Below are 60948 nucleotides of genomic sequence, written 5' to 3'. Positions count from 1 at the left end.
CGAGGCCAAGAGATGGTGTCGTCGGTTTGAATTTTTAGAAAATGGAGGTGAGATTTTACTCTGATTTGCATGGGATGCACTAAAAATGATGGTGGCAGAATGGGAGAAGATGGTTTGGGAGAAGGAAAAGATGCCGAACTATGAGAAGGATTTGGTTCAAGTGTGGGCTCGAGAGATTGAGTAGATGATGTAGGATAAATGGGCAGAGGAGTTAGAAGGTGTAGGTATGGATTGGGAAGGAGAAGCGGGCCGAGAGGAAGGTAGAGAAGGCCCAATAGCGTTGATAGGATGTAGTAATAGATTAGTTAGCCGTGAGAGTATAAGATCGGATAAAATGGGCAAAGAGGAAGGTGACAGATTGGAGGCTTGTTTTAAAAATGAAAATTCACATTCATCAACTAATACATCCCGAGAGATGTACATTCGGGTAGTAGGAACATGAAAACATAAATAACCATGATGGTCAGAACTATAACCAAGAAATACACATGGAAAGGAACAAAAATTCAACTTATGTTTATTATATGGTCTAAGGTTGGGCCAATAGATGCACCCAAAATTTTTTAGAAAAGTGTAATCAAGACACTTGTGAAACAACATTTCAAAAGGAGATTTAAAATGCAAAACATGAGTTGGTAGCTGATTAATTAAAAAGACTGCAGTGGTAAAGGCATCGGACCAGTAAGTGTCAGGAGTAGAAGAGTGAGCAAGAAGTGCAAGGCCAGTCTCAACAATGTGCTAGTGCTTTCTTTCAACCTAGCCATTTTGGGAGTGGGCATATGGACAAGATAAACGATAAGAGATTCCAAAAGAATGTAAAACAGTATTGATAGATTTAAATTCTCTACCCCAATCAGATTGTAATGCACGTATTTTTGTATTAAGAAGAGTTTCTACATGACGTTTGAAAGATGAAAAGATAGTGACTATATCAGATTTACATTTTAATGGAAACAACCATGTAAACCTGCTATAATCATCAACAAAAGACAAATAATATCAAAAACCACCACGTGACAGAATTGGAGTAGGACCCCCCAAACATCTGGGAAAAGAAGTTGAAGTGGATCGAGCAGTAGACCGAGAAGCAGAATGAGCATAAGGAAGTTGATGGAGTTTTGCTTGGCAGCAAGAAGAGCATAAACCATGCTTGGGAGATGACTTCATAGGAAGAGACACTTGTGAAATTATTATGTGGACAAATTGCATAGATAGATGACCTAATCGCATGTGCCATTGGAAGGGGAAAACACATGCACCTAAGCTTGATGAGAAGGTGACTCAGTAGGGAAGATATACATCATGTTGCTAGTAGGACCTTGAAGGAGATTTTTCTTGGTGCGGGAATCCTTCATATAAAAATAAGATGAATAAAACTCAAAGAAAACCAAATTGTCTTCACAAAATTTTCTAACTGAAACTAGATTTTTAGAAATAGAACGAACATGATATAGCTGAGAGAGAAGAAGATTGCCAGATGTGGAGGGGACAGTAGAGTTGCCAACATGATGGATGGGAATAGAGTTGCCATCACCTACACGCACCTGTTCATCTCCCTTGCACTAAGGTGGATTAAGAGACAAGTTAGAAAAATTGTGAGTGAAGTGATGTGTAGCAGCAGAGTCAATGTACCAGTTATTCTCAACTGATGAAGCTGTTTCGTGAGTGAAAGAAGGGGCATAGGTGAAATAAATAGATAAAGAAGGAGGTGGGGTGATTGATAGCTGTGATCAAACCTATAGTAGCAAGTAAGTGTTGTACGACCTTGTCTATGGCAAACCTGACATGATGGACGATTTGGTGAAAAATAAGATGGGTTGAACAGACCACCATTTCAGCCTCTCCCACATCCTCTGTAACCTCATCTGTCGTGAGAAAAACCTCTTCCTCTGTGACTGAAATTGGGGGGGTTTTTGGAAGTGGAGTTGGCTAAGAGTTCAGGTGATGCAGTGAGGGTAGTCTGTTGATGGGATAATCGGGATTCATGGGTAAGTAAGTGACTATAGACTTGAGAAGGGGTGAGGGGGTCTACCCTTGTAGTGATTGAGGTTACAACCGAATCAAAATCAGTTCTCAAGCCAGTCAACAGAAAGGTAATGAACTCAGAAGAGGTTAAGATTTTACCAGCTGCAGCAAGAGTTTCACGAAGGAGCTTAGATTTTTTATAATACTCAGCAATCTAGTCGGATCCTTTCTTTAGTGTAGTCAGTTGGTACTGAATTTGCATAGCACGTGCTTGAGAGTTGGCTACAAAGAGATCCTTCAAAATTGTCTAGATTTTGCGAGATGTGGAAGCATCAAGAACGTGAGCTATCAAGCTTTCTGATAAAGATTAAATAAGCACACTCATAATGGCATGGTCTTGTTGTTTCTAGGCTAAGTATTCGGCATTGGGTTTTGTGAAATTTTCATCAAGCAACTAGGGGTGTTGACAGAACCATCAATATATATACCCATATAAATTCTGCCCTTTAAGGAAAGACATAAGTTGAGCCTTTCACAAAAGGTAGTTATCATGGTTTAATTTAACAGTGATGAAATGGGTAGGGGATGGGAGGGAAAAATTGGGGGAGGATGATGTTTCGGCCATGGAAGAGTTTTGGACGTGAGTCCTATTCGGATCTAGATACCATAATGGAAGAAGGATAATAGACTAAAAACAGAAAATATTCTTGTGATTCTCACTGATTTGATATGTAGTACAGTAGTGATACTTATACACAAAGGAAGAGAGAATATTCTTTATAAGAGAAAAGGGACACATATATATAGATTTACAAAGTATTCTAGACTATTCTTGAGATGTATTTTGTGGAGAGGCTGAGCTGTCATTCTCCTTTTGAGTGATATTGTTAACATTCGCTAGCTAGAAACTGGATAATTATACGTTACAATTCGATGACATGCCATCAACATGTACAATTAATTAACCATGCATGCATGGCGGCCACCACCATTAATCCCGCGCGTTGTCATCCATTCTAAAACGTACGGGCCGGTGATCTCCAGGTTCTTAATTGCCATTGGAAGAAACTAAGAAGGTAAACGAATAAAACAGGGTCTCAAATCTCAATGGTTGGAAAAAGAAAACGAAGAATTATATCGGCCATCATGTTGATGATCAACAATGCAAATTACAAATATTCCAAAAAAGAACTTATATAGATCCAAAACAAGTATTAATTTGTATATTAAGGTAAGTCTGCATTTTAAATGAGTGGGTAGTACTCTCTCTTAAATTTCAAACTAGCATCATGTATTTATTTATTGTGTAAAAAAAAATACAGACGCTTGCAAATAAAATATTAAGCAAACACCGGTAAGAAAAAGAGATAATGGTCGGTACTATAAGTGAAAATTACTTTGTATAAGCACATTTTGAAACCACTTAGCTCATAATTAATCACAATTCGGTAGACACATTTAATTAGGTTGTAGATTACACGACATTAATTTTATCTGCTTGAGTGATTGAAACACGGACTATTATTAAATTTCTTTAAGGAAGAATCAATTGCATAAAAAAAAAATGGTGGTTTAGTAGTAGATCACGATCGAGCGACAAAAGAAACAAAACAAGGGGCCGTTGCAAAGCATGTTCATTGCTTGCAGTTTATAAACCATATAAAATGTGGGATCAGATCATGAGGTGGTAATTATTTTTCAATTAATTGCAGCACATAAATTAACCAAACTTGGATCAGATGAAAGTAGCGCAGAAAGCTGGGGGAGACCAAGGGATTCTAACTTCACTTTAATTATTCTAAGGTGTCCTGCATGTTGGTTCCCACTAATTAATCATGTGGCCTTTGGGCATGCATGGTAACGTGCGACGACAGAGACTAACTACCCAACAAGAAAAACTAACCAAAATGCTAACTAAGAAAACTGCCCAGTAAACCAGGAATATTCCTTGTTATTAAACAAACAAAACTAATACGAACAGCAACAAATTAAAGTGGATGCCATGTTTAGAGCAGGGAAAAGCCTAATATTTCTCCAAAGATGCAGGTGATCAGTGGAAGTAGACCAACCTGCTTTGGAGAAGAGAACAAACAGTACTATGAAACCCTAGCTTTACATATATAATATTAATATTATTGCAGAGGCAGAATACTTTCTCATAGATTCCTCCAAAGATCGGTGGTGAGGCGGCCGTACGTGAGTGAAAGTAAACAACTCTATGAAATGCAGTTTTAATTTGCAGAGAAAGAGAACTTCCTAGCTAGATGCTGCAAAATCATGTTAGCTCTAAAAGTAATCCATGAAACGTACTGATCCATCTAAAAAAAAATAACCTGAACATGGAACTTTCTTTTTTGCAAGTGCCGCCACTTTAACTTTTCTTCTCCTTTATTTTTTCCTCCTTTTACTAATTAGGTTAAATATATATATATATATATATGTGATCATGCGACGTTAATTCAATAATATTCTTTAAATGATCGGTTGCTCCATATAATATAATTCGTTATTCTACGATCATATGTGCAAAAATGATAAACGTTGTTCTGCCATATATTTTTTGCCTTACATTTTTTTTTTTTTTGGAAATCTTTTGTTTGAATATTCTTCGTGATTAAGCTAACCTAATCTTCTCCGGGACCCCACCAAAGCAGCACAATTAGCCCACCGCAATCCACAGTGCCACCTGACACTAAAAGGAACTGCACGTAAGTGACAAACACACCCTGACCACAAGAAAACATAAAATAAAAAATAAAAAAAAAAGCAAACGCGTACTTTTATTAGACAAAGGTTCCTTCAATGGTGCTCCAAAATCTTTTGTTGAGGTGGGACCCCCGGCGCTTTTGGTCCTCCATTCTTCCCTTCATTCTCCCTTAAATACCCAACCCCTGGAACTCGTTCCTTCCCTTTTCCCTCCCCTCCCCTCTTGCTCACTCTTTTTAACAATGTTTTTCTCCCAAGAGCCAGTCGTATCCCAATGTCCGGGTTCTCAAGAAATTGAGTTCGGCACAGATGAATTCCAAGAAATCCTGTCCTCCTTTCAATCACCGACCCAGTATTGTAATGAATCTCTAGATGATCAACTCTTGTCCCAGCTCTTTCAATCAAGAGACTCGGTCGATCCAAACTCCGGTTCCGAGGGCTCGAACCGGGCGGTTTATACGTACGAGGAGAGGCAGCTCAGACGCAAGGAATCGAACCGCAAGTCAGCCCGGCTTTGCCGCTGGCGAAAGAAAAGGCATCTACAGAACCTCACGTACGAAGCGAACCGGTTGAAAATGGAGAACCAGGAATTAAAGAACGGTTTGGGCTTAGTTTTACATCAAAGTCATGTAATATGGGCGGATAATCAGCGGTTAAGATCAGAATCCATAGATCTCAGTGCCAGGCTTTCGGATCTATACCAAATCTTATGTACCATGCAATCACCGTAATTAGCACGTTGAAGTACTAGTAGTTCTACTCCTCTCAATGAAAGTAATGAAAGTTCGTCCATCTTTATGACCTAATCAATAAAGCTTTAAAATGTGAGAATTTTGGACTTTCTCTTCTCTCTCTCCCTGAGGCATAGGAACTAAAGCTAAGTACGCTAATTTAGACAGCTGCTCGCTGAAACCATTATCTCTTTCTTTTCGAAGGAAAAAAGGTGGTGGCTTTACGAAATCCCACGTTGTTGGACGATGCAAAGACTTGACGCTTTGCTCTTTTATTTTGTCGATCGAAGACTAATTTGTATCGTTTTCCTCTTTCATTATATAGTGTTCTACGTAGTAGTGGCAAACTTAGGGCGCTGATGATCATATTACATATATATATATATATATATATATATATATATGTAGGCCAGGGAGCTCATTATATGGCTAATTATGAGCACCATATTTCTGTGGCACAGTAGTACTGTAGCCTGCATGCAGTACTACCACTGTAAATACATATATATATATATATATATATGTTTTATTTGTTCGGTGTGCATGATGTTTGTAATTTGTTGTAATTCAACCCATATATATGGTATAAGATTGGCACGTAATTTCTTGAAGTACTCTTTCTTTGAATTTTGTTTGCATCCACAAATGATCATGAAAATTCAGACCTAGCTATATCATATTCATCACGAGTTTTTCCTCTCTCTCTCTCTCTCTCTTTTTTGGTGGCTTTACGCGTAAATTAGAGAGATTTTTGTGATAACAAATATATATGTATATATATATGGATCATGTATCTTAATGTACTCCTGTGAATTTCTAAACAAAAATATATGTAAATAAATAAATAAGAACAGTGGTAATTACTAATCTCAAGTACGTCATCGAGCTGGTGGTCATGATGGCAATCACGGTGGTGAAATCTTTGTTTATTAATATATATGTTAGTCTGCGGAAGACTGCTTACGATCGATGGAGTATATATATTCTAGCTAAGTTACATGATGTGCTTAACTTTAAATTGTACCATATAATGAAAGAATGAAAGCCAAAAAACTAAGGGAATCTGTAAAGAACGGCATAAAAAAATAGAAGTTTAATAATGTTAACAAAAGTAATAATTTAAAACTAAAATTATTATTTTTTAAAGTCATACATGACGTATAAATTAAATAAGTTGCTAGGGGAGTGCATGTGACCCGAACACCCGCTGTATCCGATTAGGATGACCCGAACCAACCTGAATTTTATTGGGTTATTATTTGAGCAGGTCTCAGCTCAACTAATAACGGATTTGTATAATTTGTGTCAACCCGTCTGAGAGTATAAAAGCATACTCAGTCCTCAAAACCTAGCCAGTAGCCACCCACTCAGCCTTCTTCGCTCACTCAGCCTCAAGCCCTCTGGCGACCAGCTCCATGTCCTTCTGGCCAACATGGACACCAACGACAACGGCACCGTCAAGTTCGACGAACTCGTCCACCCGTCTTGCCCGATATGAGCACTAAATTCCCTATTTTGCTAATTACTGGTGTACAACGTCGGCGAGGTTGAACAAAAAGAAGAAATTCACAAAAAGGAAAATGCAACAAAATAGAAAATAATCAACAAAAAGTTTTGGGATTTCTTTTTCAACATGAGTAATTCACCATGAAGGACTGAACTGAGGCGTAGACTGGACTTCTTACGAACAGAGTGACAAAAAACACTTAGAGAGAGAGGGAAATGGAGGGGAGAAGGAAGGTAGAAAAAGTTGGGTTGGCGGCACAAGATCACAGCCAGATCTGAGCCCTCGAGCAGAGAGAGAAGAAAAAAGGATGAGCTTATTTGAGTTTGCTATGCAGAGAAGAGAAGAGAAGAGAAGAGAAAAGGCTATTTTCCAGTCGAGAGGATCTGAGCTCATCGAATCCTACCACATAGTCATCAACTTTGGCATTCTTTATGAGAACAAGGGTTGGAAGAACAATGATCTTGAGCTTTTCTGCCAAGAATGGACTTTTCTCGGCATTGATTTTCACAAAACGTGTCTTCATGTGCTGCTTTGCCAATATGCTCAAGTGCCTATCTACCATCTTGTAGGGCCAGTTGTCGCGAGAGAAGTGGCAGACGACGAGGTTGCTGGCCTTTAAGGCGGCGAAGAAGTCCTTCTCAGAAGGGATCTCGGAGTACTCGTCGTGGCCAAGGGAGATCCAACAGCTCCGCTTCTCCGCCATCTTCTTCATCTGCTGCAACCTCCTCTCCCTAAGCGCATCTAGATCATCCATGTCCAGCTGATCTAGGGCTGAGGTCTCATTATCCAGCTTGTCCTCCACCACCTTCGCCATCGTCAGCACTTGCTTCTCCAGAATCTCTTGAACCTTTGCGTTCTCCATTATTGATCTCCGAGAGATTTCCCTCGCTCTACGATTGAAAGAAAATGAAAATGCATGCATGAGGGGCAACAATCTGGTTAACACTAAGAAAATGGTGTCTTTTTGGCAGCACTTTGGGAGGGCATAAGGTTTCTTCTATGTTGCCTTCTTCTCGAGGGAGACTCCTTTTTAAATGGGTCATACGGGTTCGACCAATTTTATTTTAGTCGGATCGGGTTGGATCATTGGCTTAAATGAAACCGTCCATGTCGGGTCAGGCACAAACTCAATTGTGCCAAACCGGGTTGCAAGCCTATAAGTTGCTAATAATTTCTCATATATAAAAAGAGTCGAGTAGTTTTTAATAAATTTGTCGGTGGTGAATATATATATATATAGACCATCAATCGATATATATATTCTCACGTCACGATCAGGATCTAAGGCCACATGGATCAAGTACCATATGAGTGCACGTAATTATTATTTGTATTTTGTGATTCTGATATATTTCTCTCCCTAAATCTAAGACTGCGTTTGAATATTGAATTGAATTGAGTTGAGTTGAGTTGAGTTGATAAAATATTGTTATAATACTATTTTTTAATATTATTATTATTTTAGAATTTGAAAAAATTGAATTGTTTATTATATTTTGTGTTGAAATTTGAAAAAATTATAATGATGAGTTGAGAGGAATTGAAGAACTAAACGAATCCTAAATGTATCTGCTGCAAAATACGTATATATACGTACGTACAACACATTCGCGAAGCACAACTAATTATAGATACATGACGTACATGCAATGATCATTCGCGCGAGCTGTGCGTCGCATATATTTGTTAGGATTTTTGGTAAAATAGTATTAATTTCATGGTCGAACATAATTAAAGATGCGCGTTTATACGCCAAATCAATGCATATATATGGTTTATTAGATAATGCATGGTGTGGCATCCAATATCACTGTACATTAATTAAAAAAAAAGAGGCTAAAACCCGACTATGCTTAATTGATCAGATAGCCATGGGTACGTCACTTTATTTTGGATTCAAGAGAAATATATGTGATAGGAATTAATAATTTGGACTGCCGGAAATTATTTACCTCCATTTATGTGAATGCGGCCACCAACAAATTGGAAAAAAAAAAAAAATTGCATTTTGGAACAGGCCGGTTAGAAAAAAGCTTTTTAGTCTTGAGTACTCCATCGTACGTAAGATCTAGTAGCATGGGCAATAAGGAAAATGATATTTGTTTCGGCATTTATTTGAATAGTAAGATGAGATGAGATAATTTTAAATAAGTTGAATAAAATATTAATTTTTAATATTATTATTATTTTAAAATTTTAAAAAATTAAATTATTTATTATATTTTATATAGTAATTTAAAAAAATTAAAATGGTGAGACGACATGAGGTGATCAGATGGTTTTTGTATTCAAATGAGCCGGCAATGTTTTTTTAAAATTATTATTTGGATATTTTAATTTTTTAATAGTTAAGGATTATAGTACTATTAATGAAATAGTGTATTTTTTTAAAAATATTTAAAAAAGTACAATTATACTAATAATAAGTTTAAGGGGATAAACTCATCAAACTGAATATGGAGACGATAAATATTGGAAGTAGTCGACGATATCTTAATTTTCAGGATTCTTCAACCAGTAGTAAAGTTGGTCTTTGCAGCAAAGCATGCAGCTATATATAATTGATTATTTTATTATCAGTTGCGTGTTTATCAGAAATAATGATTGTAGAATATTAAATTATTAGAAGATGCAATATCATGTGCATGCATGCAAACATAAAGTGAATGCAATTACAAATTAATTATTTACGTCCTTAAGTGTCTTAATGCAGGATATGGATCCAGCTTTTTGATCCATGCAGGTGCAAAGCATATATAGATTGCATATATCGGTTCTCATCATGTGGCCCCCATGCATCAAATCATCCAATTGTCATTCTCGAAACAAAAGAAAGGAAAATCAGATTTTCTTGTCCAACCAACCATGCATTTGGAAGAAAAGAAAAGAAAAGAAAAAGAAAAAGAAAAAGAAGAGAAGAGAAGAGAATTGAAAGACAAAAGGAGTCGTCTTTCACCTACGAATGCAGTATAGTTGACTGCAATATGGACCTCGAAACTTAGTGGAGTATATAATAGCATTTCTTTTAGAAACTTTATATTCCCATGCAAAATCTTAATTACTTAGTAGTACCTCTCATATATATGCTCATGGTGTTCTTTTATTTTTACTCGATTTTAGTACTTCAGAAAGAAAAATCCTTAAAATTTTCAAAAAAATATATGCTATGATCATACATACACAATTATTTTACAAATAACTAATATACGTAATTATCCTATATATATTAACTTTAATTATATACAATTATCTAAGTTATAAAAATATAATATTTTGTAAATATATTATAAAAAATTACTTATTTATTATCAGTTAATTTTAACGAAATGATTATTTATAATTAAATTAATTATAAATAATCTTTTGATTATAATAAATTAATCATAAAAAAAATCGTTTAATTTTTTTGTACTGATAAATGATAAGATTATCATATTACGCAATCCGTTTGTCGGCAAAAGTTCAGTTCATCCTGATATATATCCATTTTTTTTTATTCTTCTCTTTCTTCGCTTGCAAGTTCTTAGAAGGTAGCCACGAAAATGATCTTGTGTACTTGATAAAGTTAGAAAAAGTGCTTAAAAGTAATTGGCAATTAGTTTCTTTTTGACTCCAGACGCATCATGGATTTTTGCATGAATTACAGGATATATGTAAGTACCTGACAAAGGTAATGAGGGAAACGATATATACAATCGTTCCCTTATGATTTGCAATTTTGCCCTTAATTTACAGTGGATAACAAATGCTTTTACATATATAGCCTTGCCAGCTCAGCGTATTACTTATATACGTGAATGACCCATTCTCGAGAAGGCCAATATTAATAGGAAATTATAAATGAGTTTGTAAGTCTCGTTTTCTACTTAAAAAAAGAGTGCCGCTATAATATAAAAGAATTTCACACGAATTTCACACGCTAATGTAGTAGTGTGTCACGTCTTTTTTATTTTTTTCCTCTCTCTTTCTCCTCCATCTTCCCGTGCCTCTTCCATTCTTTCCTTTCCCTTACTTTCCCACTAGGTGACCACTCCTTTTCCCGTGCCAGCATTCTGTTGACAGTGTGTTGGCGTTGTCTGTGCTCCCCCCTCCTCGAGGTGGTTCTCGACCACCCCTACCAACGGGCTGCGGCCGTCGCAAGCTCACGGCAGTTGAGCTCCGTGTCCTCTCGGGCGGTCGATACTTGGACTGTCGAAAACTTCTACTGGCTTAGGGGTGGTTTCCGACCACCCCGACCAACTGACAGGATCGTTGACCTCGACATAATGCACAAAACAATGTGCACAAGCGCACAACACTGTCGTGAGCTCTATGTCCGCACCGACGGTGCTGCTTGGATCATCGAAAACTTTTGCCCACCGTGGTAGTCCTCGACCACCATGACAGACACTGAGAGGGGAAAAAAAAAAGAGAGACGTAATGTGCCACATCAGCGTGTGAGATCCTCTTTGTGAGATTCCTTTATATCTCTAGTGTTTTTCTTTAAGAAATAATTCAACCTAATATTAAAAAGTGAAGTTTTTTACATGGATTTTATATTATTTATTTTTTTAAAAAAAGAAATGCACAATACTATCATATTTTAAAATTGTATAAATTATTTTTCATAGAAAATTATATATAAGCGTAGCCTAATTGAATACAATGTTTTTTTTTTTTTTTTCAATAAACTGATTCCTGATCAAGTTTGTAGATTTCGCTAGAATGTGGCCCACAGTAAATAGGCCGCATGCATGATACTACTTGATGCATCGTGCGCCAGGTCCAACGTACCCTTACTAAAAACTAGGCAGATCAGGCCTGGAATCTGTATACATTCCTATAATAGTAATTTTGTCGAGCCTAACACCAATAATATATTCGTTCTACTTCTATTTTTCGTAAAAATAAAGTAAAAACTATACATGACCATTAGTACGTGATTGGAAGAGAGGAAGAGAAATGGATGACAATCGCTTGCACAATGGTATGGTGTCAACTGTCAACAAGTACATACCTCTGCAAAAGACACTGTACCCTTCAGATTTAGACCCTCTTCGTTGTAACTGGGCTACGAATTATCTGCAGAGTTGAGCGTAATAACACCTGAGAAATCATGTGCATGGTTGGCCTATTTCTGGGATCTTGACGTAAGCAAACATTTGCAATAGTTAAGATCTTTTTCAGTTCGTCCTCGACTTGAACCGTCGGAGGTGGAAGTCGATGGTCCAATACGTCCTTAAGCTGTATGTTAGCAGGCGAAGAAAATGCAGAGGAGATGAAATCACCCGGATGATTTCCATTGATTATTTCAAGTGCTAACACTCCAAAGCTATACACATCACTCTTCTCGGTCACCCTCATTGTGTAAGCAAGTTCTGCCAAAATTTGAAAGACGTAATTTTAGCTAGGGTGTTGCTGGAAGCTGTCTACTATTATATATGTATTTATGCGCTCTATATGCAGCATGCATCTATATATATATATATATGTTAAATAAAGCAGAGAAGTGTAAATTAATGATCAGTTTTAATTACCTGGTGCTGCATATCCATATGTGCCAGCAAAGCCAGTCCAATTGGACGAGTCTAGCTTCAGAAACTTAGCAGTGCCAAAGTCCGAGAGATGAGCTTCATAATCAGAATCCAGCAAAACATTCTTGCTTGAGATGTCTCTATGAACAATCGGCAGTGAGCAGTCGTGATGCATGTACGACAAGGCATGCACCAACCCTTTTACAACATTCACCCTTCTACTCCAATCCAATTCTCTTGCTTCTTCTTCTTTCCTTAGGATCCCGGCCAAGCTGCCTTTCTCAAGGTACTCGTAAACCAAAAACGAATGACGTTCGCTTGAACAAAAACCATGTAGTTTCACGACATTTCGGTGTCGTATTTCTGTTAATGCTGCTATCTCATTGAAAAACTCTTTCCGATCTGTGGCATAACTTCCATTTTGTAATGTGTGGAGTTTCTTTACAGCTACGATACTGCCCGACGGCAGCTGTGCCTTGTAGACGCTTCCATATCCACCGGTCCCAATGCAATACATGGCATCAAAATCCCCCGTGGCTGCTATGATTTCTTCATACATTTCTGCCCCATCGAAGGTTGATATGAAGTCCTCATCCCCTTTTTTTTGCGAGTTTCTCCTTTTTCTTATATACAATCCCAATAATGCAAACAAAAGTACCAAGTGTACTCCCAAAAGTGAGAATATGATCATGAACACGGTCGACCTGTGGCCCCTTGTAGGAGAATGCTTGCATGCAGTGAGTGATTGGCAAGGTTGTAGTCCTTTGACCTCGCCACACAAGCCTTTGTTCCCCTCTGATATTGCTTCACTTGGAGCACCTAGAAATGCTGTGTTGTTGGGAATGGGACCACAGAATTGATTGTTTGCAATGTTGACATAAAGCAAGCCATGCAGTTCCTCAAAAGCCCTGGGAAGAATTCCAGAGAGGTTGTTGTTGGATATATTCATTGTCAGCAAGCTTTGCAAGTTCCTAAACTCCATTGGTATCTCACCCGTGAGATGGTTATGACTTAGATCTAGCACCGAAAGCTGAACCAACGTGCCCATCTCAGTTGGAATTTCACCGCTAAACTCGTTGTGGCTTAAATTCATGTAATGCAGTTGTGAGAAGCCCCCTACGCATCCTGAAATTGATGTGCTCAATTTGTTCATGGAGAGATCGAGAAACTCAACGTTTGTCAGGGACCCTAGCTCCGCAGGAATAGCGCCTGAAAGTTGATTGTTGCTTAAGATAAGCTTCACCAAAGAAGTCAACCTTCTAAATTCCTTTGGGATCTCCCCTACTAAGCTATTTGAAGAAAGATCAACTAGATGTAGTTCGATTGAGTTTCCAAGCTCCGGTGGTATGCTACCAGTAATGTTATTCCTCCAGATTTCTAGATTTGTTAGCCGTGGGCTCCTTCCCCACTTTGGTGAAAGTTCACCATAAAAGGTATTGTTGCTGATGTTTATGTAATCCAAATTCGGATATTCCCCAAAAACTTCGGATATATTTCCAGTCAGTTGGTTTTGGTCAAGAAGAATTCTGATTAAACTCGAGCAGTTTCTCAAGCTCCTTGGAATCGAACCTATTAAGTGATTACCATTTGCAGTAAAATATTGAAGCAATCCGTGTTGGCAAATATTTTGTGGCAAATAACCAGTGAATTGGTTCCAAGCTACTCGAAATACAGTCAACCTCACGAGTTTTTCTACCTCTCGAGGAATGGAACCAGAGAAATGGTTGTTGCGAATGTATAAAATCTCTAACTTGCTCAAGTTACCAATTGAAGTTGGAAGGGAACCATTGAGTTGATTTTCGTTCACCTGGAGACAGACAAGAGACTTCAAGTTTTCTATCTCTTCTGGAATGGGACCAGAAAGTTGATTTTGGAAGAGAGACAAGAGGGTCAGATTTTCTAGGCCATATAATGAGGTCGGTATAGGACCAACAAGGTAGTTTTCTGCAAGTGTTAAGTTCTTCAAAGATTCCATGTTCCCTATATCCGCAGGGATGGGACCTGAAAGTTGGTTGTAAGACGAGTCCAACAATGCTAGCCTTTTTAAGTTTCCAAGAGTAGGAGGAATGGGACCAGTTAAACTATTGGTATGTATGCAGAGCTCAACCAAGTTGGAAAGGTTTCCAATTTCGAAAGGAATGGAGCCAGACAGTGAGTTGTCATAGAGATACAAGTACTCCAATTTGCTTAAATTACCCAGAGACAAAGGAATGGGTCCGTCTAAAGAGTTGCTGTGTAAGGAAAGCTCATCAAGGGACTTCAACTGACTTATTTCTTCAGGAATTGAGTTGTTCAACTTATTTTTAAACAGACGCAAGACCTGAAGATTTGTGAGTAGACCGATATTTGGTGGGATTTTCCCCGAGAACTGATTGGTAGACAGATCAAGATAGATAAGTTTGGAGAGGTTACCGATCTGTGGTGGGATGGTAGCAAAGAGATAGTTCATACTGAGATCAATATATTCGAGATTAAGGAATGACGAGAATGCAAACGCATCGAGTGAACCTCTTAAGCTTGAACCACTAAGATTCATTCCGATGACATTTCCAGCAGAGTTGCAACCGATGCCAAACCAGGAACAAGGACTCGTGCTTGAATTAGGATTGGAAGAAGAAGTCGTGGCATTGTTAGGAAAGAAAGTCCATGAAGATAGTTGAGGCTGGGCTTCGTTTTCGAGGGTGGCTTTCCATTTGAGAAGCGCATCGGCTTCATCATTTAAGGAAGAGGCAAAAGCAACAATATTCGGTGAAAAAATCAGCAGAACAAACAAAACAAAGGATCTCAGAGAGCATACCTTCTCAAAGGTCGATGATCCCATATTATCGTTGTGTGTTGGTACCGTAATGGAGGTAATATATATTGAATTCCGGGGCTTCATGAATAAGTTGAATAACCTAGCTAGCTAGCTAGCTACGCGCGCGCCACCTATCGTTATTCCTTCTTCCACTTCATTTTCCGGGATGCGTAGCTTAATTTGACCGAGCACATTCATAGAAGTTACTGCACAATTCTTTAAGGCATAGATTTAATATACTATTTGGACTAAAAAGCAATACTCAGTCTCATCTTGTCCGATGACGTTCTTACCCTTTTTTTTTGGTATAGTTTACAAGCACCCTTAACTACTACAGTCTACGCGACAAGCACGTGAAAATAGCCGACTCTTATCTTATTTATTATTTATTATTATCCCCTGTTAATATTAAATTTCAAGCCTTTGTTATCTTCATCTTATTTCGGCAGGAGATAAAACACGTCATATTTGATGTAAATTGAACCGCAATTTCTGTATTAAATTACCTATATACTTTCTCATATCATGAACATGACCAAATACCAATGCTTGGATGTCGTTGTCTTTAACCGAAGACAACCCCTTTTTTTTTTTCCCTAAATATTTGACAAGTTGCACATTTGAAAATTAATAAACCTTAATGATTTCAATTAAATATTCTAGTACTAGTACTCCACCATTTTTTATGCATTATTGAGGTTGTTTATATACACGATATTCTTGTTAACCCTAAAGTCAATGGTATCAGACCGAGTGTATATATATATATATATATATATATATAGTAATAATGAAAATGCTCGCTTAATTAATTGCAGCCTAGTGCTTCATTGTCTTTCAGCTAATTAATTGGCTAATATATATGTTGTACTTCTCACTACAAGAAAAACGAATATTTATAATAATTATTTATGATAAAAATAATTATTTACAATAAAAAAATTGATTTTAACAGATTACAAATAAATAATTTTTTTTATAATTTCTATTCTTATTAGTTGACCCAATATTAGCAGTGGCAGCTCTTGGTCAGAAAAAAATAAACTAAAAAGTCATTGGTCTAGATGGATCAGAGCTGATCTTCTGTCTCGATCAAGCTATCGTACTGATCACAGACATTGCAATCACAGAGACCTCCACCAAATAATTTTGAACAGACTGGCTATATAACTTTAAACCCTAGAAGATTTCCTTGGGTCAACACACCTTCTTGAAAAAGGAAAAATATATATAAAAATAAAAACATTAAAAACTACCTCATGACCTTCAAATGTAATTTCTGACATTAATCATATAAAATTAATATTAAAATTTTCTCGAGTCCATTTAAAAATGTAGGCCCAGTATAAGGTCCGCAAAATACCTTACGATTGGAGCCCATAGTGCTTGGGAAGGTCTAGTGGAGGACCCGTTTTCGTCATCTGGACTGTAATCCCGGCCCATCACATTTATTTGAATCAGACCTAAATGTCAATAAACCTCTTCTCAAGGGCCTTTTCGTAAACCCAACGCATTCAAATCTGAAATGCTTTATAGAAGCAAAGCACAATAGCCCGCCCGTTCCTCCTCCCTCGCAAGATTCAGCGACTAGATAATCCGTAACAGTGCGTGAGAGAGTGAGGGAGCACAGGAAGAGAAAGTACTTGGCTATGGAGAAGATCTGCGTCGCAGTCCGAGTGAGACCTCCCGTATCCTCAGAACCCTCCAATGGAACATACTGGAAGGTTGAAGATAATCGCATTTCTCTTCACAAGGTTCACGGCACCCCTATCTCTGCCCTCTCTTACGCTTTCGGTACTTGTTCCTCTCTCTCTCTCTCTCTCTGAAATATGCAGGCTCATTTGTTTTGTTTTGTGTTTCTTTGAGATCTTGCGAGTTTGTTTCTAAGTGACTTTCATTTTGTTTCAGATCACGTATTCGACGAAAGCTGCACGAATGCTAGGGTTTATGAGCTTCTTACAAAGGACATCATTCACGCCGCAGTTGAAGGCTTTAATGGTATTCCTTTTTTTCCTTTCCTTTTTATTTTATTGAAATTAACTTCTTCGAATTTAGCTTAATTTTTTTGTTTAAAATATATTTAAGGATTGATTATCGTTACATAGTTGATTAAATATAGTTTTTACTCAGGTTTCTGGATATTAGCTTCTGAGAATATTGAGAACGAAAGGGAAAATAATTTTGACTATTCAATTAATTATTAACCCCACTGCCATAAAAGGAGAAAAATAAAAATAAAAGAAAAGAAAGGAAAAGAAGCTAAAACTGTAGCCCTTGTTTTCTGGAAATATGAAGAAATCATGGAGAAGTTCATAATGAACAGAAGGGTGGTTCTGCTTTCTATGGTTTTACTATTTTTTCTTTCCTGAAACATCCTCTTTGATCCCAGAACTTTTATTTACTTAACAAAAAATTATTTTCTTAAAAAAAGTACGTTTCTTCTTGACTGACGTTTCTATTTAATTTTAAAATTGATTTTTGGCCAAGTTAGTTAATTTAGTACAATACAAATTCTGACGGTGGAAGACTATTTTCAACCGTACGGTTTTGAGGAAATCAAGGATTTGTTATAAATGGGCACGGGATCACAAAATTGTATACTGCTTCTACCGGATTAATGAAAATGAAAAATCAAGAGAAGTGAAGGCTGTAGTTGGTCAATTTGAGTATTTCGTACAGGTAGATTTTCATGTTGGGTGTACTCTATCAAAGTAATTAATGTGTGTTTTGTCTCCTGTCGTACTCAATATCTTCTATATTTATTTAACGTGGAATGTGAAAAGAAGAATGTAGTGATTGTTTTTTTTTAATCAGACATGTCATCTAGATATTAGCATTGAAGCTGATTAATGGGACTTTTATAGGAACTGCATTTGCATATGGACAAACTAGCAGTGGCAAGACTTTCACCATGAATGGCTCTGAAACTGATCCAGGGATTATTCACCGGGCAGTTAAAGATATATTTGCAAAAATTCAGATGGTAAGCGGGTCCATGAATGTTCCTGATGTTGTATTTATTAATAATGATCTTTTGAATTCTAACTTTTTTCTGTTGGTGCGTAATAATTTCAGATATCTGACCGTGAATTTCTGATTCGGGTTTCCTATATGGAAATTTATAACGAAGAAATTAATGATCTTTTTGCTGTAGAGAACCAGAAATTGCAAATACATGAGAGTTTGGAGGTTGGTATTGACAGTTTTAGAGTTTATTATAGTTCATTTAGATGTATAGAATCACTGATTTTTCTTGTCTTTTAGCGTGGGATATTTGTTGCAGGCCTAAGGGAGGAAATTGTTAGCAACGCCGAACAAGTGTTGAAGCTCATAGATTCAGGAGAAGGTTTGACTTAAAAGCATAACTTATTGGCCTTAGGCTTCTTACATGTTCTTTTAGTTGGATACGTTTCTTACATGCTCATTTTTTTTTTTTTCCAGTTAATAGGCACTTTGGTGAGACTAATATGAATGTTCGTAGTAGTAGATCCCACACAATATTCAGGATGGTATGTCCTCTACATGTTGATTCTACAGCTCCGCTTAAAACTGTTGGATTTCATGCATCCTTATCCTATATATGAAGGTGATTGAAAGCAAGGCGAAGGACACTGATTCTGTCTGTGATCATTTGAGTACTGATGCCATTCGTGTTGCAGTCTTGGTTTGTACACTTTTACTTCATATTTTAGATCATATTCTAATTTTAGATTTTTTTTTTTAACTTTTATATTATTTTTGCTGCAACAAAGAACTTGGTAGATTTAGCTGGGTCTGAACGGATTGCTAAAACTGGAGCCGGTGGGGTACGTCTAAAGGAAGGAAAGCACATTAACAAAAGCTTAATGGTTCTGGGTAACGTGATTAACAAACTAAGTGATGGTGCAAAACAGAGGTATTTGTTTTTCTGTCAGTAAGTCATGTGATTTGATAAAACAATGTCACAGTGAGAAAAAAAAATATGTTGCAGGGGTCATATTCCTTATCGTGATAGTAAGCTGACCCGCATACTTCAACCTGCTCTGGGTGGCAATGCTAAAACTTCAATAATATGCACATTAGCACCTGAGGAGGTGGTCTACTTATTTTCTCTTTTCATCTCATTTTCCTTATCATCATTATTATTTTGGCATGTTGCATTAAGTTCAAATTTTCGGTTTTTAACATGGTATGTTAACGATTCATTTAGGTACACATTGAGGAAACGAAGGGAACTCTCCAATTTGCTAGCAGAGCCAAGCGCATCACTAATTGTGTTCAAGTGAATGAAGTATGTTCTCTGTTTTATTTTGTACACTTACCATGTACTCGTGTTTATGAATCTGTGGTCTTGCTAGTGTAAGCTTTTTCTGATGTTCATTGGAACATCAGAAAACTTTGGCGTATGTGTTATGGTCTCAGAAAAACTTAATATCCCTTTACCTTACTTTCCGGAGATCTGTAAATGCATCATCATTGTTGTTTTTAATCTTTTTTCTCAACCTGGTCGTGATGCATGTATTTCAGCATTAATTATTTCATCTTTTGCCCGTTTTGTTAACCCTTTGATGTTCCAGTGTACTTTTGATGTTAAGGTCACAAATAATTGACTTGCTACTTAACTGAATAATGAGCGTCTCCTGGCAGTTTGCACTTTTCTTTTTTCTTTGCAGTTGTTGTGATATCATATAGCATCTTTTTCTCTGCACATCTTATCATTTTATCCTTCCCCTCAAATTTGATGGTGCAACTTAGTCTAATGAAGAGCAATTATTTTTATAGATTTTGACAGATGCAGCCTTATTGAAGCGGCAAAAACTAGAGATTGAAGAGCTTCGTAAGAAACTTCAGGTGATGATCCTCTTTTGTTTCTATTACAAAGAAGAGGTTGGACACAAACTAACACTGCTGAAGTCTTCTTTAGGGATCTCATGCTGAGGTGCTGGAGCAAGTGATCTTAAAATTGCGGAATGATTTGCTCAAGGTTGGTTGTTATTTTCGCCTTTCAAAATGTGAGCCATTACTTAAAGCAAGCATAAGCTTTTACCTTTCGTTGGAAGCATTTGGTTCTCACTTATTTTTCCTCATTCAGTATGAATTAGAGCGGGAGAAGCTTCAAATGGAATTGGAAGAGGAGAGGAAATCACACAGAGAACGTGATCAATGCATTCAGGAGCAACAGATGAAAATTGTCGATCTCAGCAATCCTCTTACTTCGTCAGACTTCGACCCGAACTCTGGTCAGGTACTGCTCATGCAAAGTAATGGATACTCGTTTTAGTACCAATATTGTTCCAAGTAACTTTTGTGGTAGATGCTTTCTAGTCACAATCTTTTTTCTATTATCATTGTTTTTAAGTTCTCCAGCCAGAGTACTACCTTACTTTCACCTCGACAGTTTCTTCTAGGCATTAATTACAACTTGTTTCATCCAAACCTCTACCTGATTTTGGCAATTGGAATTGTTTTATACCATTCTGCTTTATCTTAGTCTATGTCATCTTTAAATGATGTGGATACACTATTGCAAGCCACAGAAGACACCTGGCATTACTATAGCTATGTTTTGGTCTTACTGAAGATTTATCTTCCATTCTTTTATGCATTACATTAAACGTATCCTAATGATGCGCGCTGTTGACTGGATTCAGATTGTTAGCCAGCATTTTCTAGGAAAGTAGGTATTTTTGCTGCCCTAGGAATCACAAAAAAACACTAGATTGTTTTATTAAAAAAAAATCTAAACGTGATGCAAAACCTTTCTTGTTGAGAAGTAACAATATGCTACTTTTATCCCCTCCCCAAATGATCATGAAAAGAGTATTATATAAATTTTAATTTTTTCGTACTAGAGTTTTTTTTTAGTGTAAAGTTTTCGTTTTCAACACTTTGTTCCTCTTGGCAGTTGCAATAGATTTTCATGGATTGACTGCCCATGAGTTTCTTGTATCAGATGCAAATCTTAGTTAGGTGTTTCTCTTGTATGAATCCTGTGTACTTGGGCTATGCCTATTGTTCTATTAATAAAGTTCATGATTACTAACAAAAAAAATGCTCTTTTACACGTCCATCGGATTCTTGATCATCTCATTGTTCCTATCTACTGGAAGGGTCAGGATTCTGAAAGACAAGGCCTCAAGGAAGAATGCAATGACAGCAATATCATATGCCATGGAGATGCTTTTAGAACCCCTTGCTTCAAGGCAGCTCCCAAAGCCTTTGTTGTCAAGCGATCAGATTACTCAATGCTCCCTGATTATAGTCCCCTTCCAGATACATTTAGCAATGTGGCTGATGAAGACACATGGCTGAAAATGAATAAAGGTTACATAGCTGACCTTGATTCACTTCAACTGACTCCTGCAAGAAAAGTTCAATCATTTCCTTCAAGTGATGCTACCCCTGTGAGTTTATATTGCTGAGTTTTTCTCCTAAACTTGATGAATTCATGTTAGTTAATATGAACACCGTTTGATCTAGCAAACACAGAAATGGGATATTTCAATTACTTACCTTTTGTATTGGCATCATCAACCCTCTCCCAATGACGTAACACTAACTCAAACTTGACCATACCCCATTAGCAAGGACAGAAGCCAAAGTGATGATTGTTGATTTAATTTCCTTTAGTTGGCTTATTTACTTGTAGATGTTATACCTCCAATTTCCATGCAATAATCTCAATGGAAAAGTGAAAAGATTTTAAATTAGTAGCTCATCATCTTCATTATTTGTCAGCCATCTTTAATAAATATTCCTACCACTCATGGTCGTGAGGATTTTGAACAAACAAGACTCTGGTTAAAGGTGACTTATTAAATATTGAATACATTCAAATTTATAGATTCTGTAGTCTGTAATATATGGCTATGTTAGTGATGTTTTTTGATGTTTTTATGATTTGGTATTTCTGTTGGAGCCTAAAGTTTTATGGTTGTTTTGGTTGGACTCGATACATTCTCTCAGACCTATTCATCCAAGAATCATAAACAAGAGGTTCAACATCTCAAGAGACAATTACTTATTGCCACAGAAGAAAGAAATGAACTGGAGGTTAGTCCATATTAGAACTTTGATGTTTTCTTTTTAGTTACTATACAATTTTCAAATGCATTTTTTTGGCTCAGAAAATGCTTGCATAATTTAAGTTGTCATGGCATAGTAAATCTTTTTCTTGCTTCATTTAAGGTGAGGTTTGGATGGTGAGTTGAGATGAGATAAGTTGAAATGAAAGTTGAATAAAATATTGTTAGAATATTATTTTTTAATATTATTATTGTTTTGAGATTTGAAAAAGTTGAATTGTTTATTATATTTTGTGTGGGAATTTGGGAAGTTATGATTAGATGAGATGTGATGAGATAAGTTGAGATCAACTCTGAATCCAAATGGGGCATGCGAGCCTTTATCTTTGAGCTCATTCCCCATATAGTAGCTCCTTGTCTTTGTTAGGTGAAGCATATACCTATTTCAATTTGTACATTCTTGCTATATGTGAAACTCATACGTGTACATTATAGCTATGACGTTGTTTTTTTTATTGATCGCTTGCATTTATTTACAGAGAAAGCATGCAGAGCAGATACTTTTGAACCATCAACTAATGGATGAAATATCTAAAATTCAACAAGAAGCAAAACTTATACAAGAGATCCCCAAAAGGCTTGGTGAATCTGTGGAATGTTGCAAAGATATCTATGAGGATGTTTTGTCAATAATACAGGTCAAATCCATGTGTAAAATATGCACCTTCAACCTTTATATGATGTTTGCCCTTCAGAGGACATTTATTTTTATTCTTTCTTAGCAGAGTTTCGTATCTGATGAGGAATCCTCAACTTCAAAATTGGTATCGAGCACAAGTGAAATTGGTATAACCCTGTTTAAGACTTTGGAAACTCATTTCTCCATGGCAATGGATGACCACAGTTCTTTCACTGGGAACAATTCTCTAATTCAAAAACAATGCAAAGTGCTTTACGAGAAGTTGAACAGCACAATTACATCCCTGGTATTGTCACAGACACCAACAGTTGAGAATAAACAATTGAGGGCTAAACGGTGTAGCTGTGAAAATAAGGTAGCTACCTGTTCAAAACTATCAAGATATCATTCATTAACTCTCAATTTGGTCTCCATCAAGTTTTTAGGATTACTTACTCCTTTTTTAAGCATTTGATTCTTTAGTTATGGGTGCTATTTATTTTGAATGAATTATATAGTATAAGAATATGAGCAAAAAAGTAACTCAAATATGAAATGTTCTTTAAATTTTTGTTAATTTTCAGGACAAAACAGTGGATCATTAGCTTGTCTTGGTTTTTCCTTTGGAAATTGATATCTGAAAACAATTGAAACTTCAAATCTTTTCTTCCCTTCAAATTTGCTCTTCTATGGTCCTTACTAGAAACAACACAAGCTAGGTTCTACAAGATGGCCTATGTTAGACGCTTGCATCTGAGGATAATTTAGTTTTTGCTAGTCTGTAGAGCAACAGAAATCATTTCTTGTTTTTAGTCCGTATCTTCTCCTTCCAGTTTCTGCTTTTCTTTTCTGGGTGCAGTGGCATAATTTTCACTTATTAAATACTAGGGTTTACAATTAACCATTTTCCTGCTTTTGGTGATCTATCATAGCACAAATTGCTTCTCAAAACACTTGAAAGTCAATCAAATTTGAAGTTTAGAGTTGGGGTTCTAGACACCACCCACCCATTTAGTTTTTATTCCAGTAAGCTGGACATGCAGATGTTAGAAATGATGTTATATGGGAAACCAAATACTACACACTTAAGTTGAGGGAAAATAAGCACTTCTGAAGAGCTACAATAGCAGAAAGGAATAACTCATTTCTTCAATGCACTTCAAACTGATTTTAGGGCGTGCTTGTCTGTGGTTACAAACTTTAATAAGGATCCTGTGATGTAGAAAAAATGTGTTTCCCTACATCAAAACTAAGAAGTGAATAAACTCTTGATGAAGTAGCTTTTATATATGCTTCAATTATCAACTCTTCTAAACTTTGCAAGGGTACTTATGGTACCCTTCTAAACTCTTTACGTTGATATAGGTCATGTTTAAATCCCTAATTTGTATGAATAATTCTATAAGTTGGGGCTACGCACTCCTCCATATTATTGAAATCTTTGTGCAACCTATCCCAAGAAAAAACCTCATGGTTAATAAGGATCACTAAAAGTAATGTCATCAAGCTCACACCGAAAAGAGAATTGTCTGCATGCATGTATATGCGCAGGCACGCACATGAAGTATCTAGTCTATCACATAGGACATGTGAAAAAGAACTACATTCTGTCTGGAAACGGTTGGAAAGTATATGAGTTGATTTCTGTCTTGTTTAAAATTCTAGTTTCTTTGTTTAAGGGATGTACTCAGGATGGACAAACTGCTTGTTGGGAGGAAGAACTGAGCAATGAACTGAACACTATCAAGGAAAGATGCTACGGCTTAGAGAAAGAGTTGGATTTCAATAACCAGCTCCTGGTGGTTTCTAAAGAAAGATACGATAGTTTGGAAACAGAGTTTCAGCTTTTGAAAGAAGATAGGGATCATTTGCACCAAATGGTCTCGGAGTCATCTCGAAAACTTGCACTGGTTGCTGACCAGAAGGAAAACGTTTTGAAGGATTTGAACACTGAAGTACAAAGAAGGAAAAATCTAGAAGAAGAGATTAAACAGTTTAGTGCTGCCTTTGCCTCTCGGCAGAGATCACTAGTGTCTTTCCAGAATGATGTTAAGTCTAAATGTGAGAAGTTGAGAGCTCAATATCTAGTCTCTGTACCCAAGAGATCTGTACCCAAATCTCTTGGGTGTTAAAAGTTCACTAGCACTTGCTTGTTTAATGGACCGAACGGAAGGAAGCTAACAATTTGAGCGCCGGTTATTTCTTAACTCTTATGAACTTCATGATGCTTGTCATTTATTTAAATGGATTTATTTGACCTAGTATAGACCTTGTTTGTTTTCATATTGTTTGTTACTCATTTTAAAGCTATTAGTGACGTCTTACTGCTTGATATTACTATTATTGAAGAGAAATAATATTTGCAGTTTTAAAATGTTTAATGTATATTCCTTTTGAAAATTTTGAAAATAATAAATAAATCTAATATCTATATAAAAAAATTATTTTTTTAAATGGTAAATTTTACTTTTTTTAAAAGAAGTATGCGAGTTTTGCACACTTTAAAATTATTTCTTAAGATTATTTTTATTAAAAGTGTTAGGGGCAATTGTGCGTAAATGCACCATGGAACCCAGGGATATAGCACAAACTATTATAAAACTACGGAGATATAATATAACTGGATAGAGAAAAAAATCTTGCATGTAGATAGGAACTAATATTTGTATAATTTTATGAAAATAGTATTTAAAGGCATTAATAGCTTTTTTTTTCCAAAAAATAAAAATTCTTAAATGGTAAATATTCAACGATGGGCCAAGGGCTTTGATAATTGATAAGTGTAAATTTGTTGGCATACTTGAAGGCTGACTCAAACTCAACCCTTTGCCTTTTATAATAAGCTGAGTCTTGGAGCCAACTTGATAGAACTTTTTTTAGTATACTATATATTACTCTTTCATTTCACTTCTATCGATTCTTGAGTTTTTTATTTTGAGAATTAATCTAATAATTAATCGATAATGTCATATAAACGCAATAGAAATAAAAATCAAATGAAAGTGTTGTACTGTTTAAAAAAAAAATGAAAGTGTTGTACATAACGGTGGTTTTTTTTTTTTTTTGGGTCTTGTTCGGCTATACCTGATTTGTTCTTTATTCTTTCTAAAAACTAAAATGGGCTTCGATATTCAGATTAAAATTCCTTTAAGAATAACTGGGCTCAGCCCATTCCTATGTTATGGACTAATCTAAAAAAGATTTAGCCTCGAGCCCATCAACGAGTTTGAGAAGAGAGTTTATAAGGGGCTCGATCTCCCCTCGGACCCCACTCCGTTCCTGCCAGCTTACTGCCCTACCGTGCCGAGACTGCCTCTCTGCCCTACCGTGAATCCCAAGAAACCGGAAGTCCTTGTCAAGTCTAAACTCTCCCATCTCTGTTCTTCTACCTGAGGGCAAGAACCACTCTCGCGCTCTAAAGCGATATGCGAGATGGGCCGCCTGGTTTCCCACAAGAGATCGGGGGAGGCTATAGTGGAGAAAACTATTACTGGTATTTGTCATTCGCCTTCTGATATGCTTGTTGTTGAACCTGAATATTGCCCCCAGGCTGCTGTGGATTGGTATGTGTTGGGTGAAGATAGGGGCTACAGCAGTAGTATCCCTGATGTGAAAGAAAAGGCAAGAAGGCATCTTGCTGCATTGGGGTGGGTGTTTTGGTATGGACAGAAGGGAGCAAGGCGTGAGTTACGCTATACTTCACCCAAGGGAAGATGCTTTTATTCGCTTCGGACGGCATGCAAAGCCTGTATTGATCAAGGAGTCTCAGAGAATGTTGGTTCTAATTCTGGTTCCAACACCGAGCGTGTAATTTCTGATCAAGTAGTTTCAGGGAATGTTGCGTCTAATTCTGTTTCCAAGACACAGTGTATTGCTTCCCAATCTGTTTCTGAAACCGGGGATATTGCTTCTACTTCTGTTTGCGCTAGTATTGGTTCTAATTCTCTATCTTTTACTGAGAAGGTTGCTTTTAGTTCTGTTTGCGAAAGGGTTGCTTCTGGCCCTGGTTGCGAAACTTTTACTTGTAATGTTAAGCCTGCGGAAGATGTAAATTTCGGTGATGATTTTAAGGGTGACTTAGCCGGTCACCCGAAGAGGAAAAAAGGGGAGGAATTACCAGATTCGAAGAAGAAAAGGGAACATTCAACCAATTGTCAGTCAAACAATGTGATCGGATCAAGAAAAAGAGCACGGGATGCCGTAATTCCTAGTTTCTCAAACCACAAACGTCGATCGATTTTATCTTGGTTGATAGATAACGACGTGGTCTTGCCTAGGACAAGAGTGTACTACCGTGGTGGTAAAATGAAAGCGGGACACATAACTCGTGATGGGATCGAGTGCGATTGTTGCTGTGAGGTGTTTACTCTCACTGGTTTTGAAGTTCATGCGGGTAGTTCAAAGCACAGACCGGCTGCTAATATTCTACTCGAAGATGGGAGGTCTTTGCATGATTGTAAAAATCAAGTGATTGAGAGTAATCAGAATAAAAGCTTCACAACAACGTTACAAGAGAATGATGCTGTATGCTCTGTTTGTCACTATGGGGGTGAGTTAGTTTTATGTGACCGGTGTCCATCATCATTTCACAAGTGCTGCCTTGGCTTGAAGTATGTTCCAAATGGTGATTGGTTTTGTCCATCATGTACTTGTGGAATTTGCGGTCATAGCAGGTTCGAAGAAGACGGTGGAGATTCTATGGACAATAGTTTCATTACTTGCAAGCAATGTGAGCATAGATTTCATATGGGGTGCCTAAGGAGTAAAGCGTTTGTCAATGAAAATCTTTGGTTTTGTGGCAGAAAGTGTGAATATATTTTTTTGGGCCTGTCTAAGCTTCTGGGAAAATCAATTCTCGTGGGTGTTTATAATTTGACTTGGACATTATTGAAGTCCGCATATTCTGAAAGCTGTAATCTTGATGCTGCTGACATTGAGGCTGGGACACAGAATGACGGCAAGCTCAGTGCTGCTCTGAATCTGATGCACGAGTGTTTTGAGCCTGTCAAAGAACTTCGTACCAATAGAGACCTTTGTGAAGATGTGATTTTCAGTAGAGGATCAGACCTTAACAGATTGAACTTCCGAGGGTTCTACACCGTGCTATTGGAGAAAGACAATGAAGTAATTTGTGTGGCTACTGTAAGGATTCATGGAGAAAAGGTGGCGGAAGTACCCCTTGTTTGCACCAGGTTTCAATACCGTAGACGTGGAATGTGTCGTATATTGATGGATGAGCTTGAAAAGCAACTGATGGCACTAGGAGTGGAGAGATTGACTTTGCCTGCTTCTCCTACTGCGCTGAAGACATGGACAACTTCGTTTGGGTTCTCAAAGATGACAGATTCTGAGAGGTTACAGTTTCTAGACTATACTTTCTTGAATTTCCAAGATAGCATCATGTGTCAGAAACTCGTAATAAAGTATCCTACAGCAGAGATTGGAGACCAATTACTTTTGGCTAGTGCTGCGCGCTGTGGGAAATTCAATTCAGAATGTTTGGATGAAGGAGCCAGATTTAGGAAGGTAAGCAGAGGCAACATTACTGATTATTCTGAGTGCCATGAGAGGGAGAAGATATCGGCCAGAAAGACCCAAAGCACTGATTATTTCAAGTACTACCAGAGGAGGAAGATTTCAGCAAGAAAGACCCAAAACACTGATTATTTCAAGTACTACGAGAGGAGGAAGATATCAGCCTTTAAGGGCCAAGCCCAATTCCAGGATGTACCTGGGAGAGATCTAGTGTCAACATTTTAATATGGTTCAAATCCTTCATGATATCTACGAGTTCTTTTACGGAATAAAGGAGAAAGAGAATTGGTAAAAATTGTGTTCTAAATTAGGTGAAAGTGATTCGAGCTTGTTAAATTTACCTGTCAATTAAAGTTAACGTCCTTGTTAAATTTCTTCGGTATAAATTTCTATTTACCTGTCAATCGAGAATAAAATATTGCAAATACATGAGAGTTTGGAGGTTGGCCATTGGAAGTTTGGACAATTTACTATAGTATGTAATCACCGAAGAAAAGAACTTGGTAGATTTAGCAGGGTATAATTGATTGTTAAAACTGGATCTGGTGGAGTTTTTGTCCCAAGGAAAGGAAGCATAGTAACTAGAGCTTAATGGTTTCTGACTTATTTTTCATTATTCAGTATGAAGTATGGGTGGAAGAAGCTTGAGATGAAATAGGGAAGAAACTTGAGATGAAATTGGAGGAGAAGCAAGCGCTTAAAGAATGTTGTTTGTTATCAATGCATTGGGGGGGCAACATCTGAAAATGGAAAATCTCAGCAATCTTGTTACTTTTTCAGGCTTCAACCTGAACATTGAACACCGGTCAGCCGGTCAGGTTCTGTTGTTGCAGAATAGTTTGTAAGATTCAGGACATTTTACGATAATCACATATTATTTATTGTAGCCGTAATATTGTTCTAAGTTCCTTTCGAGGTCGATGCTGTCTAACCACATTATCTTTCCTATTCTGATTGCTTTTATTAGAATTCTGTTGACAGAGACTACCATAGTCTCACCTCACGCATCACATTTTAGACATTAATTACAACTTTTGGTTTATCCAAGCCTTTTCTTCCATTCTGCTATATCTGCTGGGTCTATGTATATCTTCTTTGAATGGCTTAGATTCTCATTTTCATGCCATTAAGACACCCAGCATTTCTGGGTCTATGTTCTAATCTTAAAATCTAGAATTTAAAACTTAAAATTAAAATATAACTTGGAAATTAATATTATTCTCAGTGCATCGCCCGGATATGCGATTAGATATGTTATTTCAGTCAGTTCGTGACATCCTTTATGTTCTGAAAGATCCTGAAAGTCAAGAGGAGCAGAATGAAAGCACAAGCGTGTTTCTCTGAAAGCGCAAGTGGGCGGTCCTACAAATGTGAACGCTAGTGCTTTTAATGGGTTGATTAGAGCTATCTATCAACTAGACAGCATGGTGATGGAAAATGAGGTCCATATCCCATCCCCATAATGTATTAAAACACGTTGTGAAGGCCCACATGAATGGGTAATATAATTAAGCCTCTCTCACAGACATGTTGTTATTTCAGATGTTAGTTGCAACAATTTTGATTTTGCGCAATTGAGGGGGCGAGGAGCCAGTCAGGACGTTGCCAGTATATCTATATGAATTGGTAGTTTATCCATCTACAAAGAAAACGCAAGTGTCAGTTGAAGATGAAGAAGTAAACAAAACAACGATTTTCATGCATAATTAGAACGGAAAAATTCTACTGTGCAAAGCAAAGTATTTATGCAGAAAAATTAAATCTTATTATTTAAATGATGTGGATGGTATGTTTTATATATCGACTTGAGAATATAATAACTCAAAAGAAAAATAATGCGGTTCTTTTTAGCTCAGTCAGTTATTTATTTATATGCGCATGTATGTTAAAAAATCATTCGTAATTAAGTTCATATGTATATATCTTATTTTAACTGAAAAAAAGAAGAAACAACGACATTCAATTTGCCACTATTCCCATCGACTTTTTAGTTATGGGTACCCTTCGCATATATGATAAATATTTTCAGGGACCATTTAGAGAGGCATTGAGAGACAATTCAGGAAGGTGTGATGACTAAAGACAGATAATATGGATGAGCAGCCGCAGGGCACTGAAATTTGAAGAAATAGGATTAAAAACACACGCAAGAGCCAACCTTCTAGGTGCAGGCAATCTTCACAACTCATAGATTTTGCCCAGCAGATATAGACATATAACCTAAAGAAGTAAGAGAGATTGTTCGGACTCTCTCTCTCTCTCTCTCAATAAATGCCCTAATCTTTCTCTAGTTTTCAGTCCAAACTGATGGGTATGCCTTGTCTACTATCCCATATAAGTCATCGGCACTTCATCATTTAGTCTTCCTACTGCTTGAACTTGCAAACCTACTTTAATGGCTTCCACACCACCACCCAAACCATCAAAACAGCTTGGAGAATTTTTACTGGAGCACCAAGAACCTTTCATCTTAGACGGGTATCTTTTAGAACGAGGGTGCCTGAAGAACAGCTCAAATCCAAGAAGTAACCTTAGCAGCTGCTGCGGCAATTCAACGAAGTTACTAAAGAGGTCGGCCAGTTGTGGCTTAAACAAGAGCAGAAATGATGTTCCACGCTGCTCCAAAATACTGGGATGTGTATATAAGAAGTTTGTTTCAATTAAAGAGGACCAGAGAAGGAAGAGTTCTGAACATAGAGATGAAGAATATAGTGCCCCTGCAATGGAGATGGTTGACAAAGAAGTTGCGGAATCGGATGGTTTTTCCTCAGCTAGCAGCACGACAGTGTTCAACTCATGCTCCGAGAGTGATAAGGAGGAAATATCAACTTCATCATGTAAAGATCAGACCTTATTTGATGTAGAAACTTTCCAAGCTATGAAACTCTGCAATGTAAGAGAGAGAGGTGGAAGCACTATTTTTCCAATTACCCAGTTTTTTGAAATTTTTACTTTTAATACAATGATTTCATTAGGTTACTCACAAAGTTTACAGGATGCAACAGATTGAAAAGCTTCGGCGGAGATGCAATGAAGACAGTAAGCAACTGAGCCCAGTGTCAGTACTAGAAGAAATATCCTCCCCTGAAGGTCTCCCTCTTTTATAACCGTCTCTCTGTCAGCTAGAAACTTCAGTACTGTATGCTTATGATATTTTTCGTGTTCTCTTGCTTTTTGTTAACTAGCTCTTTCAAACAAAAACAGAGCAACAAAATACCAGGATAAGACAAGAAGAGAATCCAACAGCCTGTCCCAAGAAAGGTTTACAAGACTACACACTATCATCAGCAGCTCTTCCAAGGGAATTGCTCTTTCACTTGGCAACAGAGAAGCCAATTCATACAGGAGTTGCAGAGTTGCAAAGGCTTGGAGAGTCTAACCCTTCCCCACAGTACTTGAAATCAAAAATGGTATTGCAGCAAACAAAGCAGCTTCTGTTTGATTGTGTGAGGGAGGCGATGGAGACCCATGTGAGGAAGGAGAGAGAGAAGCAGCATCACCAAGAATTGCTGGGGCCTGAAGAGCTTGGGAGGCTCATCTGTGAAAGAATGAGGTTATGGGGGAAACAGGCTGCAGATGAAACAAACACAAATTATTTCTTGGATTTGGACTTCTCGGATTCCGTGAAAGAATGGCGTACTTTGGAACAGCAGAAGAGGGAAATTGCGTTGGAGATTGGAGATGCCATTTTGGAAGAGATCCAGACTGAAATTGTCATAGAAATGAATGATTTCCCGGCAGCAACAGCATTTTGACCTCATTCCAAATTTCACTGCTTACGCTTGATTACCTGCTCATCCTTCTATGTTATCTCTAACAGATTTGTCAGTCGTTTTGAGCCAGGACAAAAGAAGACGCATATTCCTTGTAGTAGCTACCTTTTTCCATGAGCAGAATTTATATTTCTTTTTGTTAGGAAGGGACTTGAATCTAGTGGAAATAGTGTTCTGGTATATGTTTGGTCGAGTGGACGTTTATTCAGTTCGAGCAAAATGTAAGTTTGAGAATTCGCTTGACATTATTCGACAATCAACTTGAGCAAAATGCAAGTTCGAGAGTTACCTCAACATCGCTCGACATTCAGCTCATGCGAAATTCAAGTCCAAGATTTTGCTTAATATCGCTCTTATGTTCACTTGAGCGAAATGTCAAAACCCTACGCTTGCTCGACACCTGCTTGAGAGTTTGCTCGAGTCAATATTCTCAGAAGTGAATATGCACTGTTTTCTATAAATATCAAACGGCGCCTCTTCTATTTTTTTTCACTTCTTAAGTCACTTTTGTTTTCAAGAGTGATTTTCTAGAGAGAGTTTAGAGTAAGAGAGATAACTTCTTTGTGAAAGAAGTTTTGTATTATTCTTCTGTACTCCATCATTGTTTATAATGAAATTTCTGATACCGACCCCACCAGTGGACGTAGGCTCATTTTGAGCTGAATTACTTAAATCTTGACGTTTTCTGTGTGTGATTGTCAGTATTTTTTTTTTTTTTTGCTTATTTCTGCTACTATATTTCAAGTTAGTCTTCGATATATAGTTATTCCCAACACTTTTTACTTGCAAATTCAACATAAGCAACCCAGTATACATAACAGGCTGCAAACGTGTGCACAGAGAAACATGCAACACGAACATTAACCACCAAGCATGCTTGTTGTGGCTAAGCATTCTAAAGACTCAATTCATAGGTGTTTATTCAGTGGGCGTTGATACATTAACCACCAACAGTGACTCATGACAAAGGCATTAACTCATGCACGTTCTCTCGTCTCTCAAATCCTCCCCACAATTATATAATTAGTCATGACCAAAAGCACCTAATTTGGTTGTGATACAAGAAATACGTGAAGAGTACTATTTTTAATTAATAATCTTTTTAATTAGGTATTGAAATAAAAAAATTAATGTTGGATATCTTGTCAAATTAAAAAAGAAAAAACCAAGACTACTGCTATGTAACACCCCGCTCCTCTACTACTGAACCTGGTTTAAAAATATATTTATTTATTTATATTCTAAAGGAAGCGTCAAGTACTTTTCAACTCATCTCAACCCAATTATTAATAGAACCCACTATTTTTTCAATTTTTTGTAAAAAAATTTAAACTCATATCCACCTATTTCATACATTTAAATACATATCTCAACATATTTATATTAAAATACATCTCAATAGGACCTACAAAATATTACTATTTATAGATCAATTCACATCATCAAATATCATCACAGCATCCAAACGCAACCTTAGTGTTATAAGTCAAGTTTCAGTTTATTAGTCTATCTAATTATATTCTTATTTTCGCATTCTCTTCCATATGTAATAAATAGTTATGATTTCTCCTGTGGATTGCATATATTATTTTAGATGTCTAGACCAATATTTTGATTATATTATTTGTCACGAGCACCACGTTCACAAAGCTTTCGCACAAATTCAACATTTTTTTAGTAGTAATAAGTAGTCATTATTGATGATTGCGTTATCTATGTATACAAACAACGACCCTGAATTATAGAAACATTGATTTATAACACATGTAATATCATGGATTCCGACTCCTTTTGTTAAATTACAAAATCATCATTTGAAAACCAACGCGAGATTGAAACGTTGCCTAGCTAGACCACTTAACGACAGTTAATTACAAGCTAAGATGGTGAAGTTCCTTACTTGTGGCCTGTTGTACGTGGTGTGTATATATATATATATATATATATATATATATATATATCACTACAACATAAATGATTTTTTGCAACAGACATTATTTTTGTTGCTAATCATGCATCATTTGCAACAAATAAAAATATTTCGTTACAAATAGTTGCATTTGTAACGAAAATTTACCATTGGTATTACCACAAACAGTGGAATGGGCAACAGTAAAATATTATTTCTAACGATATCTTTAACAATTACTAAGGGTGTTCATCCGGGTTCCGACCCGGGAACCCGGGTAGAACCGGACCGGAACCCGGATTCCAAACCCGGGCCGAAACCCGGGCCAGGTTAATCCGGGTTAGACCCGGGCCGAAACCCGAATGAATCCGGATTTTTGAAACCCGGCAATCCGGGTTCCGTATTGTACCCGGATTTTTTTTTATTATTATTTTATAACAGAAATTTTATAACAGAAACCCATATTATTAAGTTTCTTTCAAAATGCTTTTATTATTATTATTATTATTATAAGAGCCTATATTCTATTGTAAATTTTTCAAAAAAAAATGTTCATATTCTTTTATATATAAAACTAATTACTTTATAACTAAATGTATCTAAAAAAACATAATGCAATCACTACATATTTCATTATTTAGTATTTATACATTACATTACATTACAAAACACAAATTACAATAAATAAAATTACATATCAAAACTGCATCTCTATGGCATTAGTTGAATCTGGGATTACACTTTCTAGCTATGATTTTACCAACAAAATTCATCAAAATATCAACTCCATTGCACAAAACATTTCTGACAAATGGATCATGGATCCATTTAGAACGTTAGTAGAAGCTAAAATCTACTGACCATGGCAGATGGATCATGGATGCAACTGGCTTCTTGGTCTCCATGAAGTCCTTCACCAAGGCAATGACCGAATCATCCAAAGCTAAATATGCAGGAGCTCGACCTCCAGGGATAACAAGAGCATCATACTTTGAGGCATCACCAAAGAGTTCAGATAGCAAAAAAAAAAAAAAAAAACCCACGTTTACAACCATGTTTAGCAGCATATACTTTATACCCATATTTAACAAAAAAAAAACACAGATCTATCAAAGATTTTTCCATTCAAACATTTTCATAAGAACAGACCCATAAATCAACAAAATGATAAAACGAGAAAACCCTAAAAAAATTGTTGCTGAGAAAGCAAGCCAAGACCTCCATTCTAGGTCGATATTAATTTTCTACACAAATGTTACAGAGAAATATTGCCTTGGTTCTTCGTTTTCTACACAAATGTTACCCAAATCACAGAGAACAAACCTTGGGGTCAAGAGGATGACGGCGAGTCGGTTAGGAAGATGAGGTCACGAGGATGACGGGGTTTCTTCGATCGGTACTGAGGGAGGAAGGCTAGGGTTTCTTCGATCGGCACAGAGAGAAGACCTTTGAGCCCCGAAAGAAACAGGAAGAAGAAGACGGAATCATCGAAAGAGACCTTCGATTCACTCTCTTCAATGATAGACGGAGCTTTGCTCGGCAAAGACTACAGTTTTAGCATGAGCGACGAGAGAGAGAGAGGGGGGGGAGAGGGCATGGAGACGGATGTGAGATACAGAGAGATGGACGGGGGAGTCTGGGAGAGTTAGAGATGAAGGCTCACTAGGGTTACAACATCCATCTCTTCGATTTTATATAAACCCGGGATGGTACCGGGTGTTTTATAGAACCCGGGTTTCATACCCGGGTCCTGACCGGATGAATCCGGTTATTAGAATGCGGGCTTCGGCCCGGATTTGATCCGGGCCGAAAACCGTAATCGGAACCCGGTTATCCGTGTTCCGGACCGGGCCGGAAAAAAATCCGGCCCGGATGAACAGTCTTATGGGAGAGTTAGAGATGAAGGCTCACTAGGGTTACAACATCCATCTCTTCGATTTTATATAAACCCGGGATGGTAGCGGGTGTTTTATGGAACCCGGGTTTCATACCCGGGTCCGGACCGGATGAATCCAGTTATTAGAATGCGGGTTTCGGCCCGGATTTGATCCGGGCCGAAAACCGTAACCGGAACCTGGTTATCCGGGTTACGGACCGGGCCGGAAAAAAATCCGGCTCGGATGAACAGTCTTAACAATTACAACGAAAAAGTTAGTTGCAAATAAGAATACCCATTTCCAATGAATAAAACTCGTTACAATTAGTAATACATATATCAAATAAAAAACAAGTGTGTAGTATTTGCAACGATTCTCTTCAATTAGTTACAAATAACAAGTTTTCAATTTGCAACCGAAATTTTATTTCATTGCAAATAACAAATTTATTTGCAACAAAAACCTGCATTTTGTTGCAAATAAATAGTTTTCAATTTACAACAAAAACTTTATTTCGTTTCAATTTTCCTATGTATTCCTATGTATTTGCAACGAAAACTTGATTTCCTATGTATTCATATATATCTATTTGCAACGAGGATTCCAAGTATCAAAGGGAACCAATGAGATCCCAATTTTGAAAGTGACTTCAAGTGACAGTTTCCTCCATTCCTCTAATTCTCTCATATGTACAAGACATAACATAGCAACTTAACGTTCCCAATTGCTTAACAATTTGTTGTCTCCTTCATATCATTATCTGTTTGTTTGATAACGATGAGATGAACTTAATTTACATTTACATTGTTTGCAAGTTCCTAATTATGAATGATTTTGTTATGTTAAGCAGTATAGTAGAGTTGTGTTATGTTTCGTGTGATGTTGTATTTTTTTTATATGTAAGACTATTTGTAGCGAGATATATTTGTTACAAATAGTTTTTTCATAAAAAATAAACATACTCTTTTGTAATGAATGTACATGTCTTTGCAAATAAACATACTCATTTGCAACGAATGTATATTTTGTTGCAAAAAAACATAGAAATTTTGAAACAAAATAGGTATTTTGTTCTAAATAAACAAAAATAAAATCCTATTTGCAACGAATGTTCATATTATTGTGAACCCTATTTGCAACGACGACAAATCAATTTGCAATGAAAAAATTTCGTGCTTAAAAAATGATTATTTCCAACGAAAAAACATCCGTCTCGACATACTTTTCTTATGGCGGCATTTGCGAGAGTAGGATAACGAAAAGTGATCATTGCAAATATTTTTTTACAACAAAAAACGAACTTGTTGCAACAATTTTTTCATTGCAAAAAGTGATTTTTGTTATGGTATATATTACATTGAATGCATTCATAAGGAGTAAAAATAACTATAATCCATCTCAAATATATTATTTAGAAAAAATGCTTTAAAAAAATCACAACTTTGTGACAAAAAATTATACGAATAATGCTAGATACAATCGTGCAAGTTTTGAACACTCACTTGAAAAGAATAGAGTCTACTATTGAAAAATTAAAATTTTATTGCAAGTCTCATATTTATCCATTTTTTAAAAGGAAGTGCGCTAGATCTGCACACCTTAAGACTGCAAATATGATTTCTCTAATTATATATATGAAAAAGAAAAATGATTGTTGCAACTGGCTAGCGTAAACGTCGGGCAACTGGCTGCTGAAGTGGCAAAATGCCATTGAAACGAACCGTTTCACTCTATGGCCTTCCCTTTCCTCATTCCCTCCTCCTTTGCATTTACTCTCTTCCTCAGTCCCCCTCCTCAAGAACTCCCTCTCTCAATCTTTCCACGAGGCGCATTCTCAATCCTTCCTCGAAGCGCATTCCGTCGAAGACCACAAATCGCTGCCCTTCGTCTTCCCTTAGTTTCTACGGCCTACTTTATTGAAGGTTCATTCTACTGCCAGTTACAAATTTTATTTTGAAGTCTGCATTGGGTGAATTCTCTGAAAGGAAACAGGGAGCTCAAGCCAAAAAGAACGTAAATTCTCCTAAACCATAAACCGATCTTCTACTTACCTCCAAAAAATGTCAAAGTCACTGCAGATTTTCACTTCAAGCTCCGATAGAAAACTAGAAAAAAAAATCCAAAATAACTAAAAAAAAAAAGTTCACAAAAATGCGAACTCCTGAAAGGAGATTGATAAAGAACATGGAAGTGAAGGTTCACAAAGGTGAAATCTTGGAAGCGTGCAGAGAAAGATGAGGCACAATCAAGATGATCACGATGGATTTCTGACAAATGGATGTTGGTTTAGATTCTGAAAAAGTGTGGGAGAGAAAATGAAAAAAATTAAAAAAAAAAAAAAAATTTGAGGCGTGAGGACTGGATGCAACTTTTCTCTACCTTTTGCCTTTTTCTCTGCTTCACACATAGCCTACAACTGTATGAAACTGTACTTTTATTTGTGGAAGAAAATAAGAGACGCTTAAGAGAAAATGAGAAACAAGGTGCGATGTGGAAGAAAATAAGAAAAAAGAGAGAAGGAGAAACAGGTGTGACGAAGTAAAGGAAAACCAAAGCCTATTCAATTTTTTTTTTTAATAAATAGTTTGACGTGCCATAAAATCAAATGGGCGATGACACAGCAGTTTCCCACCGTAGTTGCACGTAAAAGAACTGTATGAAAAATTATACACATCTCTTTTTGCAACCTTCTATACAATCATATTTTAAATTATAAATATTTTTATTAAACAACTTATAAAGGTAAGGTCATTTTATAAAAATATAGTTGTTTTAAAGAAAACCGTGGTTACTCTTTTCTTTTATTTTTTTTTCTTCGTAAAATATTGTAGAATAGAAACTTTAGAAAGTTTTTCACCACGAAATTGTCCATCGCCACCGTGTATCATAATACAAAGAAATTTACAGCAGACAAAGACGACGGAAAATGATAAATCTACAACAAGTTTACAACTATTTTATAATTTTACTTAAAATGAAGAGTAGTCATGTAAAATTGAAATTAGTTTTTAATAAAGTGGCACAATTATATAGATTGATTTAAAATAAATTGTAAAAATATTGTATGTGTATTCTTATCCAAAATTGAATCACCCAAAACGCAAACTTGGTGATCTGTTGGATATTCAAAGTCAACATGAAATAGAACGTGAAGTTTGGGACATCCTCACTTCTCCCTCTCTCTCTCACATGGAAGCCGAGAGATCCTCACTAAATTACCATCCCTAACACTGCATGAGCGCCTGCACGAGAAATCAGGCATGCTGATCATCTTCCCGAACCCAGAGTATAACTTGACACCATTTTTTGGGGATTTACCATTTCCATTGATACTCTTGGTGCACTCCTTATAGGCTGCCAGAAAGGGATCCTCATGCTTAAGACCCTTTTTGGAAGAACTTCTTGAAGGAGGCTGAAAAGCACAAGGGGGGAGTGGTAATATTTGAAAATCGTGGGCCGAAACCCCAGCAGCTTCTGATATTGGACAAGGAGGGGGTGGTAGCTTTATAAGCGCCATGTCCCCTTCCGTGGGGCACTCTTGGTCTGTAACCTTGGAGACCCCAGGCTTTCTTTCCCATGAGAAGGGTACAGTCCCAGCTCGCGGCTGAGCCTTCGCGTGATTCATCATCTAGCAGCGCCTTTTCCGTGCAGGCCGTACTGGAAATGCAAGGCCGATTATGAGTTGGTATATATATATATATACGCACTCCAAAATTTGTGTAGGCACGATATCCTTAAAGACAATTAGCAGATAAAGTCGTGAAGTATGCGGCCGGGGTAGGGATTATATAGACTTTAAACTGAAAGGACAATGAAGGTAGGGAAAAGAAGACTGAGTTCTTGGGTGTCTACATCATATATAAATGTTGGCCAAGAAGATTAAGATCAGCTAGTTGACAAATTTTGAATGGTTGAGTGGTAGAAGGCAGAAGAGTTGGGAAATAAGTTCACGGGCTACGTAACAAATTACTAGTCACGGTCCAAGTTCTAAGGGGGATGCAATCGAGCTAGAAGATGTGTGGGATGCTGACTGAGTCGGCCATGCATGTTCATGATGAGGTGCATTCTGCTGGAAAATTGAAATGGACATGTACCTACTTGATCTATTAAATTCGCCCGGCTCTTTATGATAATTGGGTATTCTAGCTAGAAGGGTCGAAGAGCACGTAAGCATTAATAGTACTATTTCTTGGGGAAAAAAAAAACTAAAAATGCATAAAAAAAAAATGTTTTATTCTAACTGACAACGATTTAAATATTGGACTAATTATGTTACATTTACTCTAGCGATCTATTGTTTGACTCGAAAAATAATTGTCGGCCGGAAATTGTTGGAATTCAATAGTAATTAGCTAGCTATATAGAGTACTGGGGCTTGCTTATCCTATATTATACAGTCGATAAAAAAAAAATTAAATTAAAACTCATTTAATTTTAAGTTTATATATATATATATACACACTTGCTTTTCTAGAAGGTTATCTTCTCATCTTAATCTAATAATAGTCTTTTAAGTATTCGGTCAATCCAGTACTATTGTTGAATAGAATTTCGATTGATGATCTTGATCAATATCATAATTTTCTTCTCCTCCCTATACACGTTTTTAATAGTATAATTCCGTACTACTTACGTAGTATAATATACCCCTAATTAATTAACATGTTCGAAGCTTCATTTGGAGATTTATAGACCCGATATGGTTAATGGGATGCATGGACAAGCTTGCAAAAATTAATGAACGTACGTGAATCTATCTTAGAAACAAAAATTGTCAGAATATATATTCACGGGTGAATAATTATATATCTCACCTTGAATAAACTAGCTAGCTAGCTAGGAAGCTGCTAGCTATATTATTTTCCCAACATAGTCTCGAAGGAAAATGATTTGAAAGCTGGATCGTACAAAAGGGCTGGCTGATATAACGCGTGCTTCATGCTTCTTTCAACGACCAACATAACCATTAGTTAAAGGTTTTAATAGCTTATAAAACAAAACAAAAATACAGGGACGGACGTGCGTGCTTCATCATGCTTCTGTTTTATGGGTTTTGTGACACGTGGGAAAACCCAAGAGAAAAATAAAATTTTCCCGATCGAATTGAAACCCATGCAGATCGATGGAATTATGGAAAGATCCTCATGATCCAAATTAAAATAACCACCCGATATCGACAACTTCCACGCTCAGGATAGGCTGGAGAACTGGCGCCCTATATATATATATATATATATATATATATATATATGTTAGGAATTTGGATCTCCTAAATTCACCTCCTAGGATCCATCCTTTGGTAAAATATGAAGAAAAACAGAGAAATAATAACAATACAAGAATTTACATGGAAACTCTCAAAACAGGAAAAAAAATCATCAGACCCAGAGAAGAAAATACACTATATGAAAAATTATTACAATCACACAATTTTTCTCCTCACCCCAAATGACACCCACAAAACTTCCCCACTAGCAAAACTTTAACTCTCACATCTTTCCCTTTTACAAGAAAAGGCTAATAGAGGAATTTTACTAGAGTTACAAATTACTAAATAAGCTTATGATTTGGTGTACTTAACTAACAGGCTAGGCCCTCTTATTTATAGGCCATGGGCCTTGGATCCCTTTACAAACCCAACAATCTCCACCTTGCGACTTTGGCTGGTCCCACAGCCACGCTTCACCGCAATGAAGATTTTCATAGCTTCTGCTATTATGCTCCACCATAAAAGCATACCCACTCAGAATAAACCAATTCCAAGCATTTCAATTTCAGCACATGTCAAAAATAACCTTACTAAAAAATTATGGTGCAACTTCCACGTTTGACTTTCTTGAAAGTTCATTAGCCATTGACATAAATTTCCACCGCACCATGCATTAATGTCAAACCAATGCATGTGTGCAAACTTGTGGACTCACTAACATTAACACATCCTCTATCATGGCAACTTTGGGAATTAACGGCATGCCATGAGGATTTACATGTTCCTTTAACAGACATCGTCTTCCATGAAGAGGGACACAACGTTAGTTTCATTACCAGTATCTCCATTTACTGACTTGGAGCCACTTGCCGAACATGCTCCTGCTCTTGGACAATTTTTCTTGACGTGCCCAGATTATCCACACTCCCAGCAGACTACTTTCATCTTCATGGAGTTATTCTTCTTCCCATTACCAGCTACTACCAATGCTAAATTTACAGGTGAACCATTTCTTCCACCACCTAGTCTTCTCTCTTCAGAAAATAGTTTACTGGTAACCTCTGAAAAAATTATTTTCTCATTCCCATGTATTAAAATAGGCTTCGTATGCTCATAGGAAGATGGAAGAGACCAGATGAGCCTCAAGGCTTGATCCTCATCATCAATTTTAACTCCAATAAATTTTAGCTCAAAGACAATGTCATTGAGAACACTTAAATGATTTGAAATAGTCGTACCTTCACTCATATGCAGTGTATGAAACTGCTCCTTCAGGTACACTCGATTTGAGACTCCCTTTGTCTGATACAACTCTTCTAGCTTTTCCCAGAGTTCATTTGCCGTAGATATTCCATGTATATTTGCAAGAACATTCTTGGCCAAGCACAGACGTATCGCACTTGCTGCTCTCAAATCCAGATCTTCCCAATCTTCATCGCTCATTACAGATCTGCTCTTTGTTTCATCAGTCACGCTAATATCACTGCTGACTTCAGGGGTTGGTCTGCCCTTCAACGCCTTGTGTAATCCTGATTGAATCAAAACATCCTTGACTTGAATTTGCCACAAGCCAAAATTGATTCTTCCATTAAATTTCTCCACCTCATATCTGATAGAATTTGAAGTCTTACTTCCTGACATTGTCTCGATGAATTTTACCGTAGAAATGAATGGTACTCACTAAGTAAGTTTCCAGGAAAAATTATTCTTTCTTAGACAGAACTTCAAGGTCCTCAGGAAAGATTGGAGGGTCACATTGGACCACTTAAATACCAATATCCTAGACAGAACATCCTTAGACTGTACGTATCCACACTACCACACCAAAGCTCCACCCACCAAAAAGAACCTAGTGGCTCTGATACCACTTGTTAGGAATTTGGATCTCCTAAATTCACCTCCTAGGATTCACCATTTGGTGAAATATGAAGAAAAACAGAGAAATAATAACAACACAAGAATTTACGTGGAAACTCCCAAAACAGGAGAAAAAACCACCAGACCCAGAGAAGAAAATACACTATGTGAAAAATTATTACAATCACACAATTTTTTTCCTCACCCCAAATGACACCCACAAAGCTTCCCCACTAGCAAAACTTTAACTCTCACCTCTTTCCTTTTTACAAGAAAAGACTAATAGAGAAATTTTACTAGAGTCACAAGTTACTAAATAAGCTTATGATTTTGTGTACTTAACTAACAGGTTAGGCCCTCTTATTTATAGACCATGGGTCTTGGCTTCCTTTACAAATCTCATCGGTGTGAGACTCCAAAAGGAGCACAAACCCAACAATATATATATATATATAGATATATATATATCCGGCCACTAGATGCATAAAACAGATAGAAGCCGTAGTACTGTTCCATATATCTTTACGTACAGTTGCCTTTAATTTCGGCAATATTAGCACACCTCATTTCTCATGAGTTAATTAGCTTTTTGGCAGACTACTGAATTTATTTTTAATTACTACATTAGGTTTATATATCGCAATCACTCCACTTGCGTGCATGCTGACTGTTTGCGGTGTGCGCGTGTGGGAGCTGGGGTGCAGGCCTAGCTATCTAGGATATCGATTGCAAAGAAGATATGGCATTTATACAACCAACAAATTAAATTTTGACCGTGTCCAACTAATTATTTAATCATCTTTATAGATAAGGAAGTTTCGAGTGGATTGGCCCATAAGGAAAACGCCCGACTCCCGAGCTGCTATATATAATATTATTGTTACGTTTTGGGTACAAAACTTGAGATGATAGTTTTCGTGTATATGTAAGTTTATTCTTCACTGAAATCATTAGAAACATATATACACATCAGGATATATCAAAGTAACCAAAAAAAAAATCAATCTCAAAGCAATCCAACTAAGGGCCACGTACAGGATATATAAGATAATTAACAAGATATATGCCAATTAGCCCTTCTTGCAGTCGACGTTTCAAACGGAATATATTTCATTCACACTGTGATCTCATAATGGATTTAGGAAACCGAGAGATTCTCACCAGATTGTCTTCCCTTGTGGTGCATGAATGCTTACACGAAAGAGAATGCTTGATCTTCCTCTTTCCAATTAATAAACCCAACATCTTTTTCATTAACATTACCTGATGACTTATGCATAGAAGAGTTCTTTGTGCACCGCTTGTAAGCTGCTAGAAAAGGGTCGACGTCCCGATCTTTCCTAACTCCCATTCTGAAACTACTTTTCGAAGGCTGCAGCAACTACCGCAGACACGGCGAGCTAGGGCAGCGTAAACCATCCATGCCGGTTGAGCTTAACAAGCAAGGAGGAGGTCGTAGCTCTAAATTCTAATGAAAAATCCCCCATAACGGATCCAGACGCTTGATCTACGTCCTTGCAGACCCCAGGCTTGACCTCCCATGAGAAGGGTACGTTCACTTCAGTGTAAACCTCACTCTGGTAATAAAACTTCCTATGCAGCATTGTGTACATAAGTGTGGATGTACGAATTAGGATCTTAATCAATTGAGCTGCATGCTTACTATTTGCTTTATGCTTTTTAACGGCTAATTTATATATATATATAGTAATGCTAGAGAGAAACTATTATAACAGTACACATTTTATATTTACTGCGTGACTGCTTCTAGTTGATTGTTCTCAACACTCACTTGAAGAGATGTGTGGTCTAGATAATATTACATCATATGTACAAAATAGATGCTTCTAATAATGACTTCTATCAATATTTATTTATATATATATATGACTAAGGTTTTGGCTTGTAAACGAATGAAAGTATAGGGGAGAGAGTACAATATTTAAATAATATTGAAAAAAAAGAAAACCACCTTCTCACGGATTTTACGTCATGAGAAACGTAGGAAATTAGTTGCCAGGGCAGTTAATTGATTAGGGGCTAGCTGTACGCAGCCATGCATTTTCTCGTGCCACATGCAGGACACAAATGAAAATAATATATATATATATATATATTATGAAAAATGTTTCAAAAATAAAGAGATTACGTATATAAAAATAAATATATAAATTTATGTAATTTGATATAATACGTCAAATAATAAAATAATTTTTATTATAAAATAAATGTATAAATCATATCAACTTATGATGTAATTTTTTATATATATAACAGTTCTCATATATTATTGTTCGTGAAACGTGGGTCCTAGGTGCTGCATGAGCATCAAAGCAAATAAAGCCTGTCTAGATGCGTTTTCTTAATTTATCAAATGGGCCGAGATAACTCCCTCCACGTGGCACAGGCCCGGATACGAAAACAGTACGACAAAGTTCAAGCCTCCTCGGCCTCATTTAACTGAAAGGACTTATCAATACGGGTTGATATCAGTTAGAACTTCGAAACGGGTGAGCGTGCGGCTAGGGTTTTGGAATCTGGCATCTTTTCTTTTTCCCTATATATAAATGAACCAGATCTCTCAGCTACGAAGAAATCCAAGCAAAGCTCGGCGCCGCGCATCGAAGAACCGGTTCTTCCTCTTTACTCCCTACCAATTCCAAATTTCCAATCCTGGATTACTGCAAAAGCTCTATGAATTATACATGGGTTCATATAAATTTCTCTTTTGTTTTTTCTTTTTTCCATTTTACTTCGCATATGCAAGTAAGTGGGGTTGGCTGCGATGATTATAAAAAATTCCTCGTTCTGAATGCCATTGCCATGGCATGATAGACACGTTTACACCCATAGAATATGAGCAGCACCCCTTTTCTTTACTTTTAATTTAATTAAAGTAATTAGCTAACGAGTACAGGTTCAAGATTGCTGCTTGGGCTTTTCAGGTATAGAGATTAATAGCCATTCTGAATACTTTGGTAGTGTTCTTGTTGAACAGTTAATTTGGAGATGACTTTGATATTCACAAGGCAATTAACTATAATTGCTCTGTGCTCAGCCAACTCCTTACATTGATATAGGTGGTGTTTAAAGCCCTGATTTGAACGAGTAATTCTATAAGTCCGGGTTACGCACGCCTCCATATGAATGAATTTTTCATAAAATATTGCCTTTTTAATGCATCGTCACTTATTTATGTTCTGATTGTAAAATGCTTTGTGGGTGTGTCTTTAGAATGTTTTCTTGGGTTGTCCTTCATCGTTTGCCTTCCTCGTAATCCAAAAGACATTATTTTTAGTAAATTGGCTAGGGTTCTGATACCTTTAAAATCCAGATTTGAGTAATTGTACCGATGAAATCAAGTACGGATTTGTGCTTTTGTGTTTGTGTTTGTGTTTGTGTTTGTTTTTTCCTTAAATGTTAAACAAGATGAGGTTTATGGATTGAAGAATCATTTGATCGATACATTATAAGGGGATCATGATATATTTTGTGGTTTAATGGCTTTCGAAAGATCAAGAAAATAACGTACAAATTAATGGGTAGCTTGAGTAGCTAATGTGATATCAAGTTCAAAGGAGCAAAAGGATGTGGAGCCTTTGTTTCTAAAGAATAATAGACTGGCCATGATCAGCTGTGAAGACATTAGTTTTCCTTTTCCAGTATATTAATGCATTTAGAGATGATCGAAGCCAGCCAAATTAAAACCTGTTGGAACCAGTTCCCCCACTATTCAAAACACACGCACACATTGCAACTAACGGACTGAAAACGTTAGAATCACCAGCCCAATTGATACCAACCAACAAAGAGACAAACAATAAAAAAGAAAATGGAGTGAAATTGGAGGGAAAAAAAAAATTTGAAATTCGATGCTTTCATTGGCTAGAAATGAGGAGGAATTGAATCGATTGGAGTTGGTGGAGAGGACATGCGGTTGAAACTAGTACCGGTCGGTTTTGGTACCACACATTGTGGATTGAAAAAATTCAATCCGGTCTCATGGTCTATAAATTTTGGACCGGATGGGACCATATTATATATATTTAAAATATTTTTAATAATTTAATATAATAATTATATAAGTTAAGGGTGTAATTTTTTTCTAACTTATTATTATTGACTATATAAAATATTAAATAATATATTATATCAATTAATAATATATCATAAATCATGATAATTTATGTCATTATATCTAAATAGACAATAGTAAAAAAAAAATATTAGTTCCATGATTATTTTTTATTATATTCATATGAAAAAATATACATTATGTGAAAAATACAATACTACTAGTCTACTAATCAGGCCAGCCAACCATCATTGATCTCATGAAAATATTTATTTCTTATAATTACCAATTCATGGCAAATTTTCTTGAAAACAAATATATAAATTATATAATACATAATCAAAGACTTATATATATACAATAATACAAAGAATATCACTAGCACAACAAATAATTATATATATAAAACCACCAACTTAGATTTTCAATATCTATGTGCATGCATCATTAAAACTTAAAAGACTTTTGGTTGGAAAAATTCTTGCATGTTTTTTGGTCTCTTGATCAATCAATCCTTAGGAATCTTCACACTTGGTTGATGAATAGAGAAACAAGCAAGCATTTAAAACTGAATGATACCATATTACAAAAATAGTAAATACATCATACATACTCTATTATTTACACTTAATTGAAGTAATTATGTAATTTTTTTAAGATACCTAAGTTGCAAGCAAGCGTTAGTAATATATGATATCAATTAATCATATATGATATATTGTTGTGAAACTAAAGAGAGATAAAATTGGCTTTTCAGGAGCTCAATATTATTCACTGCTAATTTTTATTTTCTTTGCATAGACTCATAGTACACACTCATACTTATGAGCACTAGGGTCAAAGTACACACTCACCCTCTCATAATCTCATTCTCCCTCCCGAGTGCCAAGTCCCTCTACGTCAAATGGCGATAAGAAAACCTAGAATCCCAAGTCCAACCACTCCATCACACGCTGGCATTGTTCTAAGGTACTAAATCACTCTTGATAATTTTTATCTCGTATTTTCCTATTTACAATGGTAAAAAACCAGAAAAAATGAAGTTGTTTAGGAAACCGAAAAGATCCATAGACCATATGAATTGATTTAATCACGTTTTTTTTGCCACATTCTTGCCTTTTTTGCATTTGTTGAATCTTTTATGGGTAGTTGGGGTTTTTGCAATTTTTTTATCATTTGAATCGCATGAATACTTGAGTCTAGAAAATTTTCGGATTCGGACTTGTTAAGTTAGCTTTTAAGTTAAATTTTGTATGATTATTTTTCTAGATGGTGGACCCTCTAAAAGAAACGATTCCGAGAGACTCCACTACTGATAATGCTAATTAGTCAACATACGGGTTTAGTGGCATTCCTCCACTCTCACTCAATGTAAATACTAAAACGAGTGGTAGTGGATCTAGTGGTGGTAGAGTTAGGTCAATGGTTTGGGATCACTTTACAAAAACACCAAAAGGTGATCCCACTAAACCTAGGATTGTATGGAATTACTATGGTGTTTCGTATGCATGTGATACGAAGACCAGCGATACAAAATCCATGAAGTACCACATTGAGAAAAAGTGTATGAAATGTCCGTTTAAGAAGAAAGACAAGTCACAAACTACTTTAGGTTGGAAGGCGAAGGATGGAGGAAGTGGTAATGGTAATGGGGGACTTGTTCCCATAGCATTTAGTGTTGAGGCTTACAGACAAGCCTTAGCGGAGATGTTGATTCTTGATGAGTTGCTCTTTATGTTCGTTGAAGGTGAGGGTTTCAAAAGATTTATGCTTGTTGTTTGCTTTAAATGGGCAGGGATTACATCCCGTGTCACGATTGCGAATGATTGTTTTGATGTGTATTTGAGGGAAAAAAAAAAGTAAGTTGAAAAATGCTCTTCAAGGCAACGAATTTCTCTTACCACGGATACATGGACATCTGTGCAAAACCTCAATTATATGTGTCACTCATACTTTATTGACGATGATTAGAATTTACACAACATGATTATTTATTTTTCTTTTGCTGAAAATCACAAGCGCGATACACTTGGTAAGGTCATACAGGTGTGCTTGCCTAATTGGGGGTGATCGAAAATACTTGCAATCACTGTTAATAATGCATGTTCTAATAATAGAGCAATATCTTATTCGGAAAAAAAAAAAAAAAAAAAACCAAGCATAGGAGGTACATTGTCTTGGGTCATCAATTCTTGCATATTCGGTGTTGTGCCAACATATTAAATGTAATTGTTCGTAAGGAGTTGAAAGAGTATGATGACTCTATTGCAAAGGTGAGAAATGTTGTGAAATACGTAAAATCCTCACATCAAAGATGTAGTACATTTAAGTCGTGTGTACAATTAGATCATGTTTACATGCAAAGATCATGTTTGCAAGGATGTGCAAACTAGGTGGAACTCCACATATTTTATGTTAGGAATAGTGGAAACATTTAGAAAAACTTTCGAACGATTAGCGGAAGAATATTCAAACTTCCTTACTAGTACCAGAGATGATGACGACGATGATGACGATGATGATTGTTGGATTATGAGAACGTCAAGAAAGTTAGGGCCTTCCAAAAATAATGATTTGGAGCAAGTAAAGTTGTTTGTAAGGCTTCTTCAAGTTTTTCATGATACAACTTTACGTTTCTCAGAGGTAAATATGGTACTTGCAACTCCTTTTTTATGGAGTTAGTAACAATTCAAGATGCCATTGACATGTAGTGTGAAGAAGGAAACCCCGTGGTGGGATTAATGAGATATCTTGAATGTTCATTAGGATCAATGTATGTCCATGATCCAACAAAAGCAATTGATTTGAGTTTGAATGTGAAAGATACTTTAACCCACATGTATGATGCATATGTTGAAAACGTAGAAGGGATTAGTTCTGTTCAACAACAGTAGTGCACAAATCCTCCACCTGAATATGTAAGTGCTATAGTTAGTAGACTTGATGATAGGAAAGCACATAGATTAGTCCTATTTAAGCAACGGTTATAGTCGAAAAATTATTTGGAAAGAAAGTCAAAAGGTTGATAGAAGCTTAGCTGAAAATTGTGAGGAACAAGATGCAAGTTTCGACATTCTAATTTGATGTAAGGTTAATTCAGTTAGATATCAGGTACTTTCAAAAGTTGCACGCGATGTACTTGCAATACCAGTATCTATAATGGCCTCTAAATCTGCATTTAACACGGCATGTCGAGTACTTTATCATTTCCAAAGTAGTTTATCTCCGATGATGGTTGATGGTCTCATTTGTACACAAAATTAGCTTCGTACTTCTTTTTACTCCAATCAGCCTTAGGACTTTAATGGATGAGGTGGAGGAATTTGAGAAGCAGCTGGATATGAGTATGTACTAATTACAAATTTACTTCATTTTATATCGTTTATGATTTATATTATTTGTTTTGTTTTATCTTTTATGTATAGAACTTATTGGAGAGATTAAAAATTCTATAAAAGCGTCAAATATAATGCCTACACCCAATACAGATGAATGAGGTGAGAATAATATATTTTTATAATACTATACTAGTTATTTATGTTATTAAACTAAGACATTCAATGACTTGGAGTTTTGGACTTTGAGACTAAAGACTTGGAGTTGGAGTTTTTTTTATTATTATTATTACTATTTAGTCATTTATAATTTGTAATTTCGATTTAGATGCATGGATTATAATTTATAAATTTTATTGTGGTTTTGTAACCTTTTTTTTTTCTTTGATTTGGAGCTTGGATGATTAGGAATTTTTAGTTTTATTAGTATTTTTTCCTTTTTTCTATATTTTTCTCTTATTTATATTTGGGATGTTATTGGCATTTTGTATCTTTTTCTTGTTTTTTTTTTCTATTTTCTTGTATGTTAATAATAATTTAGGTTGAAAATAGTCTCAAAATCAGGACTTGGGCCAAAACTTAACTAGTTGGTTGGGCTGAAATTGAAAAAGTGGCCCATTGGGGTAATGGTCGGATAGAACGAACCGATTGGCAATAGTCCAGTCCAGTCCGGTCCACATGTCACTTCGGTCCGATCTAGGGTGGGAAAACTATGGACCGAACCCCTTCCGCCTGGTCTGCAAAATCCCTTAGAGACCGACCGGACCATACCAAATTCATCCATGTTGATGACATTATAAACCTTTTGCCACCTTTTTCTCAAGGAGGTAGAAGGACATTCTAAGAAAAATTAGATCTTTAGATCTTATGAATTGGAATTTACATTACATCCTCGAAGCTTTTGTAAGCTAGTTTGAAATTTTTTGTGGTATGAGTCCCTTTGGACTAAATTCTTACTGCAAAAATACATGCATAATGCACCCACACTAAATCTCATTGCGACTAAACATTTTCACTCAACTCTTGAAAACGCATCTATAATTTCCTATCTATCATTCACTAGAATAGTCAATGAAAAATCCACTAACGGGAATTAAGTTTTTGGTATGATAACTGTCTTGTCAATCGTTATCTTTTCCAAAAGGGTTTTTAATTTTTCTAATACCACCTTACAAATCAAGGGTGTTTGTTCCCCTTCTAGGTAGCATTATTTCAAATCTTAATGATCCTCCAATAAATGAGTGAATACTCTTATCACTCTTAATTTTGGTTTAGACCAAAGTTTTAAATTTCGTACCGTACCGGCCGGTACAACCGAAATTTTTCGTTTCGGCCGTCCGGCCGGTACAGGTATTATATATATTCCGTACCGGTTAAAATACCGGCCATACTGGCCATTTCGGCCTGTACCGACCTATATTTCGGCCGATATCGGCCGGTATGTTTTTTTTTTTTTTTTCATTTTTTCATACTACAAATTTATATTTTAAACCCTAATTTAGACTAGACTATTTATAATTTTTATATATATGTATTTATATATAATTTATTTATATATAGACTATTATTTTGAAATATAATTTATATATATATATAATTTATTTATATATCGACTATCCCGAAACGTTATTCCGAAACGGTACCGGTACAGAAATATTTCGTTTCAGTGCCTTGACCGGTACAACGTCCGGTACGGTATTCAAAACATTGGTTTAGACACCAAAATTTGAAAGCACTCTTCAAACAATCTCTTCAATAGAGTCGATACAAAAGTAGCTTTGGGACTTGGTTAGAGATCACTCTCCCCCTTTTCCCTTAAATTCTTTCATTTGGAACAAAGTTATACTAAGAAAATCTCCGTCATATTGCTTGAAAACTTTGGCATAATGGACACCCTCTTGATGAAAAGATTCAAAAGAGTGGCATATATTGAAAAAATAGAACAAGCCACTGGTGGTCCTCGTTTTGGGGCTCTAACCAACTCCATTTAACTGCAACATCAATTCTAGCTCTCATATTTTGAAAATTTTGGCTTGCTAGAAAGTAGACATCGTTTTGAGTACATTCAACCTAATTCTAGCTCTCTCTCTCTCTCTCTCTCTCTCTCTCTCTCGTATTGAATAAGGAATTGTACTTCTTCACAACTTAATTCTGGTGCCCCCGATCTTCTACCTGCTGATATGATTCATACCTTTTGGGACCTTCTATGAATACATTCAAAACTAGTGGGGCTCAAAATGCTAACAAAAACTCATATCGCTGGCCATAATCTTACAAAACATTCACCGTTATATAGAAATCAAATTTTCACGCAAAACTAACAAACCCAAATTGGGAGCCAAAAAAAAGAAAAAGAGACAGGTTATGAAATTAAAAAGATTCACCAACTAACTAGAAACTCCGAAAACTTGCTATTTGTTTCAGCACAGATAAAATTCTTTTCCCTTTTTTTTTTCCATCACCTTAGTAGTTTCTGAGTTGGTGGGTCAAGTGGCTACACGGCAGGCAAGGACGAGGAATTCAGAGTCGAGCCAAGGAGGTCATTGCACTGGCTTGCCCCTTCAAGTGTCTTGTGATTCTCAGCTCTCGGGCTGCTCCCTGCACTGCTGTTAGAAAGAGACCCAAAAGTGGTCTTCTGTAAGACCCCAGTTGGAGATGATCCAATAGGAGGGCCATTGTCCCAGCCCCCAGTCATAAGGTTAAGAGCGGATGGGTTCTTGCATTCATTTGCACCATTACTATGATGCAAAACCTCTCCCAGGGGACCACCCATAGATGCTTCCCATGAGATTGGTATCCAATTTGCTTGCCTTGGGCTTGTTTCATTAAGGACACTACCCACTCCCAAGCCCATCCTTACTGAGTCCAACTCACGTGACAGTCTGAGTGGCGAAAGGGTAAGTTTCTCACCAGTTGGAGAAGAAGTGGAGGATACAAAGCCCGGGGAAGCCAAGGGGATCGAGATCGATAGCTGGGTCCTGTCTGGTTGCATCCCAATCTCAGGCCACGAAATAGCTGAGCGATCACATTGGGATTTAGGCCAGTCATCAATGAAATGGCGAAGTGCTTGTTGTGAATCAGTTCCTCCATCACTGACCTCTTGCGAAGAACAGTTCACTAAACTTGAGCTTCTATGTGAAGGGTTAAGCAAGGAATCAGAAGTGACTAGCCCAAACACATTTCTTGAGGGTTCTTCATATGATATTTGCTGTTTTTGAATCATGAAAGAGTTTTCTTTAGGTTTCAGGTCAATGGAAGGAGATAGCATCGAGAGGCCAGGTTGACCTTGCATTCTTTCACCCATATTGTCTTTGTTGATAAACATCCTGCTAGAGAAATTACAATTCCATCATTCAACCTAACAAACGACGTTGGAGTCCGAGAAGAACTACAACATCTTATGGAAATTCAATGAGAACCACTGTTTATCATACTAAAAATATTTTTCCGGAATCATACCATCGATGTCAAGGCAGTACTAACTACTTAAGTTCGAGCAAATATAAACTAACAGTGCTCAATAAGGAATCAGAAACTAACATCAGCTAGCCTCGGCTGAAGATGATACAATTCTATTTCCTTTTGAGACATGAAGAGATATAGTAACCAATGTCGCATATGGTACCACACTACCACAACAATTTAGATGCCAAAGGGGAAGCATCGCTACGAATAGAATCTAAGAGGTGGATAAGAAATTTGATACATGAGACATTATATCTATTACTCACCTGTTGATGGTGCTGGCCACAGAAGGACCAGATACATCATGCTGCAGGTTCTTAAGTTGTTGGTGTGCAGAGGTGAGGCCATTGGCCGCACCGCCCCCACTGGTTACCACCGCTGCAGATGCTGAGGGGGATGAAGCAATAGGCATCAGCTTTGAGTTGGTGCTGGGGGTGGTGGTCCCGGTGATGGCGTGGCCGATTTGGCCTTCCACAGGCTTTCTTGAACGATGGCGGCCCCTGTTCATGTGCCGTTCACAATATTTTTGATCAGCAACGGCATCTCTTGAGCATCGCCATTTCTTCCCATCGGTCCTTCGACACCTTCCGGGCTCAGGATCGGTATTGTTGGAGAATCCCAAATGGAAAGAACTCCATCCCACTTGATACATCCAAAAGAAAAAAGCATCCAAAATAAGAACAGAGAAAATTAACGATACGAAGTTTGTAAAAATATTTGCATCTAAATGAACAGAAATCTGTGTCTTACAGCAACAATTAACAGGGTTGGATAGCAACAGTAGTTTTTTTTAGAAAAATAGCAACTGTAATGAATTCATTACAATTTGGAACAGTTAGAAACATTGGTAAATTAATTTATCCACTCTCCCGCATATATCATAAACATAGTAGAGAGAGAGAGAGAGAGAGAGGACGGGCCATATGACAAACGTTATATGTTAAATACGACTAGAAAATTCCTTTAAAAGCTAAGCACGCAAATCTCGCGGATGTACAAAACTAGCTTTCTTTAGTTTGCAAAAAGGAACAAAAAAAAACTTACATGTATTGGCTCTCAGAAGCCCCCCTGGAAAGCTAGAGAACCCGGCAGAATCAAGGGCTTTTCTGATGGGAATGAGAAGGTTAGATGGTACAGGCATATTTGCAGTTATGTATTTGTAGATCAAGGCCTGGTGTTCTAGCTCCATCCATTGAGATGGAGTAAATGGCCCTCGCGATCCTGCTAAAACACCATGCGCGCTTGCGCCATCCAGGCTCCCTGAGCTATAGCCTGAAGAAAAAAAAACCCAGAGAAGATCAGATAGGTGATAGGTAAAAAAGGACGGAAGGGAAGCCAAAATCTCAAGGCATTTCACAGCAAGCTGAAAGAAAAAGTTTATTTTAGAGATACAAAAAAGAGAAGAAAAAAAAAATGCCACAGGGTTGCTACGGGGAAAACTAAATTGTAACTTGAATATATATATTTCTTTTTTATAAATAGCTCGACTGCAATATTTTACGGCGGCCGCAACAATCAAGTATTTTCTTGTCTTTGATCAGAAAACAAAGTGATTGTGCTAAATAAAGAAGAGAAACGAAAAAGACGGAGAAAATCAAAAGATAAAAAGACTCAAACCAATCGAAAAATGGGGCCTTTTCTTTCTGTTATAGCTCTTTCCATCCTGGCTTCATGAAAATATCATTTTTGTGCTCACTAATCAGCTGCGTGGGAATATTAGAAAAACACATCTCCCGGAAACAGGAAGACAGAAATTTTAAGAGAGAAAATGAAGGGGGCACTCTTTTTTTCTTGACAAGACTCGAAACAAAGACCACCCGGACATTTCCTTGAAAAGACCTTCCACTAGTACAGGGGAATCAAAATCCAAGTTACCAGTAACATCCATATTTCAACTACCGTTTCCCATCCAATGTTTCCAACCCAACAATCAAACATTAATCAAAAGACAACCCATCTCATAGATCTGGAGATCCATGCGAGCACCTACTTCCCTACCTCTCCAAATCATATTCAAAGCCATTTCAGTTGCACTTCCCCATATAACGGTCCAGACACCACATAAATATTACGACGTCAAACTGCTTAATAAGTACCTGTATTTCTACTGTATGCAGATAATGCGTGGTGAAAGTTATGTAATGGGGCATTCTGAAAATTTTTTTCCACGAGAACTTCTGATTTGGGAGAGGAGAAGCTCAGCATTTGCTGCTGTTGCTGACCATCAGAGAATAGGGTGCAATTAGATCTCAGTAGAGCATTTTTCTGGTGAAGCAGCACCGCCTTGGAGGCAGAGTAGTCATCAGTCTTGACCAGCTTTGAGCTCCTCCAGTCATCTTCAGAGGTGCCAGATCTCTGCTGCTTGAGGAATCCAGCTCCGTACCACTTCTGTTTTGTCTCAGGATCTGAAGCAAGAGAAGAAAAACCATTGTCTGAACCCATTAACCCATCAAAACCCACCACCCCGAAATCCATTTAGAAAAGCCCACCAAAATATCACGAAACCGCTCAGCCGAGGAAATGGAGCATTGGGTCATTCGCTAAAAAGACAGACTTGAGGGGTTGGATGGAGGCGCATTTTCAAGGGTTGAGTGATAAGCTTAAACTCGAACTGAAAACCAGACTGGTTTTATTTCGGAGTTGATGTTTTGCGAAAGATAGAATAATTGGAGAGAGAGAGAGAGAGAGACTAGTGGGCGAAGAAACTGACCGAACAATGTTCGTACTGAATAATCCCTTTATATCTCGTGCATGCTAACAAAAATATCCGATTATTTAAATTATGCTGTAAGAGAAAACAAAAGAAGAAATCCTGGTTAAAAAGAAAGAATTTCTACCGCCATTATTTTTCCAGGAAAGCTAAGAGCAGCATTAAAGAGGAAATAAAAAACGGAAAATAAAGACCACGTTGAAACCTTCTCGTTCTTTGTTTAGCAGTTTCTTTTGAATGAGTTTGATATAAAAATTAAAAATAAAATAAAATATTATTAGAATATATATTTTAATATTATTTTTATTTAAAAATTTAAAAAAATAAAATTATTTATTTTATTTTTTATAAAAATTTAAATAATTTTATTTTTTATAAAAATTTAAAAAAATTATAATAATAAAATTATGAGAATGTCTATGAAAAGGCAGACTGTTTTGACTGTTTATATCACCAAATCAATAATATTAGAATAATGTTATATACGATTGTAGAATATATAAATGTCGTATAGTCGTTTTAAAAAAAAAAAAAATTTATTATTAAAAAATTAATTTTTTTTTATGTGAATCTAATACTTATTAATTTTTTAAATAGTTATACGAGATTTACATATTCATGATTATAAATATTATTTTTCATAATATTATATTAAATATAAATAAAATGTTTTATATAAATTTAGATGGCTTCGGATAGATAGGGATAGGGAGAACGGGTTTTTTTTTTTTTTTTTCGCCTTGCAAAGTCCGCTGGCGGTTTCAAATAGATCTCATCTCTCACTCATCTTAAAAGTAAAAGTGACGAACAAGTGGTGGGCAGCATGAACAAAGATGCACCCGCCACGTGACACAAGCCACTCTCAAACTCTTACCCATATTCTCTCTCTCTCTCCCCGTCACCCCCACCCACAGTTTCATCTATTTCATTTACAACCTCTCGAATTGTTTTATTTTTCTTAATTCCCAAACACCGGATTTGGATTTCCATTCCCTCCCTTAGAGCATTGAGCATTAGCATTGATTTATGCATATGCATATGTAAAATTATCTCTTTTACATATCCATTTTATTATTTAAGCAAAATTTTCACATTGACTTATGCATATTTGAAACAAAATAATAATAAAATATTATTATTTTATTATTATTACTTTTTTGCTAAAATCTATTTTTTTATATATATTTTACAATTAACATCCACTACATCCACTATATACATTTGACATTAATAATACAAATATAATAATAAAAAATATAATTTTTTAATAATAATATATTAAAAATATAATAAAATGAAAAAAAAATATATAATATATTATAATAATAAAATGAATGTGTAAGTGAATGTTTTTTTTATTATTGAATGAGTGAAAAAATGAAAGGATTGTGTGAGGAGAGTGGGAGGAGAGAGAATTAATTATTAAAATATAATATGTAGGGTGAATAGTTGTTATCTAAATTTAGATAACAACTGTTCATAGGTAGCCAAATTTATAGATATGCATAAGCCAATGTGGATGATTTTAAGGTCATATTATCCAAATATGACTTTAGATATGGATATGCATAGACCAATATCAATGCTCAGCATTAGTTTATACATATGCATATGTAAAATTATCTATTTTACATATCTACTTTATTATTCAAACAAAATTTTCACATTAATTTATACATATTTGAAACAAAATAATAATAAAATATTATTTTATTATTATTACTTTTTTGTTAAAATCAATTTTTTTTATATATTTTACAATTAATATTCACTACATACATTTGACATTAATGATACAAATGTAATAATAAAAAATATAATTTTTTAATAATAATATATTAAAAATATAATAAAATGAAAAAAAAAATATAATATATTATAATAATAAAATGAATGTGCAAGTGAATGTTTGTTTTGTTGTTGAAGGAATGAGAAAATGAAAGGATTGTGTGAAAGAGAGTGGGAGGAGAGATAAATAATTATTAAAATATGATTTGTAGGGTGAATAGTAGTTATCCAAATTTGAATAAGTACTATTCATAAGTAGCTAAATATTTAGATATGCATAAGCCAATGTGGAGAATTTTAAAGTCATATTATACAAATATAACTTTACATATAAATATACATAGACCAATACTAATCCTCTTACCTCTCCACCATACCGTCACTTAGTGTAACGGCTAACCTCAGATAAGTGCCACGTATTCAGTGATACATCGACGGCAACAAACAACCCTATTGACAGCAGGTAATAAACCCGTTCACTGGCTTAACGGTAATGTTAACGTTAACGCGGGTCTCCTTCTCCCACCATCTGTTTCCTGCAAACGCAGCTGAACCCATTTATCAGAGCCAAACTGTGGACCCACCCATGATGAAGAAGACCCAAGGCTCTGTGGTGACTGACTCGAACTCGTTCAAGAACTGCTTCAGAATGATCTCACGTCCTCGACCCTCAAATGGCTCTCAGGCTCTCTCCATCCGTTTTTTATTAGAGTGCCATCACCTACGGCGGATCTACATATAGGGCAGGCCACCCCAATATTTTTTCAAAATTTAAAATAGACCTTAGATTTTATCATAATTTCATATATATATATATATATATGAAAATTTCAAATTAGCCCCTCTAAAAAAATTTATAATTTCTTTATTCTTATATGTTTTCTAAATTTTTATAAAATTTTAATATACATATAAATGTCTCTCTAATTCTTTTTCCTATAACCCTTGATTTTGTATAATTTCTATATCATCTATTTTTAAAGATGTGACCACACTAAAATTAAATTAAAACTAAGATTAGGAAAAATAATAAACTATTAACATTGATCCTAAAGTTTTTTATTATACAATATTAAGTTTCAGAATTCAAAGTGAAAATATTAGAAAACCATTTAAGATTTTGATGATTTACATGAAAAATAGTGAAGATGATTTATCCTCTAAACTTCATTAAGGAAAAGTTTATTTGAAGTTTCAGTTATAATATTATATGCTTAATGTAATACCAAAATATAAAGATTTTACATTAAATTTGATAAACTACATTAGATATTAAAATAAAAGATGACATTCTAAAAGATCATTTGATAATTTATACGAAAAAAACAATATTTAAATATTTCATATTCACAAAAAATAATAATTGATAAATATTATTCTATGAAATATTATTGTCAAAAATCTGAAACAAACATTTAAGTTATGTTTTTATGTTATTTGAAAAATTATCAAAATTTAATTTTATATATGCCTTATGATATTTTTTCATTTTACATAAATATCTCGTGTGATAGAAAAATTGACCCCTAAAAAAAATTATTAGTTCCACCACTGGCCATGACCTAGCAAATTCGCACTCAAACCTTTATGCTGAGCTTCGGTTCGATCTCAGCCTGGTATACTTGACGCTTGCCTCATTCACTTTTATAAATCTTTTCATCTCATTTCATTCTATCTCATGTCATTATTATAATTTTTTAAATTTTTATACTAAAATAATTTTTAAAAATATATTATAATAATATTTTGAACTCTTATCCCTCGATTGTGGACTCTTTTTTCCCGATGTTACAAATTGTGAAATTGCTGCTGAGTACTTTATAAGATTCGAGATTGTCACCCAAAACCGCTCACCCAAGTCACCAAAAGATGTGAGACATCATTGCTCAAATTGCTGCGGAGTACTCTAGGAGATGGAAATAATTTTCGTCTCATTTTATTTTATTTTTAAATATTATTTAAATATAAATATTTTTAAATTAATCATTACAATTTTTTCAAATTTTTAAATAAAAAATAATTTAACTTCTTCAAATTACAAAAGAAAAATAATATTAAAAATTTATAGTCTAATAATATATTTACTTTATAATATTTGTTATTTAATATTTTTCCATCTCATTTCTCAAAACTCAATAAATACTAAACTCAAACTATCTCACTACTATTTACAAAATTATTATCTCATCTCATAATAGTGATTCCACAAACATCTCCTTAAAACTCCGTCACACTTGCAATGTCGATCAAAAAATACAAAAATACAAGTCAATTCAAAACTTTCCCTTTTTACACCCAATTTTAGCTGTGGGACTTTTTTTTTCCAATGACTCAAACATAATACAAAATTACAAATACATGGGAATAACAAATAAATTATAAAGAGTATTACAAATACATTATTGCTAGGTGATATATTTGGAATGTAACGGATGAAAATGCTTTATATACATTTATATATATATATATATATATATATATTGTTGGATGTCTTTTAATGTCGATGGATGTCG

At 36.0% G+C, this 60948-nt stretch overlaps 7 protein-coding genes and 1 non-coding gene across 12 annotated transcripts; 5 read left to right on the top strand and 3 right to left on the bottom strand.

The window, feature by feature from the left end:
- The first annotated feature begins 4913 nt into the window (after positions 1-4913).
- LOC108987549 (basic leucine zipper 4-like) lies at positions 4914-5402 on the top strand. The gene has a single exon (XM_018960479.1). It carries the CDS (start codon positions 4914-4916, stop codon positions 5400-5402), a length of 489 nt encoding a protein of 162 aa, XP_018816024.1.
- A 1820-nt stretch (positions 5403-7222) lies between these two features.
- Positions 7223-7970, bottom strand: LOC109021447 (thioredoxin domain-containing protein 9 homolog). The gene has a single exon (XM_019004066.2). It carries the CDS (start codon positions 7829-7831, stop codon positions 7223-7225), a length of 609 nt encoding a protein of 202 aa, XP_018859611.2. The 5' UTR covers positions 7832-7970.
- Positions 7971-11934: 3964 nt separating this feature from the next.
- LOC109021301 (MDIS1-interacting receptor like kinase 2-like) lies at positions 11935-15243 on the bottom strand. The gene is made up of 2 exons (XM_019004993.2): positions 12426-15243; positions 11935-12266 (listed from the first exon to the last, which is right to left on the bottom strand). The coding sequence occupies exons 1-2, from the start codon at positions 15241-15243 to the stop codon at positions 11935-11937; spliced, it is 3150 nt and encodes a 1049-aa protein (XP_018860538.2).
- Positions 15244-16761: 1518 nt separating this feature from the next.
- LOC109021299 (kinesin-like protein KIN-7N) lies at positions 16762-25185 on the top strand. 4 transcript variants are annotated; one of them, XM_035695498.1, is made up of 19 exons: positions 16762-17013; positions 17128-17217; positions 18084-18202; positions 18295-18408; positions 18484-18565; positions 18661-18728; positions 18806-18883; positions 18972-19114; positions 19190-19292; positions 19409-19489; positions 19981-20049; positions 20123-20182; positions 20291-20443; positions 21315-21602; positions 21937-22005; positions 22165-22251; positions 22763-22921; positions 23009-23278; positions 24582-25185. In XM_035695498.1, exons 1-19 carry the CDS (start codon positions 16869-16871, stop codon positions 25032-25034), a joined length of 2631 nt encoding a protein of 876 aa, XP_035551391.1. In that variant the 5' UTR covers positions 16762-16868; the 3' UTR covers positions 25035-25185. The 4 variants fall into 4 exon arrangements, with proteins under 4 accessions (XP_035551391.1, XP_035551390.1, XP_018859453.2 ...); XM_035695497.1 differs by having other exon boundaries at positions 21309-21602; XM_019003908.2 differs by lacking the exon at positions 21937-22005 and having other exon boundaries at positions 16765-17013; positions 21309-21602; positions 24582-25168.
- Positions 25186-26334: 1149 nt separating this feature from the next.
- LOC109021302 (increased DNA methylation 1-like) lies at positions 26335-28662 on the top strand. Its single transcript, XM_019003913.2, has one exon. It carries the CDS (start codon positions 26335-26337, stop codon positions 28660-28662), a length of 2328 nt encoding a protein of 775 aa, XP_018859458.1.
- Positions 28663-30538: 1876 nt separating this feature from the next.
- Positions 30539-32834, top strand: LOC109021300. The gene is made up of 3 exons (XM_019003910.2): positions 30539-31330; positions 31443-31527; positions 31642-32834. Exons 1-3 carry the CDS (start codon positions 30833-30835, stop codon positions 32190-32192), a joined length of 1134 nt encoding a protein of 377 aa, XP_018859455.1. The 5' UTR covers positions 30539-30832; the 3' UTR covers positions 32193-32834.
- A 13004-nt stretch (positions 32835-45838) lies between these two features.
- On the top strand, positions 45839-45928 carry LOC118343873. The gene has a single exon (XR_004797662.1). It is a non-coding gene; the product is annotated as a small nucleolar RNA snoR8a (small nucleolar RNA).
- A 6782-nt stretch (positions 45929-52710) lies between these two features.
- On the bottom strand, positions 52711-56659 carry LOC109021303 (growth-regulating factor 6-like). 2 transcript variants are annotated; one of them, XM_019003914.2, is made up of 4 exons: positions 56034-56659; positions 54982-55209; positions 54204-54579; positions 52711-53801 (listed from the first exon to the last, which is right to left on the bottom strand). In XM_019003914.2, exons 1-4 carry the CDS (start codon positions 56410-56412, stop codon positions 52967-52969), a joined length of 1818 nt encoding a protein of 605 aa, XP_018859459.1. In that variant the 5' UTR covers positions 56413-56659; the 3' UTR covers positions 52711-52966. The 2 variants fall into 2 exon arrangements, with proteins under 2 accessions (XP_018859459.1, XP_018859460.1); XM_019003915.2 differs by having other exon boundaries at positions 52711-53798.
- Positions 56660-60948: the final 4289 nt, after the last annotated feature.

Source organism: Juglans regia, chromosome 11 (assembly GCF_001411555.2).
Source record: "Juglans regia cultivar Chandler chromosome 11, Walnut 2.0, whole genome shotgun sequence".
In the NCBI taxonomy this organism is placed as follows: domain Eukaryota; kingdom Viridiplantae; phylum Streptophyta; class Magnoliopsida; order Fagales; family Juglandaceae; genus Juglans; species Juglans regia.
This window is presented reverse-complemented; position numbering and strand designations above follow the sequence as displayed.

Coding starts and splice junctions, on each gene's coding strand:
- LOC109021299 (XM_035695497.1), top strand. CDS start 16,869: ATGGAGAAGATCTGCGTCGCAGTCCGAGTGAGACCTCCCGTATCCTCA. Junction 20,183..20,290: donor TGCGGAATGATTTGCTCAAG/GTTGGTTGTTAT, acceptor TTCCTCATTCAG/TATGAATTAGAGCGGGAGAA. Junction 22,252..22,762: donor AAGAAAGAAATGAACTGGAG/GTTAGTCCATAT, acceptor ATTTATTTACAG/AGAAAGCATGCAGAGCAGAT.
- LOC108987549 (XM_018960479.1), top strand. CDS start 4,914: ATGTTTTTCTCCCAAGAGCCAGTCGTATCCCAATGTCCGGGTTCTCAA.
- LOC109021303 (XM_019003914.2), bottom strand. CDS start 56,412: ATGGATTTCGGGGTGGTGGGTTTTGATGGGTTAATGGGTTCAGACAAT. Junction 55,210..56,033: donor TGCATACAGTAGAAATACAG/GTACTTATTAAG, acceptor TTTTTTCTTCAG/GCTATAGCTCAGGGAGCCTG. Junction 54,580..54,981: donor GCTTCTGAGAGCCAATACAT/GTAAGTTTTTTT, acceptor GGATGTATCAAG/TGGGATGGAGTTCTTTCCAT.
- LOC109021302 (XM_019003913.2), top strand. CDS start 26,335: ATGGGCCGCCTGGTTTCCCACAAGAGATCGGGGGAGGCTATAGTGGAG.
- LOC109021447 (XM_019004066.2), bottom strand. CDS start 7,831: ATGCATGCATTTTCATTTTCTTTCAATCGTAGAGCGAGGGAAATCTCT.
- LOC109021300 (XM_019003910.2), top strand. CDS start 30,833: ATGGCTTCCACACCACCACCCAAACCATCAAAACAGCTTGGAGAATTT. Junction 31,331..31,442: donor AAGCTATGAAACTCTGCAAT/GTAAGAGAGAGA, acceptor AGGATGCAACAG/ATTGAAAAGCTTCGGCGGAG. Junction 31,528..31,641: donor AGAAATATCCTCCCCTGAAG/GTCTCCCTCTTT, acceptor AAACAAAAACAG/AGCAACAAAATACCAGGATA.
- LOC109021301 (XM_019004993.2), bottom strand. CDS start 15,243: ATGGGATCATCGACCTTTGAGAAGGTATGCTCTCTGAGATCCTTTGTT. Junction 12,267..12,425: donor ATATGGATATGCAGCACCAG/GTAATTAAAACT, acceptor AAATTTTGGCAG/AACTTGCTTACACAATGAGG.